A 72,089-nucleotide genomic window follows, 5' to 3' on the forward strand; every position below is an offset into this window, starting at 1 on the left:
CAGCACCTTGAACCTGACCCTATACTCCACCAGGAGCCAGTGCAACTGGTAAAGCACTGGGTGAATATGCTCCCATGGCAGGGACCCCGTGAGGAGCCTCGCTGCAGCATTCTGCACCCGCTGGAGTTTCTGGGACAGTTTCAAGGGCAGCCCCGCATAGAGCAAATTACAGTAGTCAAGCCTGGAGGTGTCTGTTGCATGGATCACTGTGGCCAGATCAGGGTGGGACCAACTGCTTAATGTGGCGAAGATGGAAAAATGTTGCCTTAGCTGTTGCTGTAACCCACGCCTCCATGGAAAGGGAGGCATCAAGGATTACACCCAAACTCTTAACGGAAGGCAATGGCACTAATTGGGCCCCCACAAGAGGAGGGAGTTAGACTAGGGGTACTAACTTGAATAAAAAGGCAGGGGCAGGTAAGCACACACCCTGTTTGAATGGCAATGCCCCTCAACTTTGGGGAGGTTGATATTTTATTGGCAGTGAGGAGGGGGGGAGACGAAGGAACCTCGGCCCCTAGGAGTTGGCTCCTATGAGTCAGGCTATTTGTCAGAGTGTAGTCCAGGACTGTTTACTCTGACTTGCCGTGGCTCTCTGCAGAGTTATTTACAGAGAATTATCTAGTTAATATAGGGACGCGGGTGGCGCTGTGGGTAAAAGCCTCGGCGCCTAGGGCTTGCCGATTGAAAGGTCGGTGGTTCGAATCCCAGTGGCGGGGTGCGCTCCCATTGTTCGGTCCCAGCGCCTGCCAACCTAGCAGTTCGAAAGCACTCCCGGGTGCAAGTAGGTAAATGGGGACCGCTTACTAGCGGGAAGGTAAACGGCGTTTCCGTGTGCGGCTCTGGCTCGCCAGATACAGCTTCATCACGCTGGCCACGTGACCCGGAAGTGTATGCGGACAGCGCTGGCCCCCGGCCTCTTGAGTGAGATGAGCGCACAACCCTAGAGTCTGTCAAGACTGGCCCGTACGGGCAGGGGTACCTTTACCTTTCTTATCTAGTTAATAAGCTACTTAATAATAGTTAAGATTCCTGCACTGTAAAGGGTTGGACTAGATGATCCTTGGGATCCTTTCTAACTCTACAATTCTATGATTTTTAAGAAAGGCCTCCTGCAGATACCATTTTTATCAGGCAGTTCATCCTTCAGCACACTGTTTTAGAAGTTATGTAACTTGTGAAGTAATTGCAATTAAATGATTTGAATACATCTAGAGTTTTTGTGTACAGGTGCTGGCTGAATGAAGAAACTGTACAGCAGGGGTGGGGAATCGATTTCAGCATGAGCGATGAATTGGAATTTGCCCAACCTTACAGGAGGCCACATTGCTTTGGTGGACATGACAAACGTAAGCAGGGGCAAAAACCACAAAGCAACCCCCCCCCCCCCATGGATGCTCCTTGATTTCGCCCCGTTGACAGGAACACACAAGCACAGCACACACAGCACTCTCCTTTACACACACACACACACACACACACACACACACGTACGTGCACAGAGTCATATAAACTCTTGCACACCAGATATGATGCAGGCACACATGCAAAACCACCCCTCCATTGCTGGTGGCGGTGGCAGGGAAAGATCCCTCTGCGGGTTCTTTAGATAGGGGTTTTATCTTCCCATCTTGACAGTAAGCACTACAGCACTAAAACTGGAGATAACCCCTCTGCAAGCAGGCAGAGAGGTTATCTCCAATGATAGAGCTTAGTACTCAGATCAGAGATCCTTTGGCCTACTCTTTAAGAGTAAAAGGCAGTATTTCTACTGCTACCAATCCAAGTACTAAAGTGGGGAGGAAGGCTGCCTTTATCATTGTTGGTATTATTTATTCCATTTATATACCACCTCTCATCTGTAGATCCCAGGCCAGTTCACAGCATAAAGAGCAGGAAGAGAACTTAACCGTATTTTTCGCTCTATAACACGCACCCGACCATAACACGCACATAGTTTTTAGAGGAGGAAAACAAGAAAAAAAATATTCTAAACGAAACAGTGGATGTATGATTTTTGTGGTTCATGCTGTGGCCACAGACATGTGATCTGACAGTGAGTTTGGGATAGCCCAATGCAAAAATCCTGAGGATCCATGTGGATCCGTGCTTTGTAACCACATTTTAAGTGGGGAGGGAAGGAAAAGCACTCAAGGGACAAGGAGCACGCGTGGGGTGGGTGGAGAAGGATGCTGTTAATAATGCAGAAGAGGGGTATAAGAGGAGAAGGCTCCTCTCCTCTCCCGCTTTGCTCCTTTAAAGCAAGCAGGCTCTGCTTCTCTCCCTCCTCCCAGCTCGCTGAAAAACTTTGCTGCTATTTAGCCACCTGAGTGGGGAGGAGAGAGGGACAGAGACCCTGCTTGCTTTAAAGGAGCCAACTGGACAGGAGCCGCTTACACTCGTGTAAGCGGCTCCTCTCCTCTCCCACTTTGCTCCTTTAAAGCAAGCAGGGTCTCTGCCCCTCCCTCTGCTGTTTCAAAGCGAGCCACGGAGGAGGAAAGGAAGGGGAACCATGGATCCTCTGCTCACGACTGCAGCAGATCCCCCCCGCCATAACACGCACAGACATTTCCCCTTACTTTCTAGGAGGAAAAAAGTGAGTGTTGTGGTGCAAAAAATACGGTATCTCCAATTAGCACCGGGCTGCTTAGATAATCCTTTAACTGTCCCACACCTGATGCCATATGACAGCAGGTAAATGGCAGGTGGGCATTGTTTGTCACCATGGACCAAATGGAGAAGACTGGCAGGCCCAATTAGACCTGTTGGAGCAGAGGTTCCCCACAGCTGTTGTTCAGCATCAGGTGAGTTGGAGGCAATGATCTGTCAAGGTATTTTGTTCTGAAGGAGGAATCCAGTGCCTAATCTATCTGGCACACAGTGTGAATGACTTGAAGTCCATCATCTGCCTGGAAACTGCTGGTACCAGTTTATCCTACTAAATGGTAAAACTAGATGGCTCAGCTGAATCGTAAGAAGAATTATAGAAGAGAATCAAGGCTTTAAATCTGATGAGTCATAGCATGACTCAGCTTGTTCTTCCTTTGTCCTCAAATCCGTTCCTAAGTGCATCCCTCCTCCTTAGCTGTCTTGAGTAAACAAAACCACCTGAACAAGATCAAAACATCCTGGTCCCAGGCCAGATCAGGCACTGCTAGATCCATTTATTTCAACTCTATATAAGCACAACAGGGACTGATCAGAGTTGCAGTCTGGAAGGCACCTAGTTGGGCTAGGATTGGGATGTTACTAAGAAGAAGATTCACAGATGCTGTATTCGTGGCTTTTTTTTGCCTGGTTAGTCTGTTATATAGCCTCGAACTCCCTGTTTGTTTCAGATACAGAATCCTATATTGCCAAATCACATTTATTGATCGCTTTTGCCTGTTACTGTAAGGATAACACATCACTAATTCCCCAAACTGCATCAGTTTAAAAAAGAATCAACAATAATAAAATATTGCATACCACTTAGGCTCCACATCTGCGCCCCAGCCTCCTATATAAAATATTCATAAATGCAAATCAATCGTTAAAGAACAGCCTGGCTGGGAAGAGTAGCTGTGTAAGAATGGCACCCTTGGGTTCCATGTTTGGTGTCTGCCTTTGATTCCAGATCTAACCCCCTTAATCAAAATATTGACCTTTCTTCATGTCAGTGCAATTGCCTCATGAGGTGGGGTCTTCCTTGGCTTTTAAATCATAAAGGAATCTGTTCCAGCACAACACATCCAGTAAAGTTAAGCCCAGTGATTTCAGAGAGAGAGAAAAGTACATAACTGACTGGTCAAATAGAATCTCCATTTTACAGTCAGTGATTTTAACCGGTTTATACATCCCTTGGAATATATTTCTACATCTTTCTCTCAGGAGCTCAGTGATACTTCTTGTGCTACAGGAAATGTGAGCATTCTATATTTCCATCCAGGGGTACAGTGTTTCTTTTTTTAAAAAAAAAATATTTGAAGGGCATTCATTTGTGTGAATTACGGGCAAACTAAGTGATCAACATCACTTGAAATTTGAGTCTCCAGCACAAATTCTTAATAGTACAGCATATTGGGACACCTGGGACGAGGGTGGCGCTGTGGGTAAAAGCCTCAGCGCCTAGGGCTTGCCGATTGAAAGGTCGGCAGTTCGAATCCCCGCGGCGGGGTGCACTCCCGCTGCTCGGTCCCAGCGCCTGCCAACCTAGCAGTTCGAAAGCACCCTCGGGTGCAAGTAGATAAATAGGGACCGCTTACCAGCGGGAAGGTAAACGGCGTTCCGTGTGCTGCGCTGGCTCGCCAGATGCAGCTTTGTCACGCTGGCCACATGACCCAGAAGTGTCTCCGGACAGCGCTGGCCCCCGGCCTCTTGAGTGAGATGGGCGCACAACCCCAGAGTCTGTCAAGACTGGCCCGTACGGGCAGGGGTACCTTTACCTTTACCTTTACCTATTGGGACACCTGGACCACAGTGAACACAAGGAGACATATCTAAACATACACCACACACAACAACAAATCTTGCTGCAGTCAACTAAAGACAACCATGCCTGCCCTGCCTTCCCCCCAACCTCTCTCCAGAGCGAAGACAACAGAAGTTAGACTACATCTGTTCAGATAGAGATAGGGCCACCAGCTGAAGCTGGTGGAAGGCACTCTTCGCTACCAAGGCCACCAGAACAAACGATCCAAGCTACGCGGGAGTGCAACCCCATCCAGAGCAGGCAATCTCCCATCCATCCAGTCTAGGAACCACCTACTAACAGTGTCTCAGTCTTATCTGGGTTGAGCTTCAGTTTGTTGGCTCTCATTCAGTCCATTACTGACACAAGACAGCAGTCCAGCAAATCGACTGCCTCGCCTGCAGATGTAAAGGAGATGTAGAGCTGTGTGTCACCGGCATATTGCTGACACCATGCTCCAAAACTTGGGATGACTCCATCAGTGGTTTTATGTAGATGCTGGTGGCGCTGTGGGTTAAACCACAGAACCTAGGACTTGCTGATCACAAGGTCGGTGGTTTGAATCCCCACGATGGGGTGAGCTCCCATTGTTCGGTCCCTGCTCTTGCCAACCTAGCAGTTCAAAAGCGTGTCAAAGTGCAAGTAGATAAATAGGTACCGCTCCAGCAGGAAGGTAAACGGCGTCTCCGTGCACTGCTCTAGTTCGCCAGAAGCGGCTTAGTCATGCTGGCCACATGACCCGGAAGCTACGCTGGCTCCTTCGGCCAATAAAGCGAAATGAGCGCCACAACCCCAGAGTTGGTCATGACTGGACCTAATGGTCAGGGGTTCCTTTACCTTTACCTTTGCTTTTATATAACATAGAGGATAAAATTGAATCCTGAGGAAGTGCACGTTGAAGACTTCATTGGGCTAAAGAACACTCCCCAAGTATCACCATCTGGAAATGACCATCCAAATAGGACCAGAACCACTGCAAAGCAGTGCCACCAACCACCAACCCAGACTTGTCCAGAACGACTGTGATTAGGTCCCCCCCCCCCCGACTCTTGCCAGCTCCTCTCTTCCCAAGAGCATCCTTTTGCAATCTACCGTACTTCACCAACTGCATGATTTCATCTTGAGTTGCAGTGTGGGTTGTTGAAAAATGAGGTGGCAAGGAAATAAAATGCAGAAAAGTACAGGCAGTGATAATTACACCCTTTACAGCGGTCAGTCACAAAAGTGTCGCTAATGACACAGACATCCTCACATTGCTTAGCCAATTAACACATACAGTGCACTAAAAATATTTTTTTCTCAGTTTAGTCCTCAAGTGATAGCACTGAAACTCTTGGTATGCTTTAATGCAGTGGATTCATGCTGCAGATTCTCTCTGAAGATCCTTTTCTCCAGGATGGGCTACTACTCTAAGGTCATTTATGGATGGGTGGGTGTATGCATGCATGCATGTAGAGACATCACCTTGCCAACAAAGGTCCGTAGAGTTAAAGCTATGGTTTTCCCAGTAGTGATGTATGGAAGTGAGAGCTGGACCATAAAGAAGGCTGATCACCGAAGAATTGATGCTTTTGAATTATGGAGGAGACTCTTGAGAGTCTCATAGACAGCAAGAAGATCAAACCTCTCCATTCTTAAGGAAATCAGCCCTAAGTGGTCACTGGAAGGACAGATTCTGAAGCTGAGGCCACCTCATGAGAAGAGGTGGAAAAGACCCTGGTGTTGGGAAAGATGGAGGGCACAAGGAGAAGGGGACGACAGAGGATGAGATGGTTGGACAGTGTTCTCGAAGCTACCAGCATGAGTTTGACCAAACTGCGGGAGGCAGTGGAAGACGGGAGTGCCTGGCGTGCTCTGGTCCATGGGGTCACGAAGAGTCGGACACGACTAAACGACTAAACAACAACAAATACATATAATGATACATGCATTACATTTATACTGGTCTTTCTTCCGTCATGGAACTGAAAGTGCCCCCCAAGATTCTGAATCATTTAAGTCAGACTCAGTATCAATCAATAACTGAAACAAAGTTACCCAAAGCCCAGCATGGGGGGAATGCCCAGAAAGCTTTAAGAGAGAGGAAATGTGAATGACGCCTTATCAGCATGGAGCGAAAAGCAAGTCAGCTTTTCGCTGCTATTCAAGCCTGTATAATTGCTACCAATTATCAAAAAGTATATTACAAAGACCAAAGATACAGACTCTCATAGAAAATGCAAAGATTAATCAGAAACGGAACATGTAATAGCTCTCTGCCTTTTCCTATCCAGTACAGAATAACTTGCTGAACATAATCAGCTTGCAAAAGCCATCAATTACTATGCTGTACCAACTAATCATTTCAAATCTGCCTTCTTACTATGAATATTATCCTCAACCAGCTCTTGAAAACAATGGTTGCACCTTGCTATTGTGGAAAAAAACCCCATTCTAAGAACAGGTCAGGCATAATTCTGATGAACAGTGACAACAACAAGAAGGCTACTAAAAGAACCCAGCATTGCCAATATCACAAAAGCCAAAACCTAGCCTTGGAAATAAGGAACATCTGGAAAGTCAAGATAATTCAATCTAAAAGCATTTCCAGGGAGACTAGAATTTGGAGAAGAGATGCTACAAATGTGCAAAAACATGTTAACCTTGTAGCCTTCCAAGATAATACATTTCTAAACAATGAAGGATACCTCTCTCAGAAAGAGCTTTGGGATATTCAAACCTTGCATGAGGAAGTGCTGAGCTGCGGGGGGGGGGGGGGGGGGAGGCAGAGTAGTAATGATACTGAACTGACTGTGGTTCCTACAAATTTGCGAAACTGCCTAGGTGTGTACAGTGGTACCTTGGGTTACATACACTTCAGGTTACAGACTCTGCTAACGCAGATATAGTACCTCGAGTTAAGAACTTTGCTTCAGGGTGAGAACGGCGCGGCAGCAGCGGGAGGCCCCATTAGCTAAAGTGGTGCTTCAGGTTAAGAACAGTTTCAGGTATGGACCTCCGGAACGAATTAAGTACTTAACCCGAGGTACCACTGTACTGTAGAAGTATGTAAGGTTGAGAATTCAAATGGAAATTTTTAAAAACCAGAATGGCCAGTAATGGACTTATGACAGATTATTGGGCTGAGCAAACTGCACATTTTAAACACTGAATACGCCACTTCTATCCATATTTACAATCTCCATCAGCATATGTATCTGATTTTCCTCTAGCAGGAAAAAGAAGCAATTGTTTGAGAAAATAAGATCCCTCTCAGCTTTTGTCAGGTAGTTACAGTAATTGCTTCTTCCACTGAGGAAGGTAGTTTCACAGTAACAGGCGTGGAGCAATTGTGGGAAGTGAATATACTGCCTGCTGCTAAGTTGCTTATTTTAACCAGTTGACTTGTCCTGATGCCTAACAATGTTCTCTTTAAATCCTCAGCTGAGTTCCTGCTGATGTTTCCAAGAACTGCTCAAAGCGACTTACAAAGAATAAAAGAGGAAGCCATTTCCAACACTACAAAAACAATTTCATAACGACACAGCAAAACAAAAGCAAATGTAACAACATACAACCCCCCTACATTTCAAATAAATATAACAATGCTTATAGCATACTTTTACAAATAACTGTATGTACTTCCTGAGGGAGGGCATTCCATAAATACGAGGTGTCACCAATGAAAAGAGGGAAAAGATGCCCAAGACTGTATACATTTTGAAGTTCATAACATGTGAATGTGAGTGGACTGAAAGGTACCTGTCTGTTTCATAACATGGGAAGAAAAGAGATTATACATGCGGGGATGATAAGGTTTACCCCTGTGAACTATTCACACATGATTGTGTCCAGAACTGTACACAGCTTCCCTACGCTCATGTGTAGGAGACATTTTATGATTGAAGCAGTCCATAATACATTCAGCATCTACATATGTAACTCAGAAAGTTGCCTCCTGGTTGGGGGGGGGGGGGAGTGGATTTTTTTTTTTTTTTTTGCTAATTCAGCACTGCCATCTACTGGATTCCCTGGATATTGTCAGCCATCAATTTCTAGTCCCTGAAAGGCCGAGTCTTGTTTCATCTTCTTTCAGAAGATGGTCCAACCTGGGTCTCCATCTTACACTGGGTTTTTGACAGTTTTCATCTTCAGGGCTCCAGTTAAGACGTTTAGGCGCTATTCCTATTCAGTCCCTCGAGTGAGGGGTTGTTGCTCAGTAGTAGAACATAAGCTATACATGCAGAAGGTCAAAGCAGAACCTTAGGGTGTTTCCCTCACACAGGGCGCTGAGCTAAGTGGGCACAAAATTGAGAAGATCCATTTGGGGGCATGAGCATAGCCAGGATTTATGTTGGGAGGGGGCATATGGTTGCCATATGTGTGGGAAATCCCAGACATGTCCTGTTTGGAGGGGATTACATGCCCAACTGGGGGCATTTTTTTTACAATTGTAAGCAAATATTCGGGGTTTTGGGGTTTTTTGGAGGGGGAGTTAAAAAAACTGTGTGCACAGATGACCCAGGTTCAGGCTTGAGCTCGGGGTCTGGCAACCTTAGGGGGCAGGATTTATGTTAGGGGGCAGAACCGAGCTATCTGTGATGTGGTTGGTCAGTAATAATAATAATAATAATAATAATAATAATAATAATAATAATAATAATTTATTTATACCCCGCCCATCTGGCTGGGTTTCCTCAGCCACTCTGGGCGGCTTCCAACTGAATATTAAAAACAAAACAGCATTAAAAATTCCCTAAACAGGGCCCCCTTCAGTTGTCTTTTAAAAGTAAAGTAGTTGTTTATTGCCTTGACATCTGCTGGGAGGGCGTTCCACAGGGCAGGTGCCACTACCGAGAAGGCCCTCTGCCTGGTTCCCTGTATCCTCACTTCTCGCAGCGAGGGAACTGCCAGAAGGCCCTCGGCGCTGGATCTCAGTGTCCGGGCTGGATGATGGGGATGGAGTTAAGTATTTTTATTTATTTACTTGATTTGGGATGACAGCTTTCCCCCTTGGGTACAAACATCTTTTGGAGGGCCAAATTTTGGCCTCGCTCAAGAAGCCATGTTACCAAAGATTATCAAAGTCCTGGTAAAAGTTGGTCCATTAAAAAAAACAACATTATGGACCACTGGATGGTCCATAAAAAAACAACAACTCAGCAAGGCTGCAGAAGTTTTTCCCTGATTCCCTGGAGAGTTTCTGCCGAACACATGATACAGATTCAGTCTTAAGGACTCCACTCTGGATTTGTGCAGGATTTACTTCTTAGCCTTTTCTTTTCCCGAAGAGGTCCCACAAGTCAGCGGGGTATGGATTTCTCCTTGGGGTTTAGTCCCGAAGCCTTTCTCACAAATGTGTAGAGCCACAAGGCAGCAGAGGTTTAGGATCAGAATACACCCACAAAAAGCAGCAGTCTGGAGGGCCCCCGAGCTAATTTGGGCACCACAGTGTATGATGCTGATGACTCTGTGATTTCAAAGGTCATGCACTGGCAGTCTCCCCAGAGTAAATATGTCTTTTGTTAAAGATGTGCTCTCAAATGATCCCATGCATGCTTACTTAGAAGTAAGTATAGTGAGAATTTACTTGTGATGAAGGCTGTCCAGGAGTTCAGCATTAGTCGTTATTGGTATCTTGTTGAATTGTGCTTCCTTCTTGTCCAAAAACATCTGGATGTCTAGGCTGTGTGGAGAAATCTTCTCTTTTCACTTTGTGCTGAGTTAAAATACCTGGTTCTTCCTCCAGAGGTGACTGCACTTCGGGAATGTGGAGAATGATTTTTTTCAGATACGCTTTAGAACGCCAAGAGGAGCAGGAGACACATAGAGGCAGATGCTTAGCAACATGCATTGGGTGAGAGAGAATAGCGACTTTCTCTGTGTCTCCTCCAGGCTTTTGATGTCCTTCACCTGTCCTGCCTTTCAGAATTATGTCTTGCCTGAGACCTTCACACTCCTTAAGGATGTCTTGTTTGCTGGATTGCTGCTTAATTGGGGATTTGTTACCTAGAACTAATGCCTCCCCCCCCCCCGTGCAATGCTTCATAACATCACAGCAATTATATAATTCTCTTGATTCCCCTTCAGTTTTTGTTGCTGCTAGGTTATAGCTCTATTCTCTGTTCCCAGTACAGTGGTACCTCGGGTTACATACGCTTCAGGTTACAGACTCCGCTAACCCAGAAATATTACCTCGGGTTAAGAACTTTGCTTCAGGATGAGAACAGAAATCGTGCTCCGACGGCGCGACAGCAGCAGGAGGCCCCATTAGTTAAGTGGTGCTTCAGGTTAAGAACAGTTTCAGGTTAAGAACTGACCTGCGGAATGAATTAAGTATTTAACCCGAGGTGCCACTGTAAAGCATAGCTCAGAGAAAGATTGGAAATGCTCAGGTCTTTTCCTGTCAATACAGGGCTGTGGACCCAGAAACCCCGGTGTGTGTGTGTGTGTGTGTGTGTGTGTGTGTGTGTGTGCGTGCTTTGTGAGGTGAGCCAAGCCAGCATCAAGAGTTGGCATAGCAGGGCACCTGCCAGGGCCAATGTTCCCAGACAAGGGCCTGCTGACAAGAGACCCATGGGCCTTCTCCTCTTCACCATTACAACCTGCTTCTTCTCCTGCCTCTCCCTCTCTGTGTCTGGCAAACAAGCAGCTGGTAGCAAAACTTGGAGAGCAACCCACTTCTGACACCATGCAGTAATCCTTGGGCATGGCCAGTAGGAGGTGCTGAGTTCACTTGCAGTCCATCCCTTGGCTCTGTTCTCCAGACGAGTCACAAAAGATTCCCATAATTTAACAAAAGGCTGAAGAATTGATGCTTTTGAATTGTGGTGCTGGAGGAGACTCTTGAGAGTCCCATTGACTGCAAGAAGATCAAACCTATCCATTCTGAAGGAAATCAGCCCTGAGTGCTCACTGGAAGGACAGATCGAGAAGCTGAGGCTCCAATACTTTGGCCACCTCATGAGAAAAGAAGACCCCCTGGAAAAGACCCTGATATTGGGAAAGATGGAGGGCACAAGGAGAAGGGGACGACAGAGGATGAGGTGGTTGGATGGTGTTCTTGAAGCTTCCAGCATGAGTTTGATCAAACTGTGGGAGGCAGTGGAAGACAGAGGTGCCTGGCGTGCTCTGGTCCATGGGGTCACGAAGAGTCGGACACGACTAAACGACTAAACATCATCATCAACAACAACAACAAAAGGCTTGTTTGTTTAAGAACTGCAAGCCCTTGAAGCCCTTGATCAGGGGATTTAACAGAATTTGAAAACTTAAGGGTGAAAAGAACAGAAACAATAACTTCTGAGCAAGATATATTATTCTGAGTTTAGCTATAACCAGAAATAAATATCAAAATAATTGGAATAGAGATGAAACACCATGGAAGTAGTATGGGAAGGGATTTGGCAACATGATGGCTGCTTGAATAACAATATGTAAAAACTGGAGAATATATTTATCCCAGCATTAGAAGACTGGATAGAAAGTATAGGAATTGGCTTATATGGGCAAATTAACTGATATTGTAAAAGGGAAGGAATGCCGACAACTTGATAATTTAGTCATTGAAAAATTTAGTATATTTTATATATTGACGCAATAAGATCAGACACAAGAAAATGTTCAGCCATACATATTGTTAGAAACAAATTACGGAACAATAAGTTGTATGCTTATATTCCTTTGTTTTGAGACTGCTGCTAAATCTGCATGGTTGCTTATTAGGAATTTTTATGCAATGAAAAAAGCAAACAAAGAGTAACCAGTTAGCTGTTTCTTTACTTGCTGTTACCTATCTATAGGTAAAAAAGGTAACGGACCCCTGGACAGTTAAGTCGAGTCAAGGGCGACTATGGGGATGTGGCACTCAACTCGCTTTCAGGCTGAGAGAGCCGGCGTTTGTCCATGGACAGCTTTCCGGGTCATGTGGCCAGCATGTCTAAACCATTACTGATGCAACAGAACACCATGACGGAAACCAGAGCGCACGGGAACACCGTTTACCTTCCCGCAGTAGTGGTACCTGTTTAACTACTTGCACTAGTGTGTTTTCGAACTGCTAGGTTGGCAGAAGCTGGGACAGAGCAATGGGAGCTCACCACCATTGCACGGATTCGAACCACCGACTTTCCGATCAGCAAGCCCAAGAGGCTCAGTGGTTTAGACCACAGCACCACCCACATCCCTATATACTTACACCACAGCTATACATCACCTATCTATATGCAAACATCACATCAGTCCTGCACAGGTGAGAATCTCATTTGTATTACAAATGCTTCTCCAGAGTTCCCTATTCCCTAGTAACAGTAACACATAGATGCAAATCACATTAAAGACTCAAAGGCAGCTGAAAGGTAATGTGTGAAAATGTCCTGCCTATTCACCTGGCTCCCCCTCTCCCACTGAATGCTATGAGTGATCTAGGAGCCATACCCCAAGAACATTTGCAGTGTCATAACACAACATGCACATACAGAGCAGGATTCTCCATGAGTCTACCGTCACAAACACATCTGGAATGTCACTGGGAAGAGGGAGGTTTGAGTGACAGTTGCATGGAAGGGGGAAGAGGTGGATGGAAGAGGGGTTAAGCACTCTCCCCCTATTGCCATCTCTCTGTAAATTCACCCTCCCCAGCTGCATAGTGGACAGTTCTTTCGAATTGTATTGTGGATTTTTCTCAGAAGCACATTTTGTAAGGAGAGCCTTTGGGAAAAGAGAATGAAAGGGGAATGAATATTTTATCTTTAGTAACTGGTCATTTCCATTCTGAAGAGAGGAAACGAAGGGCCGTCTGTTGGGTGCTGAATATTCAACACACAATCAGCAACTGGGTTATGTATGAATATAAGGATGTGTTATTATTTATAGAGCTTCATAGTCACGCACAACACTTTACTAGCAGAAATATGCTATGATAGGTAGCAAGGCCATTGTAGCTTTTGCTTTCTCTGTGTGTTTTTTATAATTACTGTTACAGATACATACATATGGATCTCCCTGTCCTGACACTAGGAATGGATTTTCTTTCCTAGAATACCTACTGGTTCCAAGGAAGGGTCTCATAATGTGGGGCCTGCCCCAGGAAAGTCTTTTCCTCCCGCTCCTGCATACAAGACATCCACTTTACCTAATGACAGCCTTCGGCCTGGTACTTAGACGTGGAGAAATGGTAGTGGCAGGAACATGAAGCGCAAAGGGCAGCTTTTTATGCAAGGCAGTGGTGTAGCGAAGTATATTTTTTTACCCTGAACTTATTGGTTTCATGTGGGGACTCCTTTAGACAGTACTGTATATTACCTCACTTCAGATGTGGTTCACCAACCTTGCTGCATTTGAGGACCCTCCTGCTAGGTGGAGCTCTGAATTTCTGTCCTGACAGCACTGTTTACGCAAGACACCTTTCTCTTAACCTCGACCACCCATCTGTAACATCAGGAAAATGACACTGGCAAACATCACTTGTAGGCCAACATCACATAAGGTAAAAAAAAAGAAAAAGGTGTTTTATGAATTTTTTAGTCAAGCTGTGGAGAGGGGCTGTACAAAAAGAAGAAGAAGAAGAGTTTGGATTTGATATCCCGCCTTTCACTCCCCTTCAGGAGTCTCAAAGCAGCTAACCATCTCCTTTCCCTTCCTCCCCCACAACAAACACTCTGTGAGGTGAGTGGGGCTGAGAGACTTCAGAGAAGTGTGACTGGCTCAAGGTCACCCAGCAGCTGCAAGTGGAGGAGCGGAGACGCGAACCCGGTTCCCCAGATTACGAGACTACCGCTCTTAACCACTACACCACACTGGCTCTCAACATATGGGTTGTAAGATGCTTGGAGACCTTCAGATAATGAGAGACTAACAAGTGTTGTTGTTGTTGTGGCTCCCTGTGACTGCTAATGAGGATCCTGTTGTTTTGCACAATCATTGCTCAATGTCCTGGTCACCCTTGCCTGAATGCTTACCAACAGCCATTATTAGGAAATTCCATGTCTTCCTCTAGCTGTTTAGGATAAACTAAATACCCCCCTGTGCTATTTGCTTTCTGCCTCTGAATCATCCCTTTGCTCCCCTCCTTCACCACACAGCACTTTATGCTAAGTAATACACCTTCCTTACAGAGCAGGCACAAGACGGGTATCTTTCTTTTCATTTAGAGCTCCTCTCCCATCTTTATGGCTGTGGAAGGCTCCTTCAAATATTTGTTCCCTGCCTATGTGATATTTCCTGGCATGCAGAAAGGAATTTGACTTTGAAAGGCGGCAGCAAATGATTCAAATGTTAATTTCAGCAACAGCTTTCCTAACACATCAGGATGCACAGCCAGTTGCTGCTTGGTACATTTGCCTCTGATTTCACCCTTCTCTCATTTTCTCCAGCTTTTCCTAATCACAACTAAAAGGTTACATTCTCCTGCTCTCTTACTCTCTCTCATTTTTCATTGAGACAGTGAAGCCAGGTTAAGACACATTTTGATGAATTAATCTGGGAGGACAGTGGTTGTTACCCTGAAAGAGCCAGGGGGAAATAATGAAGACAGTAAGGCACAAAGAGCCCAGGTAGATTAGACCAAAGCATCTTGTTTCTCACAGCTCACAAACAGGACAATAACACTCCCCCTCTCTGCCAAACATTGGCAGGAGTGTGTGGGGCCACAGGCACGCACACAGGGTCTTGTCCCTTTGGAGAATGGAAGACAAAGCAGAAACAGCTGAGCTTCAAGAAATGTGGTTTTATATTTTCACCTTCAGTCTGCATGGAGGGGGTCCAGATCTTACAGCATGGTCCAAAGCATTGCAGGCAGTTCTTCCTTCTCCCTTGCCAAGATGGATCTCACCCTTACAATCATAGAATCATAGAGTTGGAATAGACCACAAGGGCCATCGAGTCCAACCCCCTGCCAAGCAGGAAACACCATCAGAGCACTCCTGACATATGGTTGTCAAGCCTCTGCTTAAAGACCTCCAAAGAAGGAGACTCCACCACACTCCTTGGCAGCAAATTCCACTGTCGAACAGCTCTTACTGTCAGGAAGCTCTTCCTAATGTTTAGGTGGAATCTTCTTTCTTGTAGTTTGGATCCATTGCTCCATGTCCGCTTCTCTGGAGCAGCAGAAAACAACCTTTCTCCCTCCTCTATATGACATCCTTTTATATATTTGAACATGGCTATCATATCACCCCTTAACCTCCTCTTCTCCAGGCTCACCCTTTCTTCTTCCCAGAAGCTCCTTGTCCTCCCCCACAGCAGTTACCCTGGCAACCTTCCAAATCTCCAATCTCTTGTCACACCTGGGCAAGAAGTTCCATTGTCTTGTTAATGACCCACCATGGCTCTCTTAACGGCCCTAGTTTGGCCAGGCTACCCAGGAACCCCTTTGCAGCTTATATTCTCCCTTCATATCACAAATAACCCATAATCTTATCATTTATAAATTTTAGTGTTTGGGGGGAACCCCCCCCCAAGTTCTGTAACAGTGGCCAATGGTCAGAATCCCACCACTCTCTGGGACACCCTTCCACTTGCTGTTAGGTAAAGGTAAAGGGAGCCCTGACCGTTAGGTCCATGCCTGGATGACTCTGGGTTTGCGGTGTTCATCTCATTTTACAGGCCAAGGGAGCCGGCGTACAGCTTCCGGTTCTGTGGCCAGCATGACTAAGCCACTTCTGGCGAACCAGAGCAGCTCACAGAAATGCCGTTTACCTTCCCGCCGGAGTGGTACCTATTTATCTACTTGCACTTTGACGTGCTTTTGAACTGCTAGGTTGGCAGGAGCAGGGACCGAGCAATGGGAGCTCACCCCGTCGTGGGGATTCAAACCTCTGACCTTCCGATCGGCAAGCCCTAGGCTCTGTGACACACTTCGAAGACCCATCCATCTGCTTAAGCAGGCATTCCCCGGCTCGTAACTTTCTCCACATTATTCTGCTTTATTATTTATTGATATTTAACTGCATCTTTTATTGATGGCTTCTCTGTTTTTGCTGATGTATTTCTATGTACTTTCGGTTTTAAGTGTTGCGTATACATTCCACACCCCCTTTCCTTTTTAATGATCTTACTGTGTTTTATGTCAACTGCTGAGGGATTTTGCATATTAAGTGGCATATAAATATTATTAATCATTAATGATCATCTTACTCTCCCATAATTGGTGGATCTAAAGGAGTGCTCAGTAAAAGAAAAAAGAATAAATTGATCGTGTGGGGGGATGGGAAAATTGGGAGCCCCACAAACCTTCGGGCCTCATGACTTTAGGGGTGGGGAACACAGTTATGGCTGCGGTCATTTAAGAAAACTATTTTAAATGACAGTTTGGTTTTTTTGTATGGGAGGCTATGATTTAGTGAACGTTGTTCTAAAAGATGGTGTAGGTTGCTCTTCATACTCTGTTTAAATACTACCAGTGGATGAGAGCCCATCGCCCCCTGAGGCAGATTGTTCCATTGGTGATCAGTTCTGACTGTCAGAAAGCTTTTCCTGCTTCCTTGCAATTCCTACCTGTTGGGTCTATTTGTTCCACCCATTGGAGCAAGAGAAAAGGAAGTCTGCTTTATCTTGTGCACAACAGCCCTGCAGATAGTTGCAGACCCTGATGGTCTCTCAGCTTGATCTTTCCTTTTCAATGCAAAACATGTCCAGCTCTATTGACTTTCCCCCAAAGGACTTGGTCTCCACACCCCTCATCATCCTGTCCCCCACCCTCTGGACACACTCCAGTTTGTCAGTGTAATTCTTAAAATGTGGTGCCCTGAACTGGACACACACTACTTCAGAGGCAGCCTGACCAATGCAGAACAGAGTGCAAACATTTCTTTTTGGGATCTGGGCACTGTATGTGCTGAACAATTATAAGGCTTCTGGGTGACAGCAGCTTGAATAGTCCAGGGACAAGTAAAAGAATGGCTGAATAATAATTGTATTGGCCCCATGCAAGACAAGACCGGCTCTGCCCTGATCTCCCTTTCTCAATATTCACTAATTGGACCTTGACCTGCCACTTCCCTTCCCCAGAAAGGACTTGCATACCTTGCCAGACACTGCTTCCTACAATTACTGGTTAAAACATCTTCTGCACGCACTCGATTTTCATGGAAATGACACACACTGCTTCACTGCCTGCACCCTGATTTGTGATAAAGCATTCTCCAATAAAAGAATTTTATGCCTTTTTATATGCTTGGGTTCATTGGTGGAATGGCAAATGGTTCATCAGCGCAAGGAAACATTCTTCTCCTCTCCTTCCTCCTGCACCCTCTTAATCTGTTCTAGGGGTTCCCCCAACCTCCTGGAGAAGATATTGGGACAGTGCAGGTGACATAGAGAAGAGAGAAAGCCCATTGTGCAAGCAGAAGTTGTTCTGCTACCTCAGTTACTTAGCAGAATACTGCCGTGTTACATTTTTCGTAAATAAAATTCAAGTACAGTCATACCTCGAGTTGAATGTGCTTCGGGTTGAGCGCGTTTGAGTTGTGCTCTGCGGCAACCCAGAAGTAACAGAACGCGTTACTTCCGGGTTTCGCCGCTCGCACATGTGCAGACGCTCAAAATGACATCACACACATGCGCGGAAGCGGCGAAACACGACCCGCGCATGCACAGACGCACTGTCATGTCTTGCATTCCATTCGGGATGCAAACGGGGCTCCGGAATGAATCCCGTTCGCATCCCGAGGTACCGCTGTATATAAAAAGGCATAAAATATCATTCTAATACAAAGACTCTGCTCCGGTTTGAGATGCTATAGAGCAAGATAAATGCTGACCTTTAAAGCCCTAAATGGCCTCAGTCCACTATACCTGAATGAGCGTCTCCTCCCCCATTGTTCTGCCCGGACACTGAGGTCCAGCACTGAGGGCCTTCTGGCGGTTCCCTCATTGCGAGAAGCAAAGCTACAGGGAACCAGGCAGAGGGCCTTCTCGGTAGTGGTGCCCGCCCTGTGGAACGCCCTCCCACCAGATGTCAAAGAGAAAAAAAACTACCAGGCTTTTAGAAGACATCTGAAGGCAGCACTGTTTAGGGAAGCTTTTAATGTTTAACAGACTATTGTATTTTAATATTTTGTTGGAAGCCGCCCAGAGTGGCTGGGAAAACCCAGCCAGATGGGCGGGGTATAAATAATATATTATTGTTGTTGCTGCTGTTGTTAAAGTTACAACATCCATAAAGTTACCTAGTCAATTCATAAAGAGCAAACCTTCATCTTTGCATCCCAGTTGACAAAATGCAGTGTGCCTGCCAGCCAGCTAGGGAAAACTGAGACAATATTGTTAAAGAAATCTGTTTACTTAGCTGTGATGTAATGTGGTATCACAATCTCCCTAAAAGAGTCTAGTGTCTGTCTCCATGATCAGTTTGAGGACACAATGGATGACCGATGTGTGGCTTGAACATGCAGGCTGGATCAGAAAGAGTACGTAATTGCACATTTTCAATGTATTAAGTCCCATTATCCACAGTGGGACTTCCTTCGGAGTACCTTAAATCATTGCATAAGAGTATTTTAAATCCAAACCTTAAGTTCTTCAGGATAGCTTTGCTGGACATTAGCTGGAGCAGGTGAGGAAGAATATTTATTTTCAAATTAAAAGCAACATTTTAAAAAGCTGTGTTGGATCAGACTGAGAATACATCTAGCCCAGTTTATGAGGTGCTTCATATCCCATTATTGCTAAATTTACTCAGGAGCCTTTGATGAGGGACTTGCACTGTCATGCTTTCGAACTGCTAGGTTGGCAGGAGCTGGGACAGAGCATCGCGGGGATTCGAACCACCGACCTTCCAATCAGCAAGCCCAAGAGGCTTTAGACCACAGCGCCACCTGCGTCCCTGCCATTATAATAGAACGAGGGAGATGTGTATGGTGAGTTCTGACACCTCTTTTTCTAGAAAAATAGCATTGCTTATAGATGTTTAACATTTCTAATTTTAATATTTTTTTCTGTCCATATACCCAGCACAGTGGCAAGTCTATAATTTCCTGGATTCCCTCCCCTCTTTAAAATTTGCAGCATTCAAAATTCTTTCATAAGGAGAATGGCTTTAATAATAAAAGAAGCACGCTTGTGAAAAGATTAGCAATTTCTCATTTGAGATTTGTTAAAGGATTCTCAGGTGGGTGCCATCTGGCGGCTAGTGAATTTGTAGCTTGTCAATTAGCTGTAAGCTTTCATTCGCTGTCACCTCGCTTTGACTGTCCTAACCTCTGAGGTACCCTTTTGGGAAACAATGGTTCAGGTGTCTTTCTAACATCTACAGCAAATGCCAAGGCAAATAATTCATGGGCTAGCCTCTCTGCAATCTCTTCAGCATTCCTCTCACATCCTTGTCATTTAAAGGTCCTCCTATTCCCTTCTTGACTGGTTTCCTGCACCTAATGAATGCAAATAAATACATGTTGGTTGTTTTTAGCCACTCAGTCCTTACATTCTTTATTTGTTTGTCTCATCATAAATTTACATTTGTTTTGCCTCGGTGTGTGTGTGTGTGTGTGCCGGACACTTTTTAAACAACACTTGCAGAACTTCTTACCATATATTACAGTACTCTGTTGATGCTAATTAACCATGCTTGCGTTCTCTTGAACTTGTTCATATCCTTTTTGATCTGTGATATACATTTTATCTGAGCTCCTAGTACAGTGGTACCTCAGGTTACAGACGCTTCAGGTTACAGACGCTTCAGGTTACAGACTCTGCTAACCCAAAAATAGTACCTCGGGTTAAGAACTTTGCTTCAGGATGAGAATAGAAATCATGCTCCGGTGGTGTGGCAGCAGCAGGAGGCCCCATTAGCTGAAGTGGTCTTCAGGTTAAGACCAGTTTCAGGTTAAGAAGGGACCTCTGGAACGAATTAAGTTCTTAACCTGAGGTACCACTGTATAATGGTGTTCACCTCCAAGCTTCCTGGTGAAAATTGACATTCCTGGCATGCCTCTATAATGTCCTTTTAACTAACTAGGGGGTGCCCTCCTGCTGTTTCATTTTGCCAACGCCCTTCTCCTTGCCTCAGTCTCCCTCCCCAGAGTTCTCCTTTCCATTACCACATTTCCCCTCTTCATGCCCCAGTTCCTTCTTCCTCACATTCCAAACCCACACGTGTCAAATTATCTCTTCCCCCAAAACCATCCTCTCTCTGAGGGAGGAGAACTCCCCACGTCAGGTTATGGTGGTGCCTCTTCCTCCCCTTCCCTGAGTGATCCATTTTGGGTCCAAGGTGGATTCCTGCAAGTTCTGGTTCAGTCTGTGTGCCTCTTGTGCCTCCTCACAGGTTCAGACTGCCATCACAGTGTGATGACAGACTGGGAAATATGTTCTATAGAGAGATATTATTTTTAATTATCTTCTAAAATTAAAATTGACCATGTTGGACTTTCTTGGCAATTTTCCACTTACATAATTTCAATTCAAGAGTGCTTGATCCCAGGCTGTTATCAACAATTACATCTCTAACTGGATTCTGGGCACCACCAGCATTTTTACTTTGAAGTTTCTAGCACTATTGTACAAACATCTATGCATTTTGTTCCTCTGGATAGTTCTTTCTTTTGCCTTTCTCTCCCCCCCCCCCCTTTTCCTGTCCAAGCTGATGTCTCCCATATTGCAAGCGATGCTGTCAAAGTGATAGCTTATTTCTAAAACATGGCTACCTGGGCTACACCATGGCAACAGCCTGTCGGAAAGATGCAAACTTTTCACTTGAGTCCCTTAAAACTCTCCTGACTGATTTTCAGTGTGTGGCAACATGTAGAACATAATGTGTTCCAAGATAGCTGCTTTGGGTGACATATTTTTGCCCACAGCAGATTTCCGCAGTTGAGCTGCAAACTCAGGAAAACAGGAGGTTTGCAAGCAGGCAACAAACACACACGTCAGACCTAAGCTTGGCCCACAAAGGAAAGAAAGTCCTGCATTAATGTGACAGATTTCAACATACATTTTAATATTGAGGAGAGATGCAAGGGTGTAGCTGGTGAACAGGACTCACTGACTCTGAGACTGAAAAGGCGTTACAAAAACATATCAACTTATGAGACCCAAGGGTGAGGGTGCAACCTTGTTGGTGTCAAGGGCCACATTCTCTCAGGGGGAAGTGGTTAGGGGCCACATACAACCAGTGGGCAAGGATATCCATTTTGTTTCCCTCCCCTCCTTATTTATCCATCCCACATTCTTTCCACACACACCCCACAAATTCCCCCAACCAGCCTCTTCCCTTTGTGACCTCCATCTTCTGCTCACTCCCATCCAGTCAGCCTGCTCCACTTCTGTCTTCCTGCCCCCTCCTTTGATGACACAGGCAGGTGGTTCCCTTGAAGAGCCTATCAGAGCCAAGGAGTGCTCTCCCTCCTTCCCCTTTGTCATAAGTGTTGACATCATTCATCAATGTCACAAAGATGCAGCAATAACAAAGGGAGCAGATCACATGTTACAGAAATGCTGCATATGATGTACCCCTGCCTGTCCTTGGGAACACATTTGTAACATGGGCACAGAGCCACCCATAGTGACAACTTCAGAGCTTGCGTGTCATTAACAAATAGAGCCAAGGTGGCAAAATGGCTTCCTTTTAAAAAGTAGAATTTTCTTGCCCAAAGGAGCAAAATAAAAAGGAGTATGAACTCTGGCAGAACGCTAAGTTAGTAGCAAAGCAAGCAAAAACCTTGAAGCTTAGGAAACCTATTGCTAAAGACATTGAAGCATGCAATACGCACCCTTTCAAAGACAGCAGAAGTAGAATGTTCTCCCACCAGTGGGACCATTGAATGATAAAGGTGTGGAAAGATTCCTGGAGGAGGATAGGCAGGTTGCAGATAAAGCCCTGTGTAAAATTTGGAGAAATATTCATGGCCTGCCTGAAACACTGTTTTTGGCGAGAGCTTCTGATGGACTAAGTCTATTGGGATTACAACATATAAAACTCTGAGGCTAATTGGTAAGTTAAAAATTAACAAACACTATATTCTGGGTGGCATTTATCCAAGAGTCTGTGCAGAACTCATAGAATTCTTTAAGGACTCTCGGGTAAATGCCATCCTGAAATTAACTATCTTTAACAATATATGCAGCTTATCAAAATCAGCCTTGTTACTGGGCAGTTGAAAGGTACTCAATGTTTTTCAAAGGGATGCAGTCGAGAATACAGGAAATAACTTCTATCCAAGGTAAGTTAGTGAAAAGCATGATTAAGGAAGCAATCCAAAGGCAAGATTCACTGGGATGAGCAAGTTAGGATCCAGCAGATCTCAGGCACAGTTGGTTGGAAGCTGGTGGAATTTACACTGGTTTAAGTGATACTGGGGGACGTGGGTGGTGCTGTGGGTTAAACCACAGAGCCCAGGATTTGCCAATCAGAAGGTCGGCGGTTCGAATCCCTGTGATGGGGTGAACTCCCGTTGCTTGGTCCCTGCTCCTGCCAACCTAGCAGTTCGAAAGCATGTCAAAGTGCAAGTAGATAAATAGGTACCGCTCCAGCGGGAAGGTAAACAGCGTTTCCGTGTGCTGCTCTGGTTCGCCAGAAGCGGCTTAGTCATGCTGGCCACATGACCCGGAAGCTGTACGCTGGCTCCCTCAGCCAATAAAGTGAGCTGAGCGCCGCAACCTCAGAGTCGGTCATGACTGGACCTAATGGTCAGGAGTCCCTTTACCTTTACTAAGTGACACTGATGTAAATTATCCCTATTCCAAACTCTGATCAGGAGCAGGGCCACTGCAAGCTGAGAGGAACTCATGTGATCTGGGATGAGAGAGTTATGCTGGTGTTTCTCTAGCTGAGCTGAGATGTGGAGCTTATGTTGTCATAGCCCAATTGTACCAGGGATCGGTGGCCTGAGCTGGAGACCCACTGGATCCTAAATTCCTCATCCTGGTAGATCCTGAGGTTGGAGTGCTCCATTAGACTGGCTCAGCCAGCAGTAATCCTGCTCCTGGACAGAGCTTGGAATAGGGGTGATTTACGCCTGCTTCCTATACTTAGGATTGCTTTGTACATCTAGAATTATTAAGCAGGTGGAGTAATGAGTCCTCTTGAGGAAAACTCAGCATGGTGTCTATGATTGGAAGTCCAGCATCACCAGATTTTTAGAATTATTTCATAGTGTCACTGTCAACCAACATATAGATATGGGTGATCTGGTATGCTTTATGTATTTGAACTTACAAAAAGCTTCTGATAAACTCCCTCATCAAGGTCTCCTGGGTAAACCAAGCTATCATAGAAACAGAATCTTAGAGTTCGGAGGGACCCTAAGGGTCATCTAGTCCAACCCCTGCAATAAAGGAATCTCAGCTAGAGGATCCATGACAGATGACCATCCAACCTCTGTTTAAAACCCTCCAAGGAAGGAGAGTCCACCACCTCTTGTGGGAGTCTGTTCCACTGCCAAACAGCTCTTACTGTCAGAAGGTTTTTCCAAATGTTTAGTCAGAAACTCCTTTCTTGTAACTTGAAGCCATTGGTTTGAGTCCTACCCTCCAGAGCAGGAGAAAACAAGCATGCTCCCTCCTCCAAGTGACAGCCTTAAGGTATTTGAAGATGGCCATCATATCTTTTTTAAAAAAATATATTTTATTAAGGATTTTCTTGTTTTACAGAAGTGTGGTGCCTCGTATTTTACTTCTTCTTCCATGTAACATTTTTACAAATCCATTTCATTTGTTGAGGCATTAGGGGGAGAAGAAAAAAAAGAAAAAAAGAAAGAGGGGGTGGAGAGAGGGAAGATGGATGGGGGTGGGGTCGGGTGGCGGTGTTTCTATTATGTTTAATGTATGTAGAGTTTGGTGTCAGCGTTGCTTGTGTTGTTGACTTGTGTTCCTTTGGTGGTGAGAGAGGTTGGGGTTGGCCTAGGGTGTGATTGTTTGCTTGTGATTGGCTGTGGTGATCTTTGTTTTCGTGTGTGAGTGAGGTGGGTGGGTGTTTTGGATCAGGTTAGCCATATTGATTTGTATGCTGTTGGTGGATTATTGTCATTGTCCTGTTGGGCTGTGTATGTGATAAAGGGGGGCCATACCGGGGTGAAAGCGTCTTCTTCTGTTTGTCCCCGTGTCAGTTTCAGTTTATTAGTTAATTTTTCTAGTAGGGCTGTTTCCCATACTATTTGGTACCATTGGTCCATGCTTACTCCTGACAGGTCTCTCCAGTGTCTGGTTATGGTGTTTCTGGCTGCTGAGAGCAGGTGGGTTATGAGTTCTATGGCTATCATATCTTCTCTCAGTCTGGGAAATGATATACAATGAAATTAAAAGGATGTTTAAAATAATGTTTGCAAAAAAACACACATCCAGAAGCCTTTCTCATGGGAATTATAGGGCTAGAACTACCCAAATTGTATAGAAATTTATTCATGTACGCAACTACAGTGGCAAGAAAGTTACTTGCCCAAAAATGGAAAGAAGAAGTCCCAGCAAAGGAAGAATGGATACAAAAACTTATGGAATATGCAGAAATGGTGAAACTTACCAGAAGAATATAAGAAATCAAGATAACAAACTTTTTATAAAGGAATGGAAATGTTTTATCGAATATTTACAGATAAATTGTAAACAAATAAAAACAGTGGCAGGATTATTGTAATAATCTGCAGCTACAGAAGAGTATATATTGAAAGAAGATAAATAAATGAGTAAGTTAATTTGGATATGCAGAAGATATTAAAAATAAATTTAAGGAACCACAGAAAGAGGGGGAAGGAAGTCAAGTTTTAAAATGTTAAAATTGTTGTAAAAGCAGTTAAATGTACATATCTGAAAAGTATAACCCCCCCCCCCCACAAAAACAAATCTTCTCTCAGTCTCCTCTTTTCCAGGCTAAACATCCCCAGCTCCTTAACTTGTGGTGCCCATAATTGGACACAGTATTCCAAATGTGGTCTTACTAAGGCAGAATAGAGTGGTACTAGAATAGCATTCGCTTTTTTGCTGCTGCATCACACTTTTGACTCATGTTAAGTTTGTGCTCCACCAAGACACCCAAATCCTTTACACATGTACTGCTAGTAAGCCAGGGGTCCCCCATCCAATATTTGTGCATCTGGTTCTTCCTGCCTAAGTGCAGAACCTTACATTTATCCCTATTGAAATTCATTGTGTTAGCTTGCGCCCAGTTCTCCGATCTGTTAAGGCCATTTTGAATTCTGATTCTGTCTTCTGCGGCATTAGCTACCTCTCCCAGTTTGGTGTCATCTGCAAATTTGATGAGCATCCCCTCAATTCCTTCATCCAAGTCATTTATAAAGACGTTGAACAACAATGGGCCCAGGACAGAACCCTGCGGCACATAAAAGCAGCACGTCCCTTTGCCAGATGGCTTACAATGACAGTTTACTGATGAAGGGCAATATAAAAATGTTTTAAAATCCTGGCCAGTTTGTACAGAGGAAAGCAGGCCTCAGGTTATTCTGGTCTCGAGCTATTTTGGATATAAATGATCATAACCCGGAACCTCGAGTCATGCCAGAAACATAGCAGCAAGACAAAGTGAGAGTTCAGGGTGCAGATAGATAGCCGTGCCCTGAACAACTGCAGAGAGAGCTCAGCTTGGAGATTCGTAGAAGCAAGGCTTCGATGGAGCAACCCCAGGCCAAGCCTTAAATAGAGTGACAGCTCCATCTGGGTGGCTAGCTATGCTTCTAGCGTGAGACACTTCCTCAGTTAAAAGAGCCCTGCTTGCTTCAACGGCCATTGACTCCAGTAGCTTGGTAGAGTCTGCAGTTCTACTGGGGCTTCTGGGATGGGCTGGCCACACAACCTTTTCAGGCTGGAAACCTGCTGCTAAAACTGCTTCTGGGGCAGTTTTAACTGGGGCAGCTAAAACCGATGTCTGGGGATGCTTTTGAGGGCAATTCTCTCCCCCACTCAGATACCTCCAAATCCATGACCTCAGCCCCCAAAGATGGCTCGTGGCAGATAGCAGCAACAGCAGAAGCAAGGCACATATAAGCACCAGACAAAAAGGGCTGCAACCCATGAATGCTCAGCGACAGTACATTTGTCCATCTTTAAAACGCCATTGTCAAACACCCAACACTTTATGGTTTTCACACATTCGTAATTGGTTAAAGGCTACGTGATACAGCTGATGACCTGAACTCATCATATAATTAACTAATGGAACTGAGTAACAGTAGATGAGGTGGAGGCCAGCTATTTTGGATTTTTTTTTAGAAAAAAGAATTACATAAAATCACCAGATGTAGAGCTTTCTATGGATATTAGCCCTGACAGGGAAATTGAATTTTCATGTACATTATGCCATTGAATTCCAGATTTGGGGATAAGCAACAGAATGAGAATGTATGCTTAGAAGCAATCTGACTGACTGCTGTTGGAAACAGAATGCTAGGCTACATAGCCTCTCACAGATGAAAGGAAGGGAAAGTATATAATCATATACAGTGTTGGTTTGTTAAGAAAAAGAGGTGCTGGAGCTCACCCTGAACACCTCCCTCAGGCTCTTAGAATGGCAATGGCGCCCATCTGAGAGGTGCCAGGACTGAGTTCTGGTGAGCTCCGACTGAAAACAAGCCCTGATCATATATACCAGTTGCAGTCTCAGTTCTCTGAGCACCAGTCTTCAGGCGGCGAAATGGGATTGGCCACCCTGGGCTGTGGGTGGGGGGAACATCCCCAAAACAGTCCAGTGATGAGAGTTGAGTGTATTCAGTAGTCAAATGATGTCTGACTGTTGGGAAGGGGACACAGATGCAAAAACGGATGTGAGGGAAATGAGATAGGAGAACACTGCACAGTGACATTTTTTAAATTTTTTGCACATCCTCCTTGTTCGCATCCTGGTTCTAGACTATGACACTCTCGCCTGCAGTTGAGCTATGGACATCGAAACAGAGAGGACCATTTTAATGAGAGAGCTGAGCTCAAATTACTTTGCCTCTGTAATGACTCCTTTGGGGAAAGCTTTTCAATTTCTGTTATACATTTCATTAATAAACTATAACTTGTGGTCGGCTGATATGGGGAGGATTAATGCCTTTCATGTTAGTCATTCCCTTTCGTCTGCAAACCTGTCATTACATGAAAAGCCTTATATGCATCCTCTCCCCCAAAGATGAAAGCTGTTAAAATATGGAGAAAGTACTGTTTCGTTAAAAATAGTTCCCAGGCTGGTACGTCACCTGCATCCCTTCTATTGAAGGCTTACACTATGTTGAATCAACATATTAAGAGAGCCTCACCCTGCCTGCATGCTATAGTCATGAAAAAGAGACTACTGGCACAATCTACCTTGATGTTTTTCTGTGCAAGTTCTATTGGCTACCAGAGTAACGTAGGCTAAATGGGGCACTGGCTCACCAAATTTACAGTGGTGCCTCGCAAGACGAAATTAGTTCGTTCCGCGAGTTTTGTCGTCTTGCGATTTTTTTCGTCTTGCGAAGCACGGTGTCGGGAAAGTTTTGGAAAAGCTTCAAAAATCACCAAAGTCTTTAAAAACCTCAAAAAAGGCTACCACACCGCGTTCTGTGAGTTGCTCCTCGAAGTCAAGTCACAACTGTATTAACGGCGTTAAGAAAAAGGAAACAAACTTGCAAGACGTTTCTGTCTTGCGAAGCAAGCCCATAGGGAAAATCGTCTTGCGAAGCAGCTCAAAAAACCAAAAACCCTTTCGTCTAGCGAGTTTTTTGTCTTGCGAGGCATTCGTCTTGCGAGGTACCACTGTAATCTGTGCTCAGCTAGCCCCTGCCTGCCTGCCTGCCTGCCTTCTGCCTTACAACCAGGGCAGATTCACATCATACATTTAAAGTGCATTCAACACACATTTAAAGCACATGGCTTTGGCCAAAGAATTGTGGGAACTGTAGTTTCCCACTCACAAATTTTCCGTGCCCTTATCAAACTACAGTTCCCAATATTCTTTGGCCAATGCCGTGTGCTTTAAATGTGCATTGGACGGGACTTTCCAATGCATGGTGTGGATCTGCCCCTACTCAGGGATTCATCCTGCCTGTCATTGGCTCTGCCCCCCCTACTGTTGGTCTCCCTGCCTTTCACCCTACCAGCCGCCACTGTATACCCTGGACTTGTACAGCTTCCATGGATTTCAAGAGGAAATGCTGGTGCATTGGAAGGCCCAGGTGTCTTGCACCTCTTGGTGAATTGTATTCTGCACTCTAAAGTCAGCCTTAGAGAAATCACCATCATAGAAAGGCATTGGCAAGATCAGAATGTATAGCTGAGGACAAAAAGGGTCTTAAAGGCAAGTCTGAACAAAAAAGAATTGTGTGGTCTTTATTCAAATGGCATGGAACTCAATGAGGCTTCTTCATTTGTTTGAAAATTTGTAATCTGCTCTTTCATAAAATATAACAAGGTGGCTTGCAACATATAAAATACAATAAAACTAGTCTCTAGATAGCTATAAAACATAATTAAAAACATCAATAAAAATCTTGCTAAATATGCATAGGCTCACGCTGTGTGGGTGAAAAGCAATTTTTGTATTGTTAAGTGGCTATGAAAGAAACCAAATGGAGAAATGTGTTTTGCTCAGTGAGGACCTGAGGCTCATTTGAAAGAAGGCAGATGTAAGTTAAGCAGAAAGGAAGACTTTATAACTACTATAAAAGTAGTTCAGCACTAGAGCAAGATGCCATGGGAGACCGTAGAATGTCTCCCCTTGAAGCATTTCCAGGGGAAAAAATTGGGCAGACAACAGTTAGGGATGCTTTTGAAAAAGATGAAGGGGGAATGGTGTTAGATTATCTGCTTCTTCCATCTTGTGGTTTAGGATTCATAACTTTTAGATGAAGAGTAATTTAGAATGTTGAGACTATTAAGAAGGAGATTTCATACTGCAGGGTTTAAGCTCTAGAGGTGTATCCAGTTGGGGTGTCTCTATGTGAAGCCTTATGTGTATGTATGCATACAATCACTGTGAAAAACTGTATTTATAGCTATTGCAAAAATTGTGTTCAGTCATACCTCGGATTACAGATGCTTCAGGTTGTGTTTTTTTGGGTTACGGACCCGGCAAAACCTGGAAGTACCGGAACAGGTTACTTCCGGGTTTCGGTGGTCATGCATGTGCAGAAGCGCTAAATCACACTTTGCGCATGCGCAGAAGCGCCAAATCGCAACCCGTGCGTGCGCAGACACACCGCAGCGGGTTGTGAACACTGTGGGTTGCGAACGTGCATCCTGCACAGATCACGTTTGCAACCCGAGCATCCACTGTATTTGTGTCTTTCACAATGTTGCACAGTTAAAATGTATGTATACGTTTATAAAAGTATAGTGCCCTTTAGATTTGGGAAGCAAGACAACTGTAAGTCTTTTGCATAGGAGTCTGGGAAGAAAGTTGCTCAGGGGAAGACGATGCATGTGAAATAAAATACTCTCACAATGCAGAAAAAAATAATATATTTTTATGATTTAGTTATCAGTAAATTGCAATACAGGTAGGCCACATTTGACCCTGGTCAGTCATCAACAGCCTTGTCTGGATTTTGCTGTAAAAATACTGTACAGGTAATTATAAACTGGTTTAATGCTTTAATAGTCCTTTTAATTTATTGATCTAGATTTTAAAAACTCCTTAGGGCTCAGCCCAGATGTCAACATACTAAATTGAGAAGATGTGCAACCCCCCCAATACATACAACACACAAAACTAAACAGTCAGTTCTCAACAATAACAAATCTTGCAAACATCAGCCCAGTTGATGAGGTCCTAAGGGTTCTGTAGTAGAGATTGCAATGGTTCAGCTGCTTTGCATGTAGATGGTCCCAGGATCAGTCCCTGGCGTCTTCTGCTAAAAGGATCACATGGCATGTGAAGGGGAAGACCTCTTCGTGAGACCCTGGAGAGCTACTGCCAATCAGAGTAAAAGCTGGGCTAGATGGAAAAATTTTCTGATCTGTATTAGGTAGCTTCATATATTCATAATCCCTAGGTCATTTCAAGTCAATTTGGGAGAGTTCCCAGGTGTATATAAACCAGAGGTGTTTATCAGAAACTGCAGAGGTCTAGGTCCAGAAGGATCTATGCTTCTAAGTGTGGAGCCAGACTACATGTTGTATGAATGCAAATGCTAGTCATATCAGACTAGGGCTTTGCCTGGACAATAGTAGTCTCCACCAAACACCACAGAGCTTTTTTATTCGGTGGTTCCATTTCCAACATGATACTTCCCACCTTCACAGGTCATCTGTTCACCTTTGGTTTCGATGTCATATGATGTTGAAGGTGTGTGTGACCCCTAAAGTAAGGCAAACAGGAAGGTTTTATAAAATTTCTGAAATATGTTTATGCTTGGCTCTGGTGGATCTCCATGGCAGGGGGGAATTGTCACACAGCTGTGAAGTCACCAACTGGGCCTTTTTATATGCCACCATTTCTCGGGAGTAACACAAGAGTTGATTGCTCCAGTGAAAGACTCTCAGTTGATACTGAAGATCACTATGAGACATTCTGGATGAACGAGCCTTCCACCTAGGTATTGTTTCCGGAAGCCCATGTCCAATGCACACCAAACACCTTTGGGAGGTGCTGGCTTTTACCCTAAATTATATGATAATGCCATCTCAAACTTTCTCGTATTTCTTTTGCACCAGCAGAGATTACCTCTCCCTTGGGTTGCTAAAGAGAGGCAGCACTGGGAAGGCATTTCCGCATCTCACACCTGCAGGGAAACACAGCCTTTAGCCAGAATAGCCAACTGAAAGCTCCTGATTCAGGGGCAATAAGCCCCTGGATACCACATGCTGTGGGCAACTGTTGCCCTTATGCCTTGCTCTTAAGCATCCCACAGGCTTCTGGTTCGACACTGTGGGAAGCTCTGAACTAGCCGGACCTTTGGTCTGACCCAGCAGGGCTCCTCTTCTTAAGGCACGCCAGGAGGGAGCAGTGAGTACAACTTCCTTCTCCTCCCTTACCTTCTTTAGTTTTCAGGATCAGAGAACCGGGTCATCTGCAGGAGACACACTCCGGAGGGACTCCAGGTGGGAGCGCACCTCTTTCGGATTTCCTGAGAGTTCTCTTCCCGCCCCCGCCGCAACATAGGCGGCTTGTTTGGCTGGTGGTGCTGAAGGGACAGCTCCCCGCCGAGCTCCCGAAGCGCTTCCCCGACAGGGTTGCGGAAGGGGCGGACAGCTCCCCTAGGAAAGCCGGGGAAACGAGGGCTCCCCGCGGAGCCCGGGCGGGAGGGTGGGCTGCCGGTAGTAGCGGCTGTGCTGCTAACGGGGACTCTCCGAGCGCCTTTGCTGTTCACACCGCGGCGGCTGGAGGGGGTGGAGAGAGGGAGATCAGGCGGGGAGGGGGGGGAGCAGCAGCTGGCCCGGGGGCTTCGCGGCGCACAGGGCTGGCTGGTGCTGAAGGAACAGCAGCTTCCGCTCCGCTCCAGGCTTCCAGGTAAATATGGGGACGGCGGGGAGGACCTATCCAGGCAGCGAGCAAGGGGACTTCAAGGTGAATTCCACGCTCCTTGCCAGACAGATAGCCAGACGGAGCTGACTGGGGAAGTGGAGGCTCCTGGCAGGTCCCTCGCCAAGTCACCCGCCCGCAGGGCTGGAGCACAGAAAAGTTCCCAGCGGCGACCATCAGAACCGGGGAGCGGACAGAGTTCCTCGCCTCTCCGCAACGAAGGCAGCGCCTAAGTTCGCCTTCCCCATGGACGGAGGCAAGGGGCGGCCCCTCGAGAACAGGCTGGGGCGCCGGGGCGCCTTGTTAGCGATGTTCTCCCACAACTGAAGTACGTGTGTCGTACATGGATTTGTTTTGGAAGAGAAAGCCAAGCGTGGAGAGCTGGGTGAGGAAGGCGGGGTGGAGAGGGAAAGTGAAGGGGTGTGTGTGTGTGTGTGTGTGTGTGTGTGTGGCGAGGGGGAGGTAGACTTGTAGCAACACCTCCCTGTTTGGGTGTCGGAGCCCCCGCGTTCCTTAAGGTGGGTGGCTGCGTGGGGAGTGGATGTCGGCTTGCTTCGTTCTGCGATGCGCCTTGACGGAGCAGCGATGCCAGACAGGCTGAAAGCCACAAACAGAGTTCCTTGCTGGCGCACCGCTGGCGGCTGGTGCCCGGCAGCACTTAAGCAGCTGTTTGGAGCATTTCCTGATGATGCCCATGTCAGGGCAACAGCCGCCGCGGTAATCTGCGGATTTGTGGCTTTCCAGGCGAAATTAGAGCATCGTTTTTGATCCGTATTGCAGCGGATTAGGACCGCCACCCGGATCCACGCCTCCCCGCTATCTAATTAATAGCGCATAATAAAATAATAACGGCGCCCTGCATGGAAGAAGAGGAACTCCTGAATTGTAGGGCGAGCCTCGGCAGGTCTGCTCAGCACACACACAAATCCTCCTCGGAGTTGAAGGGGACTCGCTCCCGGCGAGGGTGTCTTGCAGCCTTCCAGAACAGGGGGCCACGAGGAGCAGAGAGAGCTGGGTGGCGGTGCAACTGGCAGGCAGGCAGATAGGCAGGCAGGCAAGAGGCGGGCAACGTGAGAGAGGCACTCCAGGGACTGCGGCCCCTGGCATCTCAGTGGCAATGCTGCCCGCCAGGGGCAGGGCCCTGGAGCCAGACCTGAGGCTCAACGATGGAGAGCGAACCTTTGAGTTTGTCCTCCTGTGCACCGCTGAGCAGAGCTAGGAGGCGAAATGTGTGCGGTGTGTTTGTGAGAGATTCCACTGGGGAAGGGAGCAGGTTGGGAGGGATAAAGAGGCAAGGAGACCTGTGAGGAGGTCTTCTTTTTCTCCAGCAGCGGGGGGGGGGGGGAGGAGGGGCGAATGGGGAATCCTTGTGTGCCTGGGAAAGGGCAAGTCCACAGGCTAGGCTGGTGACCACTTGCTCTCTCCTTTTGCTCCCCGTTGCAGGAATGTAATCCACAATGCTAGTCCTCAGGTTCCTCAATGTGGTCGCTCCTGCCTACTTCCTGTGCATCTCCTGTGTGACCTTCGTCCTCCAGCTCTTCCTCTTCATCCCCAGCATGTTCAAAGACCCTTCCGCCACCCCGCTCTTCTGCTCCTCCGCTTTGCTGCACGGCGCCCTCTTCCTCTTCCTCTCGGCCAACGCGCTGGGCAACTACATCCTGGTGATCCAGAACACCCCAGAGGACCTGAGCAAGGGCCTGAACTGGGTTGGAGGAGGAGCCGATGGGGTGGCCCCCGACTGGCCCGATGAGAGCTGCCCCCCTGGCTCGGCCTTACCCAACACCCACTTCTGTAGACTGTGTGCCCGGGTCACCCAAAGGCATGACCACCACTGTTTCTTCACAGGGAACTGCATTGGGAGCAGGAACATGAGGAACTTCGTCATGTTCTGCCTGTATACTGCTTTGGCTTGCCTGGATTCCTTGGTGGCAGGGCTGGCTTACATTTCCACTGTGCTCTCCACCTCCTTTGCCAACCCACTGGCATTCCTCACTCTCCTGCCTCAGTCCATCAGCCAGTTCTTCTCAGGTCAGTGTCTTCTCCTCTAGCAGAAGGGGTGATCTGTGGCTCCCTTCCCTCTCCCCCTCTCCCTGCCAACCCTTCCTTATAAGACTTCCTTTCCCACAACAGCTGTCCCTCCAGCATTGCCAGGAGCCCGGGGGAGGGTGTTGTCTGTGCCTATGTGGGTTTCCTATGTTTCTTCACCCATCTTTTGCTTTGATTGCCGGGGCTGCTTATTGGAATAACCAGCAAATAAAAAAGCCAGGGTGCTGTGCAAAGGCCACCTTGACACACAAAGGTTGGGGCCTGCTCCAGGCTACCGTCCAATGCTGTCTATGTATAATTGAATTGATTCCAAGAAAAGCACCCTGCAATGTCCTATGGGTGACTCAGTGTGGACCAGCCCAAGGCCATTGTCTGAAAGGTTTTGTACATGTTGTAAGACGGTGGACGGAGCATTTCATTCTTGTATTATGTGACCGAGGGAAGTTCGTGTAGAGGCTTGCAAGAAAGGTTCCTTTTCCAGAGTCCTATTTTCTCAGAACCTCATTGGTTATCACCTGGACTTTGGTTCCTCCTGCTCTGAACATTATGTCCGTTCCTGTGAAACGGACAGGAATTCGTTAGGAAGAAAATTAATACAGTTAATAATTTAATACTTCATTTAGGCAGCAACCTTAATTAAGCCAGTCCTATTGATCCTTCAGATCAACACCACACATTAAAAACATATCCAGCTTGCATTGAAAGCAAATGACTTTCCCCCAAACACCCTAAGAACTGTACTTGGCGAAGGGTATTAAGAACTGTGGCTCTGTTAGCAGTAAACCACAGTTCTTGTGATTCTCTGTGGGAAGTCCTGTGCTTTAAATGGGCATTGGATGTGCTTTAAATGTGTGGTGTGGATCTGCCCTTATTAACATGCATAGGATTGCACTGCTAAGCTGCTACTCTAAACACACTTGCTAGGTGTAAGTCCCATTGCTGAATAAGCATGCATAGGATTGCACTGTCATTGTCTCCTAGTGGAGGTAGACAAAAAGCAGAATTGATGCGAGGCACCCTGCTACATCCCACTTGCAAGTGCTCTGCTGACTGAATTTGAAATGTGATTCAGATTCTGACCTTTCTGGCCAAGATCAAACAGGCCTCATCATCATGCTGTTTTTCTATTTCTCCACACCTCCGTTTGTGCCCAGTTTCTGGTTTTCCCTCCTCGTATTTGTCAATTCCCACCCCTACTGCTCTCGCTTCTGAAATTCAAGAACCATACAAAAGATCATTAAAATGAGAAGCACACACACTAAAGCCAGCCCAATACATTTTGCTGCCTGAGGCATAATAGTAAATGCCACCTCTCAAGTTAAGATGAACAGTACCCAAGGCCAGTCAAGTTATGCTGATTCCTGAAGCAGAAAATCTCACAAGTAACTTTTCTCTATCCTGGTAGAAAAAATACACTCTAAATAACAAGTTGCTGCCTTTTTTTGACACCCAAGATCTGCTGCCTGAGGTAGCTGCCTCACTTTGCCTAATGGTAGGGCTGGGGTCGTGGGCACACACACACAGATGGAGTCAGTTCCGAAAGTGATTTTTCCTACCCAACAGGCTTGCTGTCTGAATGCATTGTGTTTCCAGAGTTTATAGACTGAACGACTTACAAGGAAGCGTTAATATCCCTTCCTGCTGCTAACACTGTACAACCAGGGAAGGATTGGGGAAAGGTCAGGGGTGTATATATTGGCTTTGAGATTATCCACGGGCTTGTTGACTCTAGTCTGTTCTTTATTGTTTATAATGACTGAGGCTAAATGAACCCAGTTTGTTCCTTAGATAAAAGGATAAATTTGTATGGCTGATAAGCACACAAACGCCAGTTTACTCAGATGGTAGTGTGAAGGTAGACCTTCATTGCAATATTATTTTAAGGTGGTGTCTGAGAAGAGTGGGGTTGTTGTTGTTTTTTAAAAAAATTATGTTGGATCAATTTCTTAAGCTGACAGCTTGCCAAGTTCATTCTGATGTTTGGACTCTGCCCAGCTTTTATAAACTGGAAAGGGAGGAAAGGCCACTGCAGTCAGGTGCTTTGTTGCGATTCCTTGATTCCATCGCCTATTCCCTAGCAGTCCTCCCATGAGCTAAGGCATGAGTTCCAATGTGAGCTGCAAAATGGAAGAAAGGTGGGAATACATATGTAACCAATAAACTAAAACTAAATGGTGATAAAGAGTATCTCTCTTTGTTGTAGAAGTGCTGCCCCACGATAGTCCTGTTACAGGAAGCCCTGGCATGCATTCTCAATCTGAACAACCTACTTGCATGATTTATGGGGTTGTTTTATTTTAAGGCATTGATGTATCACCACCAGGGGCTTAATAACACGAAGGGTGAATGAAGAGAGAAAAATTCTGCCATGGGCTACCACCTTCCCTTTCCCCTGTGGCGCTGTGCCCCAAATAAAATAAAATAAAATAAAATAAAATAATAATAATAATAATAATAATAATAATTTTTATTCTTTGTACCCCACCCATCTGACTGGGTTGCCCCATCTTCAGATAGGAAACAGCCTGAAGTGGGAAAAGATGGAATCGTTTCATGGTATATAGGTGCTTCCATCACAAAATAACCTTCCTGAAATGAGCAACTACAGCCAGAGGTGTTACACCTTAGGTGGCCTGGAATGGATTTCAAAATTGGATTGGTATGCAAAATCATCATCGTGCTTCAGCATTCATTAATTCATTCAGGCAGCCTTCCCATTTCTAGACCTCCCATTCAACTGTCCTCTGGGCAGTTTACAAAAATCAATAGAATACACAAATGCAATGCAATCAATAAAGCAATCTCAATACAAATGACATAAAAACTCAGAACCCAACATAAAACAGATTCAAGATAGCATAGAAATGGAGCAGCATAGAATCATTATAAACACCAGCCTTAAAAGCCAGCAAAGGGAAAACATTTGGTTCCTAGATGCTCTAAAACCCACAACTGAATTTAAATTCTATTTCTGACATGATTAGGTTACAGCAATAGTGTTGTCATCATATCACCTCATGTCCATCTGGAAGAAAATAAAGACATTCAGGTGGTGAAATGTGGGGGAGCTGTGTTAGCCTGCCTGCTTCAGACTCAGCTTTTGCAAACTTTGCTCAGAAGGAATAATCAAAACAACAACTTCAGCTGTTTTACTGTATCTGCTTGCTTCAAGAAGGAGATTAAGAAACCATATGTGTTTTTAAGCAAGTGGCTTCCGGGAGAATTTCAATTAGAAGCGGGAACAAAGAAATTGACAATTTTCCCTCTGCAAATGTTAGAAACACGACCCCTAAAATGAAGCTTGAAGCCTTTTCTGGGAGAAAATGTCTCAGCACATCTCCTGCTACAGCCTGAGCATTGAAAGGAGATAGCACAGGCGTTCAATTAATGTCTGCCTCCAGACCCCCTTCCCACTGTTTCAAATCCATCTCACAGTAGAGAAATTACATATGTCTGTTGTTGTTTTTTTGCTTTCCAAAGGAGCCTTGTCTCTCTTTCACTATTTAGTGTTCATGATGCCTTCCTGCAACTAATGGGACCTGACAAGGATGGAAGGATGACACTGCATTTAGAAAGCAACGTTGAACAGATCCCCTTAACGTCTCTTTCAAGTTTACAGAAGACTCTTGGAATCACCAGCTGCCACCGTCTCCTTATACTGTAACAAGCTGTCATGGGGATTCACTACAATGTGGTGGCAGAGAATCTCTCTCTTTCTCCCTCGCCACCATATTGGAGAGTTAACTGATGAAATGGACGAGCAGCAAATTCAGGGCAGATAACAGAAAGTGATGGTGGCCATTAGCTTAAGTGGCTTTAAAAGTAAAGATTAGACTATTTCCTAAAAGCAGGAGTGAGGAACCTGTTGCTGGGCTACAACTCCCATCATCCTTGACCATTGGTCATGGTGGCTGGGCTGATGGGAGTTGGAGTTCAACAACATCTGGAGGACTGCAGTTTCCCCACCCTTGCACCATGGAGAATAAGTCTATCAATGGCTACTCATCACACATTTGTGAATGGGCAGTGGGAGTCATGTGATAACCCCAGCCTGCATTGAGCAGGAGGTCTAAATGCTGATTGCAAAGATGTTTGGCTGAACACACTTAGGATGGTATGCAACTAACTTATTCAGAGTTGTTGACATCCATCTGCCTTGGGAGACAATGCAGGAGTGTGTCTTTGGGGGTGGTCAAGCTGCTGGAAGGTTGCAGAGCCTGCTGTGGCTGTAGAGACCGATACGGGAGAGACATGTTTTGCTGCAGGTGGGGCAGATGAAGGTGTCCGGTTGTGCTGCTGCAGATGCTTCTTCTCTCTGCACTCCTCCTAGCAAGCCATTCCTCCTCCAGTCACTGCTATAGATACATGACCTGACTGTCTGTCCCCAGACGCTGCGGTCTCCTGCAAGAGATTCCCATATGGCAAGGTTGGTTGTTGCCAGCCTTCCTGTCACTGTTTGCAGCATTGGTCTGCCAATGGGTCTGGTGCCTGAAGCCGGCTCCCCATACAGCACTTAGAGTAGACCCACTGAAATTAAAGGTTAGGTTAGGTCCATTAATTTAAATGGCCTGTTCTGAGTAAAGGTTAATTGGATTCCACTCTTACAGTCCTCCCCATGAGCATGGAGCCACTGCCTGTCCATGGATCCAGATTAAGAACTTCTGAATAGGGGTCATGTTCAGAAGCAATATAGCCCTTAATATGAGATGTAGAAGAGAATCAGCAGTGGAGAGCTATTGCCATCACACTCTGATTGCAGGGTTCCCATTGTTCACGTTGAGCTGGCTCCTGTTGGAAATAGGCTGATGGATTAGATGTTACCCTTTCTGGTGAGGTGGAGGAGAAGGAAGAAGAATGAGGGTGTGGGATGCAATTTGCTGCGGCTTCTCTAGGGTTTCTTTGAGCCCTGGCACAGCCAGCCACATGCTTAAGTTAAGCACAGCTTAAATTCCTGGCTGCGCTACCTAGCCTGTTGTTTGTCCCTTTCTGCTTGAATTTCTCTCCTCCCACTCTGCATTTTACTGCACTTTAATAATGATTGGGGGATTATTGGCTTGTTTTTGCTCTTATTTTTATTATGCATTCTTTGTGTGTGAGTTTTTTTTAATAATGTATTTTATGTTATGGCCTGCTCTGAGATCTACAGATGAAGGGTGGTATACAAATTTTAATAATCATCATCATCATCATCATCATCATCATCATCATCATCATCATAATAGTCTGAGCCATCAAAGCACTGAAGGAGGTGGAGAAAAGGTGGGAAAAATTGTTGTTGTTGTTGTTGTTGTTGTTGTTATATTTCTTATGTCAAGCTATTGCTCTGTTTGACCCATCTAGGAACTCATAAGAATCTGGGGTTTATTTTGAAAGAACTGCTATGCCCATTGCTTTGATAAGGGGCCAATAGGACCCACTGAGTATCTTTACGAACTTAATCCATTCCGGAAGTCCGTTCTTAAACCGAATCCATTCTTAAACCGAGGTGCGCTTTCCCTAATGAGGCCTCCTGCTGCCGTTGCCCTTCCACTGTCCGGTTTCCGTTCGTAGACTGAGATAAAGTTCGCAAACCCGAACACTACTTCTGGTTTTGAGGAGTTCATAAATTGAATTGTTCATAACCAGGACTGTTCTTAAACTGAGGTACCACTGTACCTAGAACACTAGAACAACCAAGCCATAACCCTTCTGGTCTCACCAGGAAATTAGCTTTCCTAATGAGATCAGAAGAATTGTGACTTGGCTATGCTTTGCTTAGTATGGTTCTCTCTGTTGCTTGGATGAGAATAATTCTGATCTTTCCTACTGACCTCTTGGCAATATCTCCTTCAAGCTGAGATAGTAACATTACAAATGACCTTAACAGAACCCTGAAGGAATTACTTGCTGAGGTTTGATCATTATACAAATACCTTGATAAATGTTATAGAAAATTATTTAAACAGCATCAAGGATTGCATAGTAGAACCCTTGGTCATGTCCGTCCATTTTATTCAATTCTCCTGATATATTTGAGCTTTGTACATGTTTTCTGAGTATCCCTGAAGCAATTTAACTACAGGTAAATGCATTCCTGTTTAACCCACTGCCTAATTATCCAGCTGTTTGGGATGCTTCTTAGGCTATTTGGAGAAATGAGTTTGTTACATAGTTCTATGAGTCACTGAAGCTATTAAAACTAGCTAATAGTCTGGTCCAGTTTTCTTCTCCATAGACATTATATAATATTTTAAAACAAACCATTATTTTCCTCCAATTTTCGTACCATTAAAGTAAGGGGGAATACCTAGCAGTAGCACCGTTATTGGTAACACACAATATGAAACTCATTAACTATCAATAATTTAATAATGATCATCCATGGCTTAAATCGAAAGAATAGGTTTTTATCCTATTGTAGGCATTCAATGCCAGGATGTCTGTGTTATCACCCTGCTTTGTTACATACATTTAAGCTGCTCCACTGGCCCTTCTTTACAAGATTGTTTATTTCATTGAAATTATTTAAATATATTTTAAACGGCTTACAATTTAACTTAAAGCATCAAATAAAGAATGACAGAGTATCAAAACATTACAGACAAAGGTCAAATAAAACACAATTTTAAAGCAGCAAGGAAAACAAAATATTGAACATAAATGTTCAAATAACTTGAACATAGAACATTGTAGTTAAACACCAAGTATGGTGTTTCAGTTGGCTAAAGATCTTTTCTTAAAGTTCAGTCTGTCGCAATGTTACAATGTTCTCAGATCCTCACCATGCAAACCTTGGAAGATAAAGAGATATACTAGAGTAGATATACATTAGTGGATCTGTTAAAGCAGGCAGATTTATTGCAGGGGTGGGTTGTTGTTTTTAGGTTTGTAGTCCTAAGCCATTTTAAAGCAGGCATGGAGAACTTGTGGCCTTCCATATGTTGTTCAACTCTTAGCAACCCCAACCAGCATGGCCAATGATCGGGGTTGATGGAAGTTGCAGTTCAACCACAGCCAGAGCCAGAAGTTCCTCAGTCCTGCTTTAAAGTTAACAACTAGGATCTGGAATTATGACAAGGGGCCAATGCCCTTGAGGGTACAATGAGCGAAGGTTTCTCGTCTTGCACCAAGAGGCTTCCTGTCGTACGTCTGGTTTCCTGTGGCTGTAGTCAATTTGAGCAATGTGTGTAAGCACCCTAATTTAGTCCATTGAGTTCAACAGGATTGAGATGTGACTAGCTTTGTGGGGCTTCTGAATGAATTCACATGATAAATGACAAATGAAAAGATTAAACCAGCTTTTCTTTTGAGGAAGGTGAATATATTTCTTGATCAAAGCAAATATATTCAAGGGTTTGGGGGGGGGGGAGAGAGCGACACAAATTGGCACTGTCCTTATTCTATCTATTCCAGTATTATTCCAGAGAGGTATCTGTGTTAGTTTGTAGCTCAAAAAGAGAAAATAATAAAAGTTCATGGCACCTTAAAAGACTAACAGATTTCTTGTGGCATAAATGTTTGTGGAGCCAGCCCATTTCATCCTTATAAGATACAGTGGTACCTCAGGTTACATATGCTTCAGGTTACAGACTCTGCTAACCCAGAAATAGTGCTTCAGGTTAAGAACTTTGCTTCAGGATGAGAACAGATATCGTGCTCCAGCGCCGCAGCTAAAGTGGTGCTTCAGGTTAAGAACAGTTTCAGGTTAAGAACGGACCTCCAGAAGAAATTAAGTACTTAACCCGAGGTACCACGGTATAAGGTATTAGGTACAGGGAAGGAGGGAATTGTAAACTGTGAATTCAAATGATTGTGACAGGTAAAAAGTACAGTCTGAGTTAAATCTTAGATGCATGCAGAATAAACACAGTGACTATTCATAGCCACAGTAATTGTTGACAACATAATCAACCTAGAATTGCTAAGTCAATAAACATCTCCAGCAGTGGTTTTCAGCTTGTGTGCCGTGGCACCCTGGGGTGCCTTGACTGATGGTCAGGGGTGCTGCAGGCAACATTGGCCTTTGTCCCTCTTTCCTTCCCTCCCTCCTCTGATGCTCTCTCTTCACTCTGCCTCCCAAAGGCTTGCACAACTGTTTATTGCAGCAGCCCTGGCTATAAGCTCTGCAGGTGAATGGCGCCTCTGGGAGGCACCTCTCCTTGGGGTGGGTGGGGCAGCTCAGAGACCAGGATGGCAGCAGCAGAACCACAAGGGAGGGTGTTCAAAAAAGCGTGAGGCAAGGGGTGACATAACTGGGCTCCTGAGTCCCACAGGGGTGCCACAGTAAGAAAGTAGTTGGTTAAGGGAGCTGCAGACTCAAAAAGGTTGAAAACCTCTGATCTACAACAAGACAAAAAACCATAGAGCTGGAAGGGACCCTGAGAGTCACCTAGTCCAACCCTCTGCAATGTAGGAATCTCAACACATGGTCTCCCATCCAAATTGAAACCTTACTGGATCCTGCTTAGCTTTGCAAATGTGCTAGCTGATTATTGCTGCACCACTTTCACCCCTATTCAGGTATTCCCAGGCAGAATCAAAATTCTCAGTAAGTTCCAATTCAGTATTTCTGAACAGGAGCCTCCCCTTGAAATCCCCTAGTGGGAGAATCACAACTTTCAGGACAGCAACAGAGTGCCCCTGGAGAACTGAAAGAAGAGTTGTGTTATTAAGTGAGAAGGAAGCCTGTGTAGGCAGTAAACAAAGGTCAAGAATAAGGTTGCATGGGTTCAGTGCAAAGTGTTAGGTTTATAATGAAGCTGTTCTGGTGAGGCTGGTTAGGAATGCAGAGAATATAAGCAGATGGGAAAGATCAGTTAACTGCTGACTTCTACAGCCAAAGCAGGCAGCAAAGGTCCATTTCTTTTGGCTAACGTCCCAATGGTTCAACATTACATGTGCCAAATGTCTCTAGATCCAATCCTGGCAGAAGCCTCTGGTCTAGCCTACATACATAGGAGGGGCAGGATTAATATATCAACCTCAAACTGTCAATGTTTGGCACATCTGACAACATGGTTGATTCCCAAAGAGAGGAATTAAGCACAATAACATCGAAAGCCTCTTGCTTTCTTACAGCTTCATATGGGATGAAGCTCCAGCTCTCCAAGTCATATGACAACACATTTCCTATTCGAATTCTTCCTCGAAGGCTCATTTTGGTGCATTGTTTTATCTTCTCTCCTGACATTTAGACGAATGACTGGGACGTTGTTTATATTCTGCAGAATTTTCCATTTTGACCCTGTCACTAAGAATTAGCTGCAATGTAAACTACTCTAAAGAAATGTTGGATTTTAACTCCCGCCCCCCTTGATACTGCAATTAAGGAGCTGCTGAAAAAAGACAACTGAAATATTTAACCGTGCAATCTTATGTATGCCAATCTACTTGGAGGTTGTTCCTGCTTTGTTCAGTGAGGCTTATTCCCTAGAAAGTATGGTTCCAGCTTTAGTCCTGCATCTTCCTCCCCTTGATTCTGTTTATTTGTAAAGTAAACCTTCTACGTTTGCCACATTTCACCTTTGCTTGCTGTACTGCAAAAGAACTGAAATCAGAAGAACCTACCTCATACTGAGGGAAACCAATGGCCTACCTGGCTCAGTTCTGTCAACACTGACTGGCAGCAGCCCTTCAGAGGTCCAGACCAGGGACATTCCCAGACCAGTATCCCAGGAGATGCTGAGGATTCTACCTGGGACCTGCAAATGCTATTGAGCTTCTTCTGGCTCTTGGCAGCTGAAAATCTGCTTCTAAGCACTAGCTACAGATTAAGCCACTAACTGCAAACAAGCCATGTTGGCCTCAGGTTTTGGAGGGGGTAGGGAGCTCTGGCAAGATGCCCTCAGGGACAGCCTGCTCCTTGTCACTGTCATCATGTCTTCTGGGCCCAATGGACAGAGTGAAGCCAGTGCAGACTGCAGTTCCATCTCCTTGCTGTTGGCACTGCTTGCAGGCTTGGAGAGAGCAGTTAGCAAGAGTGGTGGGAGGGTGAGAGGGGCAGCAGAAGCAGGGGGAGCTTTGGGGTGCAGCCATGAATTCTCTGCTAGGGTCTAGGCCCTGGCACATGTCACAGCAAACTTCCTTTGGGCACTGTGCCAACTGCCTCTAGTATAAAAGTATTATTATTAATGATATTACTTATTGAATTTATATACTAGCCTATGATATGTGTAGACAAACCATTTTCTCTGTTCCAGGATGGACAGATAACATCACACTATGAGTGAATGTCCACATTAGAACATAAGGAAAGCCTGCTGGATGAGGCCCATGGCCCATGTGGTCCAGCATCCTGTTCTCACAGTGGCCAACTTGTAAACCCCAAGAGCAGAACCCGAGTTCAAAACCAATCTACCTCCCTGTAGTTTCTTGCAGTTGGTATTCAGAAGCATCACTGCCTCTGACCATGCAGTTGGATCATAGCTGTCATGGCTAGTAGCCCTTGATACCCTCAAGGAATTTATCCAATCCCATTTCAAAGCCATCCAAGATGGTGGCCATCCCTGCCTCCTCCCATGGCAGTGAGTTCCATAGCTAAACGATGCACCGTGTGAAGATGTACTTTCTTTTATCTGTCCCAAATCTCCCAACATTTTCTCTTCCCTTCCCCTTTGGGTCTGCAGGAGCTCTGCTAAGCTCGGAGATGTTTGTCATCCTCATGCTATACCTCTGGCTGGGGATCGGACTCGCCTGCGCCGGCTTCTGCTGCCACCAAATGCTGCTGATCTTGCGAGGGCAGACGCGGTACCAGGTGCGGAAGGGGGTGGCGGCCCGAGCCCGTCCTTGGAAGAAGAACCTGGAAGAGGTCTTTGGGAAGAGGTGGCTGCTTGGACTGCTCATCCCTGTGCTCAACGTAGGAAGCGACTATCACAGGCAGAAGGAGCAGTGACGCCGCCCGGCACACAGGTGCGCACGTGCACATGCACATGCGTGGGCCATAAGGGAGTTGCAGCACTTTGAGGCACTTCTCGTTCCCTCCCCACTTCTCAGCCTTGCCACCTACAGAAAGGGAGGCAACTATCAAGCTAGCTGGGCTGATTCTGTATTTTAGAAGGGGAAATTGTGGCCCGTGTTGTATGTGAAGCTACAGCAGTAATCTCTGGGTTGCTAAAAGCGTTCATCAGACCCACCCTTGGGACTCTGAATCATTTTCTCACTGTGCCCCTTCTCACAATCTTCTCCCTTCCCACCTTGCCTTTCATGCTTAACTTGCCGTAGGAGTAGCAACAACAACAACATCCCCCACCATCTCAAGGTAGTCTGCGTTGTTCTGAGTAGGCTGTAAGCACATCAGAGACTCCTGTGGGATTTGCCCAATCTGTTACTTGAAAGCTTCTTCTCTTTTTTGCAGTTTTTCAACTGACCCCAATATAGCAAGGAGCCAGTTTCACAAGAACAGCAGAGTGTGGTTGGTGAAGCACTTTAAGGTGCAAGGAATGACAACTGCTGGGGAGGCAGATGGTCTATGCCTGCACACTTCAGAGATGACAAGCATTTCCCTGCCCACTTCCTAGTTGCTCCCCTCCACTCCAACACCCAGGAACGATGGTTAGCAGCCTGAGCATGTGGCTTGCCCAGGGTAGCAGCTCTGCTGGCTGATTTTTATTTTTCTATTTTTTAGAGAATGAGGTTCGTTTTCAACCCACTTGCCCCGATCCCTGACACATAGAGCTGTTCAAAGCCCATCTTGCCAATAGGGTGAGGAAACAAGGGTATTTGGGTTGAGCACAATGATGGCAGCAGGGAGAGCAGGCAAGTGTACGTGAATGGAGCGACTGAATGTATGAAGACATTAAAGTTCTGGACTGTCTTATACTGAGGCAGAGCACCAGTCCACTGAGCCCACGATTGTCTGACTTACAGGGGCTCTACATCAGGAGCAGGCAACCTCAGGCCCGTGGGCCAGATCCAGCCCAATCGCCTTCTAAATCCGGCCTGCGGATGGTCCAGGAATCAGCGTTTTTTTACATGAGTAGAATGTGTCCTTTTATTTAAAATGCATCTATGGGTTATTTGTGGGGCATAGGAATTTGTTCATCCCCCCCCAAAAAAATATAGTCCAGCCCACCACATGGTCTGAGGGACGGTGGACTGACCCATGGCTGAAAAAGGTTGCTGACCTCTGCTCTACATGATTGTAAGAAGAAGCATTTTCTAAGCTCAATCCGTTAACTCACAAGTTGGCAACCCACAGCTTGGTGCCGACAAATGGACCTCCACCTCCTCTTTAAGAGGAAAAGACGATGAGAGGGAAGCTGTGTGCACATTACTGTGGATCCTGTGCACTCTCACTGCTGGTGTTCAAAGCTGAGTGCACACGACCATAAGCCACAGTCCATATGCATCCTGTAGTTTCTGCCGTTTAATGCCTTTCCCCTCAGACCAGCTTCCTTCCAATTTGAAAACGTAAGTCGCAGTTAATCAGAGATGCATTGTACTTCAGCCATCCGTTGCACATGCGCAGAGGACAGCACATGCACAGAGCTTGGCTTCCTTGAATAGGAGTTTGGAAGGTTTGCAGGTGTGGGGAAACAAGCCAGGAAATGGTGTGTACAGCGAAGTAAACATGTGGCTTGAAATGCAGTAGGTGGAAACGACCCCATTGTGTACATGCTCATGTAAGTTGTGTACATGCTCAGAAAATGAGGGGATGAGTGTTACTGGATGATGGACAGATGTGTGAGTGCAAATGGAGGGATGGGTGAAAGGGAGAGAGAAGCGATGTGTCCCCCCCTCCACCTTTTGCTTTGGCCCAACCTCTCACCACCAGTATCCCCCCGTCACTTTCTTCTGATGGAATGCAGCCTTTGACACCCCTGCCCCAAAGCTTACCCCCCCCCATTTAATTGGAGACAGCAGGGGCTGAACTTAGGACCTTCAGCACCAAAGCTGTGTGCTTTGTCACTGGGCTATGGGCTCCTGCCTTCTCAAGGGACCTCTCACATGGAGGGGTACCCTAAGACTGCATTGTTGCGTATGTGAGAGAGGGGAGTGAATGAGCAGAGGCTGGAGAACAATGGGATGGTGTAGGTGGAGGGGCTTATTTGAAAAGTGAGTTGTGTATGAGAATTAACAGGGGTTTCTTTTCCATCATGCTTATGTTGGAATGAAGCAAGCACAGTCTATTTACTTCTATGTGTAGCCAGCCCTCCCCCATTCCATGTACAAAAGCCAGCTAGAATGGTAGTGGAATTTTACTTCAACATTAGGAATGGAGGAGAAAGTTGATTCAGTATGCAACATTAGGAATGGAGGAGAAAGTTGATTCAGTATGCATTTAAAACTGGATCTCTCAAATCCACACTTTCCAAAACAATATGTGAACTGAAACACAAGCTATCCTTTGAAATTTGCACTTATCCGAATTTTGGTTCTTCAACCAATGTTTACAAAAAGGCATATTTCAGGGGACGCATGCATACAAATGAAGATATTGATGAAAATAATGTGTGCAAATGCATTATGTTGGGGGAAAGTGCTTGTCAAAATGTGTACATTAATCAAAGTTGCTTATGAAAATGTGTTGAGAGAGTTTGCACTAAAATGCTGATGATTTTGCAAATTGCTTCCAAATGTGGAGAAGTCAGTTTAAGATGGGTAAAATGAGAAATGAAGAGAGCCCAAACTGACAGTTCCCTATTCAACACTGGTGATGGAACAGAGTCACCCAGGGCGCCATGGGGCAGTAAGCTAACCCTGAGGATACACAGCACCGGCTGCCCGGGGCAACTTCCTAACTCTGTCTAATGGCAGGGCTGGCTCTTTCAAGAAGTTGCTCCCATAAGGAAATATCTGCTACCCATTCTGGCCGACTAATGTGCAATCTGCCTGACAAAAGGAAGAGCAGGAATGGTTGGCTAGCAGCTACAGTAGTACTCTTCCTTTTTCACCTTTGGTAACCCCATTTTGCAGCTTTTTAGTGGTGTTGCAAAAAAAACAAACAAACAAAAAAACACACACAAAAAATTCACTGTGATCAATGAAATGTGTATGTACACCCAGGGCAACAATGCCCGTCTTGCACCACTTTCAGCTTTCTTCAAAACGCCCATCAGTCTCCAACTTAAGAGGGCATGAGATGTAATTTTGCATGTGTCAGGGAGCAACCAAGTGAGATAGTGAACTGAATTATTGAAGGCAAGACTCTAAGTAGTAGCCCTTGAAGGCAGGCCCTCAAATTAGCACTTTGTAATAAATAATTCTTTCATGATTAATAGGGTGAAGAGTTCATACCATACATGGACGATAAGAGACATTTCAAGGAAGAAAACCATTCAATCTCATTTTTTTATTTCTATTTTTATCATCCTTCCGCAGCCAAGCTCTGTTCCATATTGTTATTCTAATCATGACTGCCTCTTGGGCCACACCAACCTGTTCTGTCTTAAAACAGCCTCCCCCAGTCTGGCACCCATAATGTTTTGGGCTACAACTCCCATCAGACACAGCCAGCCACATAGTCCAAAACACCTGGAGGGCACCAAGTTGGGGAAGGATGTCTTAGAATGATGCTTCTAGCAACATATTCATTCAACTCCATGGGGGCAATTAACTTAGTTTAGTCTAAACTGCAGGGATTAATCAGATCAGTGGAGAAGCTGATATACAACTTGGACATACACCCATTGTCCCTGTACCAGAACCCTATAGTGGAAGGTGCCTTATTTTTTTTTAAAAAAGGTAAAAAAATCTGTCAGCCTCTTTCAGCTAAGCACATTTTATGCTGGTGCCCATATTGGATTTTGCAGACATTGAAAATCCATCACTTTTTCACAATTCAGAAATAGATATTTGTGTTTCATTTATTTTTTAATTAGGAACTTACATCTTGAAAATGGAAATCTAAGCACATGCGCTAATGCTGAAATCTGCCCACAGAACAACCCCACAAACAAAACACATTTTACCTTTTTCCATATGAAAATTACCTATTTATTTTCTACAACTTGACCCCGCCCTTTTGGTACCTGTGCTTTAAAATGATAAAATCAACAACTGAAACAATTAAAGCAGAATAAACACAGAAAATAAATGAGCAGTGTTTAAAACCTAGCAAGAGCTCTGAAGTTAAAATTAGCACAGACTATTTATAAGGCTAGGTGGGGGGGAAGAGATATTCAGCTGGTGCCAAAACAACACAAAGAGGAGTACCAGGAAAGTTTGCCTGGGAAGAGTGTTCAACAAAGAGGGCACCACCATTGAGAAGGCTTTCTCCCCAGTCATCATCCAGCTCACCTCAGAGGGCAGAGGCACCCGGAAGAGTCAACATTTCCTCAACATTCAAGTTAGGACAAGTGTCATATCTGTATTAGTAACATAAGGAAACCTTAATGCTGCTCTTGAGTTGTCTGGAAGGATCACAGTTAGCAATTGGTGCTGGATCTTTTCCTTTCACAACATGGTTGGTTCACATTTGGTGGAGAGATGTGGTCCAAGGAACTGTCCAAGTCATACTTCTCACATTTCCATTGACAATAAGCTTTGGCCATGTGCTTGTCACATAGCTTTGTAGTGCCAATATGCACACACAAGAAACAAATTAAATAAGCATATTCTGAAGAGGTGTTTTGACCCTGAGAACATCTCAAAAGAAGAAATTGCTAACAGGTTAGATAGATGGTAGCACACATAGAGAAGTGGCTTACTAAATAAGACATGTGCTTGCATGAAAACGCCTTTATTTACCTAGCTATCTCCTCTGCTGCATTTTCACACTTAACAATAAAATGTATTGATTTTTTAAAAAATAAAAAAAGTTTGTCTCTTCCGTGCTGTGATCTTTAACTTCTCTTTTGGGAAATGGGGAGGAAGGATGAGGATGCTAGATTCTTAAATAGCATAAACAAAAGAATTAGTTTTATTATTACATAAAATATTTCAAGTTAGCCTAGCAATTAGATATCAGGTCAGTGTAAAAATAAGGCCAAAAAGGGCCATGCCAGCATCATAAAATTTTAAACCATAAAATCATAAAATGATGTAGCTTATTGATTTTCTCTTTCTCTCTGGTTCTACAATGTGTGTCTCTTGTGTAACTACTCTTGGCTTTTCATTTTGGACTCCTTAAATCTTTAATGCTAAATCTCTTATATAAGAAACAAAGATTCATGAACTACTGCATGCTACGTTTTCAACATCAGAGAGTTCAGTCCTGGAAAGTTGAGGAACCTTACGCTCCCCAGGTGTTTTTGGATTACAACCCCATCAGCTTCTGCCAGGTTGGCCAATGGTGGAATGATGAAAACTGGAGTCCAATAGCATCTGAAGCACACCAGTTCCTCCACCCCTGCTTGCTCATAGAGATCCTCTGGAGATGCTCTCCTCCAGAATTTCTCCCATCAACATTGAATTGAGTTAGGCTGGGTAACAGGAAAGGACTGTCCCCATGACCATATGCAGACTATAGAACTCCCGGTTAAGGGAGACCTTTGCTTGCTCCTTGACGGTCTTCGGTCCCCTTGTGATGACCGGTTTACTTTACCAGGCCTGCCACATGATTATTTTTATGTTCTCTTTTAAGAATTTTTCTTTACAGAGTTTTATGTGCTATCCCAGTCTCTTTTCGTATTCAAAACAAAAAAAATTCCTTCCAGTAGCACCTTAAAGACCAACTAAGTTAGTTCTTGGTATGAGCTTTCGTGTGCATGCACACGAAAGCTCATGCCAAGAACTAACTTAGTTGGTCTTTAAGGTGCTACTGGAAGGAATTTTTTTTGTTTTGACTATGGCAGACCAACACGGCTACCTATCTCTTCGTATTGTTTCTTTAGGGGTGTGTGTGTGTGAATGCTTGTTTACAAAGCTATTGTACTACCAACCTTACTGTATGCTTGTGAAACAATGACTTATAAACGCCATTGCCAGCTCCTTGAAAGATTCCACCAACGGTTGTCTCCAAAAATTTTTATACCTCACTTGGGAAGACAGGCAAACTAACGCCAGGGTACTGGAAGAAGCAAAGGTCACCAGTGTCGAAGCAATGATTCTTCAACATCAACTTCCTTGGACTGGTCATGTTGTGCGGATGCCTGATTATCGTCTTTCAAAGCAACTAGTCTATTCCAAACTTAAAAATGGAAACGTAATGCTGGTGGTCAACAAAAGAGGATTAAAGACTCCTCTCAAGGCAAATCTAAAAAAATGTAGTATAAATACTGACAATTGGGAAACACTGGCCTGCGAGTGCTTCATTTGGATAACAGCCTTTACCAAAGGTGTACTATAATGGACTTTGAAGATGCTCGAAGCCAGGATGAAAAGGAGAAGCGAGCTAAGAGGAACGCATGTTTGGCAAACCCTCACTGTGATCAACTGCCACCCGGAAACCTATGTTCCCACTGTGGAAGGAAAAGTGGATCCAGAATTGGCCTCCATTGTCACTTACGGACTCACTCTTAAGACCGTGTTCATGAAAGATACTCTTACTCGGCTATGAGTGATCACCAAAGGGGTGTGTGTGTGTGTGTGTGTGTGATGTGTTTTTTACAATTTGATCTTTTAAGCCATCTTGGGTGCTGTTGCTTAAATAAGTGCTTATTTCCCTCACCACCAAATAATCACAGCCAGCTCCCTGACAGACAGACAGGTCTTGCAGCAGTGACCAGAGGAGGAATGACTGCTGGAGAAGCACAGAGAGAAGAAACGCCATGGTGCATCTGCAGCAACACAACCAGGCACCTTAATCTGTCCCAGTTACAAGAAGGCATGTCTCTCCTGTATTGGTCTGTACAGCCACAGCAAGTGCTGTAACCTTCCAACAGTTTGACTTCACCCCTAAAGGTACACTCTTCCATTGTTTCGAGGCAGACAGATGCCAACAACAACTCACATATATCTGCAAGGGGGGGAGGAGGAATTAAATACCACTGCCTTGCTACACTTACCCAAAAACTCACTGTTAATGTCCTGGCAAATACCTTCCTTTAACCAACCCCAGCCACCCCAACAAAGAGTTCCCCAAGCTTTGTCTTCAGTGAGTTCTCATATTCTCATGGAAATCTTGCTGGAGGAGATGATAATGTGATTATGTTTCACATCTAATCATCCTAGTGGAATGCAATGCCCCTTCTGGGATAGTTTGCCATGACATTGTCTCCTTTTATATTCAGAAACCCAGAGCTTGAGATTGTTGTTCTGCCCTTGTGGAAGAGTGAATAAGCTTCCCCCTCAATGTACCTGTCCTTGGATATGGTCCAAATGCTCTGTTTTGTATCACTGCTGCCTTTTTTGTTTTCTTGTTGATTTCTAAAAGGGACAGGCTCCCAGACACCCTGCCAGTAGCTTTCTTGTATCAACACAACTTATTAAGCTACGAGATTCTTGCCCTTTGCCCTTCATATTGATTGAACCAGTAGTTGCAGGCAAGGATATTTTGCAGGCTGCCAATTGTCATTTGTGGGATTCTTATGCCATCATATACCAACAATGGAAGTCAGAGCAGCTCCATATTTTGGTGGGGCAGTGTGTGTGGGAGGGGGGTGCACATATTGCAAATATCAACCCCCGACGACATCGTTTTGTGATACTGCATTGAAGCAGAAAAGACTATGAAGCACTTTGCAAATGAAAAGCACCACATCGAAAGATAAATCACAGCTATGTTGTTGTGTGACTGCTTCAAGGTCTGTCAATATAGATTTCCTTTGGAGAAGTTTTGCATTTGAGATCCTTTCTGAGATGCATACGAAGCCACACAGTGACAGATCATTGTTCTCTAGCTAGGTATTCTACTCTTGGCTGGCGGGGGAGCCACCCAATATAGCTTCTCTGTATAAACATGTTCAGCCTGGAGAAAAAACAATTAATAGGCAATATCCACCCATCATCAAATATCTGAAGGACTGTCACATAGATGACAGAGCAAATTTGTCTTCTCTTGCCCAGAGCGTATTATCTGAACTAACAGATTCATATTACAAGGCATCAGTCAAAAATTAGGAACAACTTCCCAATAGTATCAGCTGCTTGACAGTCCATCATTAGTTCTTTATCTGAGGCTGAATAAGGGGTGCTGTAACAGTGGGTGTTCAGCATCGACCAAGAATTGGACTATATGACCTTTGAGGCATGTTTCAACTCTATGGTTCAACATGAAATCTTTGTAATGTTCAGACTAGTTTATTTCTCTGTTGCTTTGCTAACTCTCCAGAGAATAACATCCAAGGCCCCAGAGTTGTAGACGCCACAGGAGCCGTAGCTGTCAGAGTGCCTCATTTACTCAGACTCCCTAGTTTCATCAAGCTCTCAGCTACAACAAGAAGTGCAGGGTGTGTGTGTGTGTGTGTGTGTGTGTGTGTGTGTGCGTGCGCATCTAGGGGTCTATTCACAGAAATTCCTGAGATGAAGAAAAGTCACTATTAACTCAAGACACAACTTTCTCTCAATTAAACTGTTCTGCTCTGGGGTCATGGAGAAGCACAGGAAATGTATGTCTTTAAATGAAGAGGCTACGAAGCTCCAAATACCCTTACCATCAAAAACTGACATAAAAGAAACAGGGTCTTTTCAGTGGTGGCACCCATGCTGTGGAATGCCCTCCCTAGAGAGGTCTACCAGCAATGTAGTTGTGAGGGGAAGCATTCCTGTAGGTCCCCCCCAGCAGCAGTGTTATATTTGCCCATCACTCTCACATGATTTGGCATCTTTAAGAGACAATCTCTCACATATCCTACACACTGTCTGCTTTCTGCTCTGCTCCACACAGTGCAAAACTGCATAGGAAAAGTGCATTTGCTTTGCTCGAGGAAGTATATATTTCTCCATATGCAGGACATTCTACCACCATAGTGTTACCACCACTACACTGTTTAGAGCAGGCACAGTCCTTTTTTTTTTACACACAGTATGAGCAGACAAGCCAGGGTTATGTTTGCTGTGCAGCATAAAAACAGAGCTCTCTCAAAACCACAGGGTTCCATCTGATTTTTTGAATTGGGCCTTTGGGTGCTGTTTGCCGTGCTAGTCTCCAGGCTTTGGGGAAAACACAGATGGAAGAAAACAGAGCAACAAGGAAATCTGACAAGAAACAACAATTCTGCAAGGCTCAGGGAAGACTTACGAAAAAAGACAAAGGGAGCTCATTCTGTAATCTGAAAGGGGGAAAGACTTGGGGAGATGCAGTCATTGTGTATGCCAAAGGGTGAACGAGTGAATGGAAGGAAGACCAGAGGGGGAAACACTGAAAGCTAAGGAGCTAAAGACGTTGAAAAGGGAAGTCAAGGCATGGCTGTCCCCTATCAGAGAATGCTGGGGTCAGAGGAGGTAATGGAGGCCAGAATTATGCCTCCCCCAGTTTAGATGGTTATTATGTACTATTTCATCTGCACAACACAGAGCTAAATTTGAAATACAATATATGTAAACCATCTGTATGCACATCCTTTAGATCTCTTAAGCATTTTATTTAGTTGCAGCATGAGAGTGGCTTTACAGCTGGGAAAGACAGAGGTCTGTGGTTCATGTGTGTAATTTTCAGTTCAAATGGAAGCCAATGACCCTCAGTATCCCAGTATGTGTGTGTGTGTGTGTGTGTGTGTGTGTGTGTGTGTGTGTCTACCCACACACTCTCTCTGTTATTGCTTTTTCCATTAGGCAGAAAAAGGAAACTTCCCCAGTTTTGCAAATGATGGGGGAACCTTTTCCAGCCAAGGACCACATTCCCTTGGGAAGTGGGGCAGAGATGTTGGGAGCTGTATGGCCATGTGGTGGGTAGGACTTAAGGCAAAATGGGCCGCTATTCCTTCCTCTGCCTTTTGGTCAACATCTTTTCTCTCTCTCTCCCTCTTCACCAAGTGGACTTCTGTGAGACAGACAACACATCACAGAAGAATTTAGGGTTAGAAGCAAGGCTGTTGCTCTCACAGATTTGCTTGGGAAGGGATTGTCCACAAAGTATTTCTGTGTGCCCCTTCCCTGGGCTCCTGCAATATTGCAACAATTGATAGGGCAGATTATTGCATTATAATCAGGTCCATGCTCACCAGTGAGGGTGCATTGTGTGGCGTGGGCACAGCTATACTACTGGATGTTTTTCCACCCTTAAAATCTGGTTTTCCATCAAGAAGCCAGCCTCTGCTTCCATTTCACAATCATTGTGCCAGCATGTTACAAATGCACCCCCATGTGGTGAAACCAAGATTCATTCACATTATAGGCAACATTAGTTTTGAAGCACAGCCTTTCACAGAGGCAGATCTCAATTTCATCACATTTATAGAAGACTCTGATAACAAGGAAATGATCCTTGCAGATACACTTCCTCATAAAAACTGAAAATATAAACTCAGCCTTCCCTGCAAAATGTAATGCCCTGAATGCAAAAAGACAAAGTCAATGGTACTCACAATTCTACCCATTGAGCAAGTTGCTCCACCAACTTACAGGTGAGGTGACTAGCAGGCAAATAAAGGGGAAGAGATCTGGTGAAGAGCCAGTTTGGTGTAGTGGTTAAGAGCGGTAGTCTTGTAATCTGGGGAACCGGGTTCACGTCTCCGCTCCTCCACATGCAGCTGCTGGGTGACCTTGGGCCAGTCACACTTCTCTGAAGTCTCTCAGTCCCACTCACCTCACAGAGTGTTTGTTGTGGGGGAGGAAGGGAAAGGAGAATGCTAGCCGCTTTGAGACTCCTGAAGGGGAGTGAAAGGCGGGATATCAAATCCAAACTCTTCTCTTCTTCTTCTTCTAAAAACAGGAAAAGTTTCGACACATCTTGTAGCCTTTTTCCATATCAGCAATTCATGTGCAACAGCAAGAGTCTATTAAACAGCTGATTTCCAGCGAGGTAGACATATTAGCCTGTTGCAGCAAAACAACAAGGTATTGTACCACCTCAGGCCAAGAGTCCCCAACCCTTTGGGGCCTGGAGGCAGATTCAGAAATGTAAGAGACTGCCACACATACCAGACATTAACAATGAAACATCTGAACTAGCCCCTTCCCCTCTAAAGCAGGTAGAAAAACAGGCAACATTCCCTGTAAAGAAAGCCAAGCTTTTAGGTAGGATGGTCCATTTCATCATTACATGAATTGCTACCCTGAGTTCTTGGAGTGTGTGTGCTTGTGCACGTATACATACAGAAACACTGTTAATAACCTAATTATTCCAGTCTTTATTTTATCTGTTTCGTTTTCTTCTGACCTCAGTGTTTGTAATTCCCCTTCCCCAACATTGTGTGCATGTGAGATACTCACTCACACTTACAATACACTCATATATTGCACACACTCAGTGCAACACTTCATGCATCTGATGAAAGCTTATGCCTTAATTGACAGAGAAATCAGTTCTGGATGATCTGCAATGCAGAAAGATGATACCAAAGACATTTCATGTTCACAAGTTCTCTTAGAAGAGACGATTCCTCTGTTCCTCACTATCCTTCCCTTTGGAAAAAGGAGCAGAATACAGCATCCATTGTGCATTATGCCATTTTGAGAAACTGTTTGCTTCCTTAATAGGAGTAAATTATCTTTTTTTAAAAAGCATCATCAAAGAGTTACTTGCTTCTTAGCAACCCTTCCAGGTGAGGAAGACTCTGACCCCACTAGGTCCTTGGATCCTATTTCTATTCAGCTCCTGCCTCTGTTTATTTCTTCTCTCCATTTGCCAACAGCTGCCACCCACTCACAATATTAACTTCATGGTGGTTTTTTTGCTTGATTTCCCCTCTCACTTCCATCTTCTCAAACTGGTGAGATTTTAAACATGAGCCATGTGGTTACCGGGTTCTCCTACCCAAAAAATGCTCTCATTTCTCACTTGATGCAATTCTTTAGAAGACGGCGGAAAGATGGAAAATTACTGGTACACTGAAAACAACGTAGTGGGGGATGCAGAAGCTGGGGGGGGGGGGAGAGATAATGTTATTTACCACAAGGATAAGATGTGCATGAGAAAGAAAAGGTGGAAATGAGATTACAAGGATGCTTGCTGCATGATAAGAGCCGCAAATCCAGGCCATAGACAGAAAAGGAGGGCAAGAAGTTCACATTTCAGAAAATAAACTGAAAAATAATAAAGAAATTATGGCCCTCACACAGACAGCATATGGTAAATATTAGAATGCTGAAAGAGATAAAGCAAACTTCAAGTCCCCTGAGACTGCAGAAGCAAGAGGGAAAAGATACTGGTCTCTGCCATTAGCCAATGGTCAATGGGTGCTTTTGCTGCTGCCTCCTAGGAAGAATATCATAACAATGGAGAGACCAACCGAGTCCCAGTACAGTCGTACCTTGGATCTCAAAAGCCTTGGCTCCCGAACAAATTGGCTCCCGGTTGATCGAAACCTGGAAGTGAGCCAGGTTTTGGAACAATTTTTGGAAGCCGAACATCCAACGCTCCTGCAGCCAATCGGAAGCCACGCCCTGGTTTTTGAATGGTTTCAGGAGTCGAATGGATTCCCAGAATGCATTCTGTTCGAGAACCAAGGTACAACTGTATTGATCAGAGAAAGGTCAGCTGAAGGGAGTTTGCGTCTCTCCTCTTCCTACCAGAAAGAAGAAGTCCATGCTCTGACTGTTGTCCTGAGACTATAGATACAAAGGAAAAAGACGACAGTGGCCTCTTTCACCAGTCAAACAATAAAGAGCCACCAGCTGCTATTCAGGCAAAAACACCAGCAAGGGAAGATGAGCCTGACCTGAACTGGATATAAAATACAGATAGGTAGCCGTGTTGGTCTGCCATAGTCAAAACAAAACAAAAATTCCTTCCAGTAGCACCTTAAAGACCAACTAAGTTAGTTCTTGGTATGAGCTTTCGTGTGCATGCACACTTCTTCAGATACACTGAAACAGAAGTTGCCAGATCCTTCTATATAGTGAGAAGGTGGGGAGGGGTATTACTCAGAAGGGTGGTGGGAATGGGTGATTGGCAGATAGCTGTGATGAGCCTGTTGACGACTCTTAACGACTGCAATAGGTTTGGCCTGTTTGTCCAATATAGAGAGCTGAAGGACACTGTTGGCATTTGATGGCATACACAATGTTAGACGATGAGCAATTAAATAGTCCCGAGATGGTATCTTCCTCCTCTGGGAGGAAGACCTTTCATTGCCTACAGACAGCCACCCAATCTTAAACAACTCCTAACCCACAATAATACTACAACCAGACTTAACACGGACACTGGCACCAGAGCCTGCAATAAACCCAGATGCCAACTTTGCTGCCACATACACCCGGACAACACCGTTACTGGCCCCAACAACATCACACATACCATACGCCAAAGAATAAATGGACATAAATCTGACATCAAGAATCACAAGACAGAGAAACCAGTAGGAGAACACTTCAATCTCCCAGGACATTCTATACAAGATCTCAAACTAGCTGTTTTACTACAAAGGAATTTCAGAAATAGACTGGAAAGAGAAGCTGCTGAATTGCAACTTATTACCAAACTTAAAACCATGGAGAGACCTGGTCTGAACAAAGACATTGGATTCTTAACTCATTATACATGACAAAGCCATTTTTCACCTTCTCACCCCTTGCTTTTTCCTGTAAGACCTATTGCAGTCGTTAAGAGTCGTCAACAGGCTCATCACAGCTATCTGCCAATCACCCATTCCCACCACCCTTCTGAGTAATACCCCTCCCCACCTTCTCACTATATAGAAGGATCTGGCAACTTCTGTTTCAGTGTATCTGAAGAAGTGTGCATGCACACGAAAGCTCATACCAAGAACTAACTTAGTTGGTCTTTAAGGTGCTACTGGAAGGAAAAAAATTTTTGTTTTGGATATAAAATAGTCACTTAGGGCTTATCTGCACTTCTGCTTGCCCTGTGCCTAGAAAGCACATGTTGAAGTGGTTTTCCACTTGACCCACACTTTCTAGACACACGTCCAAGCAGCTTCCCCCTTGCCCTACTCCTTTCCCAGGAAAAACCCGCTTTTTAAAGCTAAATTTGAGCAAGCATCAATCCAGAGAAAACCTGAATTGCTGTTGGCTCCAACTGAGCACTAAAGAGTGGTTTTCCATGGGTTGGGAGGATCACCTATTCTCAGCCAAATTTGCCCTAGAAACTCCCTGAAACTAGATGACCAAAGGTATTTCTGACTTTCAAAAGACAGCCAAAAGAAATACAAAGTGCAAATAGAGTGCACAATTTATTCAAGTGTAGAGGCCTCGGCTATCAAAGATGGAACTGTAGCGTTTCAGATTTGTGATGATTTTGGTTGCAGTTATTTTGAGATGTGAGCACGTGCAAGAGAGTGCTCTTGTGCTCAGATTTTGCTTGCAAGCTTCCCATAGGTAGCTGGTGGGTCACAGTGAGGACAGGACATTGAACCAGATGGGCCACTGGCCTAAACTAGCTGGGCTCTTCTTACGTTCTGCATCTGAACCTGCATCTCACATTCTGAAAAGCCACAAGGCAAAAGCATCTTCAAGAGAAGCAGCTAAAGAGACCGAATTTTTTAAAAGAAGGAAACTGAAGAAGTAGTCTGTATCCCGGAAGAATCTATTGAGTTATTTCACGATTACATTTTATTTCATTTTTAAAGCAACATTTGCAACAACTGTTTTTCGTTTTCCAGTTGTTCAAATCAAGACATGTTTCAATTGCTACCCACCTTTCAAAGAATAGATCTGGCATGAAACTGATCTGCAGAAAATGCAACTTGAAAAAAGAGACATTGCACATGCTTTTGTAAACTAAGAAATCTTTAATAAAAACATATTTATTTATTTATTTTAAAAAAAGAATAGATCTGGCCATTCCTCTCCTAACTGCACACTATTTGCAGGATTACCCATCGCCCTAGTTTTGACTTAGGTACCAGGGGATCACCTGAGGTGAACAAACAGCTTGGGGAGTCTGTAGCTGATTTCAATAGCAGCAGAGCTGTGCAAATTTCCAGAGGGGCTGCGCTTTAGACAACGTTCCTTTTTTCACAAAGAGAAAACCCGCCCTCAATGATTTGCAGCAGTCCATATTCAGAAAAGTAATTAGTCCAACAACAGTTATCACACCACTCAAACTGTGGCAATAATTTATATTTAAACTCTCCCAAGCTGAAGCATTTTGGAGAACAAAGGGCCTTTTTGCTTGCCTTGATATTGACGTCAGCTCCCTGCAGTAGCTGATTATTATTTTTTTACAAAAAAGACAAACAATGCCGAATCCTTGCAGAGCTTCTGGGTGCTCACTTTGATGCTGCACCAGCCGTCCAGCTGTTAGCACAGGGAGACTGGCAATCACTCCAATACACAGCGCAGGGGATGCTGAGCCACTGATGAAGAGCCCTCAAAGCTGGGAGGAGCAGGAAGGCAAGACCATTCAATCTGCCAGCTTCAACTTTTTTGAATATCTCTCTCGTATATGTATATGTATATGTATATGTATATGTATATGTATATGTATATGTATATGTATCTCTCCAGGCTGCCATGTTATATATTAATTAAATGGAACATGCATACGCACACTCAAAATCTGCTTAGGCTGCTGACAAAACACCAAGAGAGGACCCTGTGGAGGGAAAAGAATAAAGAGAAGCAACACTGTAAGTCAGAACATACGGCAAAAAGGTAAAGGTAAAGGACCCCTGGATGGTTAAGTCCAGTCAAAGGCGACTATGGGGTGCGACACTCATCTTGCTTCAGGCTGAGGGAGCCGGCGTTTGTCCACAGACAGCTTTCCGGGTCATGTGACCAGCAGGATTAAACCGCTTCTGGCACAACGGGACACCATGACAGAAGCCAGAGTCCATGGAGACACCGTTTACCTTCCCGCTGCAGCGGTACCTATTTGTCTACTTGCACTGGTGTGCTTTCCAACTGCTAGGTTGGCAGGAGCTGCAACAGAACAATGGGAACTCACTCCGCTGTGCAGATTTGAACCGCCGACCTTCTGATCGGCAAGCCCAAGAGGCTCAGTGGTGTAGACCACAGAACCACCCACGTCCCATTTGTAAGAACATAAATGCTTACCAGCTCCGTGTTTTGCTACACATTTATGGAAATCAGTGCAAATTACTTTTTAAAAAATAACTGCTCATCCTCTACCAGAGACCAAGACACCTTTAAAGCTGTTGCTTATGGACGCTCAGAGGAAGGAAATGAGCAAGTAAAAGAGAAGCAATTCTAAAAAGTGACCCATTCAAATACGTTGCGTGATACTCACCTAACCAGCCCCATATACAAGGACTTCTGCTAGTGCAATGGGGCTTTCCCCACTCCTGCCCCTGTGCACCCCCCAAAATTGACTCTGGGGAGTCGATAGGACCCTGAGAACAGGACACAGGGGGAGAAGATGGGGGAACATGCCATCTGGCAAGCTGAAATGTTTTGCACAGACAGAACGACTGGGAAAGTGTGGTGTTGAATTCCACCCACAAAGATTACATTATCTATTTGCTCCAATATTAATAGACTCTGGGCCAAGCTGCACATTTTATTAGATTCTTCATTTGTCTATGTCTGTCTTTGTTTGAAAAGATGCATGGTTTGGAGAAACTGGATTCCTCCCTCTCTCATAATACTCAAACTCAAGGTCATCCAATGTTGTTGCTTCAGTTTTTAGTACACCGTTCAGAGATATTTTTAATATATTAAGTGGTACAGAAATTGAATAATCTACGGTAATATAAACCATGATTGAAGAGTGAGGATAGACAAAAGAAAGTACTTCTTCAGACCACACATACAATCTCTGACCACAAGATGTAATAGTGGCCCCAACTTGCACAGCTTCAAAAGGAGATGAACCTTCTCCTCCATGAATTCATCCATTAAATGATGGCCATATAGAACCTCCAAGATCAGAGGCAAATATGGCTTGAAATGCCCGTCACTGAGAATGGTGGAAGATGGCTATTTCATTCATGTGGTGTTTGTGGGTTTGCTAGAGGAATCCGGTTGGCTACTGCAGAAACAGAATGCAGGAAGAGACAGGCCTTTGATCTGATCCGGCTGGGCTCTTTTACGTCTGCTTTCCCCTTTTAAAGTAGCAGCTGCTGTGTTGGTGGTGGGAAGATCAGGAGACAGGGATTAACCTTTCCCCCTCTGTGCTGTGAGCCGGAGGAAAAATAGCTGCCCCCACAAAGCTGCTGGTACATTGGTCTTTTTAAAAAAAACATCATTAAGTGGGGCACCATAATGATGCTTGTGTTTTCCTTGTTCTTCCTTTGGCTCATGTTGAGCAATTAAATAGAGCAAAATTAGAGAGCTGTATATGGGTACCCTCCGCACAATGCTAGCTTTGGATGCTTGGGGTGGTGGTGTCGGATTTTTGTTGGGAATGCAGCATGGAAGAAGAAGGTTTACCCTCCATGCTCTGCAGTCTCAAGACCAATCTCTCCCACAAACATGCAAGGACACATTATACATTTAATTTGGTCCTGAGGATGATAGCTCAAGAGGTTTGCCAATCCAAAGGACCCCCACCCATCAAGGCAGGCCAATAATTCTGCAAAATTCACAAGACTTTGGGTGTGTTGCAATCACATTCTCCTTGAGGAACAGTGAGAGGCAAACTTTTTTTAAAAAAAAGCATTGAGGAAATGGAAATTTCAATGGAATTCTTAACTAAGCCACAGGTGTTCCATTGCTGCAATTTTTTGAAATTAAGTGTTCTGTCCCAACTCTGAAAAGCTTTTCCAGATGTTCTCATTCTTCAGGAATTGGAATGCTGCTGTGTGTAGAAGCATGTTGAATACCTGCAAGCCAGACCTTGTACTGATTGCTGCTAGGATGTTTTGGGCTAATTGATTATCAGCAGAACTCCAAGAACCACCTTACATCAGATAGTATTTTTAAACCTCTTACATGATCTTCTTCGACACCAGCAATCTATTGGATTCCAACAGACCCCTTTAACTTCCTAGCTGGAAGTAAAGATAGAATAAGTCGAAAATTTCTCAAGTTTAACATAAAACTAGATTTTTAATGGTATTGCACTCCAAAAACGTAGTATAACATGAACACTGTTTGGGTACATTGTATTCCACAATGTTAACTTAATGGGTTCTATCTGTTGGATAACTAATTTTTTATTGATTTCAGTGGGTCTACTCTGAGATGCCTTAATGATGGATATAAACTATTTTTTAAAAACAAACAAAACAGTGTTGTGTTCTCCAGCTCTTAAAGAGAAATACAGAGAGCACTCTGTGCTAAGTAACCAAGAGTCTCTACCAACAAAGCTGAATACAATGGTACCTCGGGTTAAGAACTTAATTCGTTCTGGAGGTCCGTTCTTAACCTGAAACTGTTCTTAACCTGAGGTACCACTTTAGCTAATGGGGCCTCCTGCTGCTGCCGTGCCGCCACCGCATGATTTCTGTTCTCATCCTGAAGCAAAGTTCTTAGCCCGAGGTACTATTTCTGAGTTAGTGGAGTCTGTAACCTGAAGCATCTGTAACCTGAAGCATCTGTAACCCAAGATACCACTGTATTGATTTGTTCTGTGAGGGGCAAACAAACCTGTGACATGTGAGTGAGGAAAAGATACAACCTTCCAATTGGGCCATCATCATTGGGCTGTCAGGAAGCCCTGGAGGAGAAAACAGAGGAGCAAGCAAAACAAAAATTTTAAAAATCTCCAATGGAAGAGATTCAATATGCCCCCCCCCCCATAGTCTAATAAGTGAAAAACCATGTAAAGTGAAATCTCTTTCACTAATGCATGTGGTGCCCCAGAACATAAGCCCCAAGTAAGTGGGGAGTTGTCTGTACAGGCATTTTTGTACACTAGGCAGAGACTAGGGGGTAGTGCACAACCTTTGTAAAAGTGTTGTTGTTGTTGTTTAGTTGTTTAGTCGTGTCCGACTCTTCGTGACCCCCTGGACCAGAGCACGCCAGGCACTCCTGTCTTCCACTGCCTCCCGCAGTTTGGTCAAACTCATGCTGGTAGCTTCGAGAACACTGTCCAACCATCTCAACCTCTGTCGTCCCCTTCTCCTTGTTTCCTCAATCTTTCCCAACATCAGGGTCTTTTCCAGGGAGTCTTCTCTTCTCATAAGGTGGCCAAAGTAATTGAGCCTCAGGTATACCTTTAAATGCAAACTGAGTCAACTTTCACCCCCATCCCTAATTCTTTCTTTCCCTCCCTTTCAACAGGTCTTAAGCTAGGGAAGCAAGGTTTGAACAGTAGGCAGAAAGATTTTCTGCAGCAGTAGCACTATGAATTAAAGTATATTTAAGTATATTTAAAATCTTGTTCTTGATGCAAAATAGTAACATGCAGTTAACAAAACACACAGTTTTTCTTACCCAAACCCCAAGACATTGCAGATCAGAAGACAATAGATGCAGGGCCTTAGCAGGAGGTTTGGTTGAAGTTTAAATTACTCAGGCTGTTAACACTGGAATATAGTGAGCATCCTTTATTTAAAGCAATAAAAAAAAATCACTTTGCATTTCTGACAAGGAAACATTCCTGCTGTTTTGAAATTGAGATACGTCGAATTCAGCACTGCTCAGTTTTGCTCAAAGAGCTGTCCTACAAAGCTTCTTCCCAAATGCTTTGCTGACCAGCTACTACTTTGCCACAGCAAACCCAGAACGGCTTGTTTTCTTTGTGCCATTTCATTTTCTCTCCTGCAGGCTGCAGCTAAGCTCAAGGGAGAGAGGGGTCAACATGAAAAGTGAAGAACTGGCGAAGTCAAAGATAGCATCTCCTCCATCAAAAAGAAAGGACTGCTGTACCTTTTCAGAATCAAGGCCCTGTCCTCTTCTTCAGTGTCAGTGTGCACAAAACTCAAGTGGGCAGCAGTGGCAGAGGCATTTTAAGGTTAGGTCACATCTACAAAAAAAGGATTTACCAAACCAGCAGTATCTGTTCAGAAAGCATAGGCTTCCCCACAGTTCTCTTTTACTGAATAGACAAGAACACAGTGTGTTCTACAGATCCCAACACTCTCTGAAGGTAGCATATCAACGACATACCCTGGCCAGAAAACTGTCTCAACCTTACAAAGTGGCTGGTTCTCTGTCTCAATTGTGTCTGGATTATAAGGCACATGCTTAATGCTATACAATATTTATTTTTCTCTTATTTTTACTTTTTTTATTTTTACAGTCTCTTATTTTTACTTTTTTTAATTAAAAAATGATAACCTTTTCCTCAGGTACCAAAGAAACACAAACCAAACCCGATGAAGACTTTCACTTTTTAGAATTAACATTGGGTGTAGTTAACACAAACAAACTTGGTTAAGGTATATAAAGGTTCGCTGGAGACTCTTTGACAGTTCATCCAATTCCTAGATTCAAGGGTGTGTGTGGAAATATAATACAATAAATATAATAATGCCAATTCTAGCAAGAAATATTATTTTGGTTCAAAAAAGCACACCTAGTGCTTAAATGCAGCAATGCAACATTTTTAGCGTGCAACCTTCATTTCCACAAGGTCTAACAAGCTTGTGATTCACATAGAGACCACTTATTTCAGATCAGTAACACATCAAGCTCTTTTGTTTTGTTATCAATTTCCAAAGAGCTCATCTGAATGGCTAGAGCCATTCCTCTCCAGCTGTGAACAAAGTCCTAAAAACTAAAAAGCTAAAAAGGAATGATGTTCAAATAACCTTTCTCACACTATCAAATCATTGCTTACCTCCAAAAACACACTATAAGAGATCCAGATTGCATGCAGGTGATTTGATAAATATGTTATTTGTTTACATACTGCCCTTTCACAAAACGTCAGGGTGGTATACAGCAACATAAAAACATTTTTTAAAATGTTACAGTGCAATGCACTGTAATAGTCAATCCCAGATGTTATCAGAGCATGGATAATTGGGGCCAAACTATCTCTGTTCTAGATAAAGGCTGCTGTGTCCTCTGTGGCATAAACTGATGAGAAGCCCTCTTTACCATACAAGCTTACCTGGCCCTCAAAGTGGCAGAACCGGATCCAGGAGTGTCCCCAGGCTATGAAATTATTCCTTTGGGGAGTGCAGTTCCACCCAGAAGAGGCTGAATTTTCTCAACAGGTAAGCCACCTACCCATAGATCCTCCACGCTGTCAGGATTTTCAATTTATTCACCCTCATCTAGCCTATAACTGATTCTGAGCACCAGCGCAGGACTTCCACTGCCTCAGCTGAATCCAACAGAGACACACACACACAGCTGGGTGTTGTGAACATACTGACAGCACCTTGCTACAAACCCTCAAATGATGTCTCCAAAGTATAACACAAAATTAGCATAATAAATGGGGAAAAATACCTACAACATATGTTTCATTATTAGTGATCAATGTATAAGTTCTTGGTTCATGTATTTGTTTAAACAATTAGGAAAAAGAAGAAAAGGGGGGAAAGAGGGGAAGTGGAGAATGGTGAGTGGGGTGAGGTCAGGTGAGTTGTGTTTCTATTATTCTAAGTGGGGGGAGGGGTTGTGTCAACATTACTTGTATGGGTTGTCTTGCTATTCACTTGTTGCATTTCCTTGGTGGTGAAAGAGGTTTGGGGTGGCTTAGGGTGTGATTGGTTTTTGGTTGGCTGTAGTGAGAATTGTTTTTGTGTGTGAGTGGGGTGGTGGGTATGTATTTTTGAATCAGGTTAGCCAGATTGATTCGTATGCTGTTGGCAGACTCTTGTTGTTGTCTTGTTGGACTGTGTATGTGATAAGGGGTAACCATACCGGGATTAAGGTGTCTTCTTCTATTTGTCCCGTGTCAGTTTCAGTTTATTGGTTAGTTTTTCTAATAAGGCTGTTTCCCATACGATTTGATACCACGGGTGTTTCATGTAAATGTTAAAAATCACGTGGGTTAAGAAAACAGCAACAACACCTTGCAGGACCCCACTGCATAAATGCCATGGGGCCAAGCAGAAGTCCCCACATCTACTTTCTGGAATTGGATGTCCAGATAGGAGTGGAGTCGTCATATCACTACGCTACTATTCCCAACACAGAGAGCCTATCCAGAAGAGCACAAGCAAAGATGCACTTCTTCCAACAGGCTTTTAGATGAGGGTGTCCGTAACTGAAATGAAAGAGCACTAAATACATTTGTGAATTAAATAAACGACCCAGTGCTCATCCCTTCTGGGTAACCCCGTAAGAATTTCCCTGCATGGAATATGGAAAATCTGAGATCCTGGAAAAAATTACTTAGTACTAAAGTTGGTTAGCAATTCGATCATAAATGTTTGGCAGCGTGGAGTGTTTGTTTCTTGATCTGGCATCTCAAGTCCATTCCTCCCACTGTCAGTCACTGAACTGGGATAGTGGGTTTATTTGGGGGGGGGGAGATTACCTCTTGTACTTGTTGATCTTTCTACATTTGTTGTTAATACTATGTTCTTTTGTTGCATGAGATACGTAACCATTTCTCCATCTTTTTTTGGTTATCCTCCCCCTAAACCCTGCGGCATGTCTTGATGAGAGAGAGATTGCCCATTTCTGCTTTGTTCCGTTTCTCTTCTCTGAGAAGAATAGTAAAATGAAATACTTACATTCACAATTAAAACTAGCTAGAGAAAGAAACAGAGATATCAGTACGGCTTAGCAGGTAAGCTTTCAAAAAGAAGTTTGACAGCTTTTCCTTGTTTTTAATAGGGACAATGGGAGAAAGTAAGATTTAACAGGGTGGGGGAGCTGCCAAACACAAAAGGAAATAATAAAATGGACTGCCAACATGATTTTAGCACCAAATGAGTTGATGTTTGGAGCTGATTGCTTTATATTAGATTTCCTGAATTCATTCCGACTGTAGCAAATCTGAAATTTGTTATGGCACCTAAGATTCCATGGTCTGAACTTCCAAATAATAAACTTGCATTGGGGTTCTGAGTTACAGCCATGAATTTTGATTCCTGTGAGCAATTAATCTTAGGTGGGAACTTGCAACTGATCAGATGACTTCACTGATGGAAAGTATTAAAATACCATAAATAAACAAATGCAGGCTTAGAGACCGGGCCTGTCCCAATGTACTAACAAGACGTGGCGGGATTGCAGCCTAGGGATATCCATAGTTTATGTCCTGAGCGAAGAAGTACCGGTAATTTCTTTTATTTGTCCTGAATCCTGAAGGTTGCATTGGATGTCCATAAGTTATAGCGTTATGAGAGGGCACAGGAACCCTTATGAGATTTGCTTCTCCCCGTCCAAACTCTGGCTTGCTACCCAGGACCGCTGTTTCTACAGCCATCCCAGACTTATTTACCCTAATACCTGTTCCCATCACTTCCCACCTCACTGACCCGCCACGCCAGTCTCTCTCTATGAGCGGGACGTGCTGCTTGGTCACTTCGCCCCGAGATCAGCAGCCAGCGCTTTCCCCTCACCATGGAGTAGAAACCGCCGAGCCACCTTAAAAAGCCATTTCGGCAACAGGAACTACACGCCTCGCGTTCCTCCTTCTTTCTCCGGCTGAATCCCACCATAGAGGAAAGTAGGAGTAATAATTACACACCACTTCCGGATTTCTATCTGAATGTCACCATTTGCGGGGCAGGAGGCAAAGCCGCTTTAGTCCTACCTCTCTGCGGCGCCCTGTCACATCCCGCACGTTCAGTAGACAACCGGAAGTGTTGTTTGCCAGCTGATGGTAACGCTTGATGCTTCAGGCGAAGCGGGCTCTGCTTCAGAGAAATTTAAAGCCCAATGCATTTGTTAATCTTTAAGGTGCCTTAGGATTCTTGGTTGTGAAATCACCGGCGCTGCAACCCTTTCGGGTTAAAATCAATTGGACACGAAATTGCTTCTCTTTCACAGGATGGTACGCAGAGTGACTTTCTCATGCTCACAGGTTCGGTGTACTGAGCCCAGCAGTGATTTGGATTCTTGCCTCTTACACCAAAATCCAAAACTCACCCAGTCCAATGGCTCACTATAACATGAATTTTATCAATTATCCAACTCAGTACAAAACCAAAGTATAGAAAAAGTTTTAAATGTATTTTTAATAAATATTTTTTTTAATGCAGATACATGCCGTCATTGTACTGCAGGGAGTGAGGGCTGCGGCTGACGTTGCATAAGCTACACCAGCCCTGAAAAGTAACCAAGTGTTCCTATATCCATTTTGTTGGAGTGGGAAAGATAGAATAGTATATACCAGGGTAATTTCCTGGTGTTTGCCCCCCTCCAAGGTACAGGGTGTGTGTAACTGTGTGCGTGTGTGATTGTAGCAACCGTGCAGTTAATTAAGGATTGGAGGAAGCCAGGGGAAGAATTGATGGTTTGAGCTCTTGAGTGGAAGGATTTCGTCTGATTGCTAGGTTTATCTGTGGATAAACAGCTGATCTACCCATTGGGAAACAATGAAGGGTAGACCTAGAACTCTAGCTTTTTAAAGGCCATGCCTACCCAGGCCTGGCCACTAGTCATCACATCTACCAGAAATGATAGACCAATTCTGTCATAACAAAAAAAATTCCTTCCAGTAACACTGTATCTGAAGAAGTGTGCATGCACACGAAAGCTCATACCAAGAACTAACTTAGTTGGTCTTTAAGGTGCTACTGGAAGGAATTTTGTTTTGTTTTGACTATGGCAGACCAACACGGCTACCTATCTGTAACCAATTCTGTCATGTTAGTCATGTTTGTTTGGTGTACAGGGGTACCTCAGGTTACAGACGCTTCAGGTTACAGACTCCGCTAACCCAGAAATAGTACCTTGGGTTAAGAACTTTGCTTCAGGATGAGAACAGAAATCGCGCAGCAGCGGGAGGCCCCATTAGCTAAAGTGGTACCTCAGGTTAAGAACAGTTTCAGGTTAAGAATGGACCTCCAGAACGAATTAAGTTCTTAACCTGAGGTACCGCTGTATTTACTTCACTCTTGCCTGGAAATATTTCTGCAGATACCCATGATTGTAAGGGTGCTTAAAGCATATTACAAGTCACTCTGGGAATCAAAACACTTTGTTGTTGTTGTTGTTGTTGTTGTTGTTGTTGTTTAGTCGTGTCCGACTCTTCGTGACCCCATGGACCAGAGCACGCCAGGCACTCCTGTCTTCCACTGCCTCCCGCAGTTTGGTCAAACTCATGCTGGTAGCTTCGAGAACACTGTCTGCCCATCTTGTCCTCTGTCGTCCCCTTCTCTTTGTTTCCTCAATCTTCCCCAACTTCAGGGTCTTTTCCAGGGAGTCTTCTCTTCTCATGAGGTGGCCAAAGTATTGGAGTCTCAGCTTCAGGATCTGTCCTTCCAGTGAGCACTCAGGGCTGATTTCCTTAAGAATGGATGTGTTTGATCAAAACGCTAGATAGTATTAACTTTTGGTCTGATGGACTGAAGCTCCATAAGTACAGAGCATCTGTCTTGCATGCAGGTTTCTGGTTCAGTCTCTGGCATCTCCAGGTCAGGCTGGGAGGGACTCCCTGTCCAAAATCCTGGCGAGCCACTTCCAGTTCGTGTAGACAGTACTATGCTAACTAGACCTGTGGTCTGACTCAGAGAAAGACAGCTTTCTGTGTTACTAAATTCTTAGGAATCTATTGCTGTGACAGTGACTTTGAGTGACCCACAGGTGGCTTATTTTGTTTGGAATTTATCCTTGTGTTTAATGACCACTAGGTGTCATCTATACTGTAATTGCAGATCTATTTACATTATGCTGCTGGCTTAATAGGATGTCTGCTGAGTTTCATTCGAAATCAGAAGATAGCTGGGAATTTCCAAAAATGCTGGTGACTGTGAAACTCACTACATTGGTTTCTTCTGTTCCCCATCATCATCTGGGCCTTAGGGAGCCCTGCCACAAATTAAACCCAGTTTGTATCCACATCAGACAAAAAAAGAACTTCTTCCAGCAATGTGTAATTTATATGCAGAATTTGAAGCCATGGTATGTGGTGGTGGCTTCTTATTTACTTGGCTTTAAACAGGGTTTAGTCAAATTCATGGAAATAGGTTTGTCAACAGCTACTCGCCAAGCCAAACCGCCCTGATAAGAGGAAATATGCCTGATATTACTTTTAAAAATTGAAAAATTGTCCAGTAGCACCTTAGAGACCGACTAAGTTTGTTATGGGTATAAGCTTTCATGTGCATGCACACTTCTTCAGATACACAGTGTGCATGCACACGAAAGCTTATAGCCAGAACAAACTTAGTTGGTCTCTAAGGTTCTACTGGACAATTTTTTATTTTTCAATTTTTATTTTCATTTTTTTAATTTATTTTGACTGCATCAGACCAACACGGCTACCTACCTGAATCTGATATTACTTGTTAGGGAACAAGCGTGGGAAAGGGTTGTGGCTTTCATGCTTTACATCTGCGGGAAATAGGGTGCTTGATTAGTTGGGTATTTGGTCTGATCCATGAGGCATCATATGTTCTTCTAAGCTTTTCCTAAGCTTTTCGTAACTACAGGGAGTCACTTAATCACAGGGTCATGGGTTTGAGCCCCATATTGGGCAAAAGAGTCCCTCATTGCAGGGGGATGGACTAGATGATCCTCATGGTCCCTTCCAACTCCACAATTCTATGATCAAGGATTGGGATTATGCACATTTTGCCCTGGTATGTGCAATTTTGTACACGTCTAGAGAATTACATTGCAAAACTGGAACAGTGTGAATTTAGGATGGCTGTGTTTTGGTTCAGGTATCTTTTGGAAATGGCAGATTATGCAGGTTCACCTTCAAATTTCTTCCCTGTCCCTACTTGTAAATGCATCCAGTTTGCGAAACATTCTCCCAGCTGTGCTCTTCCAGGAAATCTAGAATTCCTTTCAGGAAGCCCTGTGGCAACTGCAAGTGAAATAATTTAATGAAGTAATTTGCCATGTGAATGGCTTTGGTTGATGTGAGGGGGTACTTTATTTGTCTTGAGGGAAGGGAATCCCATATAAGACATACAAACATACATAATGCATGAATGCATCTATGACATAGATTCTGTGTGGAGGAGATGGGGAAATTTACCCCAAGAAAATTTGCATTGTGGGCCTTTCCCACACGATGGCAGCAAAAATCCTTGGAAGACCAGAAATTACCTTCCAAAAAAGAAAAAGAAAAAAGGAAGAAGCCGAAAGAGGAAAAACAATCCAGGATGATCACACACTCAAGTGTTTCTGGCTGAAGATCTGGATTTCTCAGGTTTCTCCCAGTAAATCTCAGAGCCTGTAGCTTGCATTCCAGGCAGCCAAAAAACACCCAGGCCAGTACAAGCTAAAGTACTAATCACTCCATACAGCTGCACACTTATACAAAAACATAATGGTGCCCATTGGCACTACTGCAAGAAGCAGCAGTGATTTCCTGTGTTTTGTATGTTTGTGTATATATGTGGGAATGTATAGATGTGAGAGGCTGGGATGCACTGCCCAGTAAGGAAGGCATAC

The 72,089-nt window shown here is 44.4% G+C and overlaps 1 protein-coding gene across 2 annotated transcripts; it reads left to right on the plus strand.

Annotated features, from left to right (window-relative positions):
- Nucleotides 1–31,690: 31,690 nt before the first annotated feature.
- Nucleotides 31,691–45,735, plus strand: ZDHHC22 (zDHHC palmitoyltransferase 22). 2 transcript variants are annotated; one of them, XM_028718923.2, is made up of 3 exons: nt 31,691–32,181; nt 33,240–33,824; nt 44,447–45,735. In XM_028718923.2, exons 2-3 carry the CDS (start codon nt 33,254–33,256, stop codon nt 44,710–44,712), a joined length of 837 nt encoding a protein of 278 aa, XP_028574756.2. In that variant the 5' UTR covers nt 31,691–32,181; nt 33,240–33,253; the 3' UTR covers nt 44,713–45,735. The 2 variants fall into 2 exon arrangements, with proteins under 2 accessions (XP_028574756.2, XP_028574784.2); XM_028718951.2 differs by having other exon boundaries at nt 31,705–31,784.
- Nucleotides 45,736–72,089: the final 26,354 nt, after the last annotated feature.

The sequence above is a fragment of the Podarcis muralis genome, chromosome 1 (genome assembly GCF_964188315.1).
Source record: "Podarcis muralis chromosome 1, rPodMur119.hap1.1, whole genome shotgun sequence".
Classification (NCBI taxonomy): Eukaryota; Metazoa; Chordata; class Lepidosauria; order Squamata; family Lacertidae; genus Podarcis; species Podarcis muralis.

Coding starts and splice junctions, on each gene's coding strand:
- ZDHHC22 (XM_028718923.2), top strand. CDS start 33,254: ATGCTAGTCCTCAGGTTCCTCAATGTGGTCGCTCCTGCCTACTTCCTG. Junction 33,825..44,446: donor CATCAGCCAGTTCTTCTCAG/GTCAGTGTCTTC, acceptor TTGGGTCTGCAG/GAGCTCTGCTAAGCTCGGAG.